Source organism: Hordeum vulgare, chromosome 1H (genome assembly GCF_904849725.1).
Source record: "Hordeum vulgare subsp. vulgare chromosome 1H, MorexV3_pseudomolecules_assembly, whole genome shotgun sequence".
Lineage (NCBI taxonomy): Eukaryota > Viridiplantae > Streptophyta > Magnoliopsida > Poales > Poaceae > Hordeum > Hordeum vulgare.
The window spans coordinates 316,983,932-317,056,020 of NC_058518.1; positions in this window are offsets into that span (position 1 = coordinate 316,983,932).

The window sequence follows — 72,089 nt, forward strand, 5'->3', positions numbered from 1 at the left end:
CCCGCCAAGGTGATGTGGTATGCTCCTATAATACCACGGTTGAAACGTCTGTTCAGGAACAAAGAGCATGCCAAGTTGTTGCGATGGCACAAAGAGGACCGTAAGTCGGACGGGGAGTTGAGACACACCGCAGATGGAACGCAATGGAGAAAGATCGACAGAGAGTTCAAAGATTTCAAGGTATGGGCGTGTATGGGAAGACAAATGATACAAAGGAAGCACGGCAGGACCAGCAACGTTTGAAAGACCCTGATGACCGGCATCCGGAATGGTTTCAAGGTCGTGCCAGCTACGCTCTGACCAAAGAAGAGAAGGTCATCTTTTTTGAATGCCTGAGCAGTATGAAGGTCCCGTCTGGATTCTCGTCCAATATAAAGGGAATAATAAACATGGCAGAGAAAAAGTTCCAAAACCTGAAGTCTCACAACTGCCACGTGATTATGACACAATTGCTTCCGATTGCTTTGAGGGGGCTCCTGCCGGAAAATGTTCGAGTAGCCATTGTGAAGCTATGTGCATTCCTCAATGCAATCTCTCAGAAGGTAATCAATCCAGAAGTTCTACCACAGTTACAGAACGATGTGATCCAATGTCTTGTCAGTTTCGAGTTGGTGTTCCCGCCATCCTTCTTCAATATTATGACGCACCTCTTGGTTCACCTAGTCGAAGAGATTTTCATTCTCGGTCCTGTATTTCTACACAATATGTTCCCCTTAGAGAGGTTCATGGGAGTATTAAAGAAACATGTTCGTAACCGTGCTAGGCCAGAAGGAAGCATCGCCAAGGGCTATGGAAATGAGGAGGTAATTGAGTTTTGTGTTGACTTTGTTCTTGACCTTAAGCCGATTGGTCTTCCTCGATCGCGGCACGAGGGGAGACTAAGTGGAAAAGGCACGATCGGAAGGAAATCAACGATATGTATGGACGGCCATTCTCTGACTGAAGCACACCACACTGTACTGACCAATTCCAGGTTGGTGGCTCCGTACTTTGAGAAACACAAGAATATTTTACGCTCGGACAACCCGGGGAAGCCTGAATCCTGGATTAGGAAGGCCCACATGGAGACTTTCGGCAGTTGGTTGAGAAAACATTTAATGAATGACAATGATGTTGTAGATCAGCTGTACATGTTGGCCAAGACACCATCTTCGACTATAACGACTTTCCAAGGGTACGAGATAAATGGGAATACATTTTACACGATCGCCCAAGATAAAAAGAGCACCAACCAAAACAGTGGTGTCCGCTTTGATGCAGCAACCGAGAATGGGCAAAAGGTCACATATTATGGTTACATAGAGGAGATATGGGAACTTGACTATGGACCCTCCTTTAAGGTCCCTTTGTTCCGGTGCAAATGGTTCAAGCTAACAGGATTCGAATGATTCGAGATACCACTGATGATACATGAAATTTGGAGTGATTTAGTCATACTCCTGGTATAATATGCATACTCGTAGTCTTCATAGCCGCCGCCGTTGTACTGGTAGTCGTCGCCTTCTAAGTTGCCGCCGTCGTCGTCGCTGCTGGTAGTAGTGGTTCATGATGGCCGCCCGACGCGCAGTACCCTGAGGGACGGGAGGGACCGGCACGCCGCCGGCGCTTAGGCTCCAGCCGGTGGGGACGCGGTAGCCCGGTGGACAAGGGTAGTTCGAGGCGCAAAGCTCCTCCACCTGCTGGTAGGTTATAGCGGGTGCGGTGGAAGCCATGAGAGAGTGATGAGAGATTGTAGAGATGTGATAATGCTGGCCAAGCCGGGCTACATATATGTAGTGAGAAATGGCGGGAAAAATGGGAGCGGGAAGACAGGAGGCGGGAAGAAAGTGGCGGGAAGACAGGGAAGAAATGGCGGGAAGAAGAGGAATCCAGAGCTGGTCATCTAACCTTTAGTCCCGGCTGGTTGGTGCAACCGGGACTAAATGTGGTTTTTGTGTCATCTAAGAAAACTGTCGGTGGGATAAGGACGTTTGGGTAAGCTTTAGTCCCGGCTGGAGGGTGCAACCGTGATTAAAGCTGTCGGCAGGATAAGGACGCGTGGGTAGCGCACGACGCCCTTGTCGGAGGAACAAGACAAAGCAGAAGCGACGCCGTGCCTATAAATTATATTGAATTGAATTAGTTTTATTTTTCTTAATTTTTTGATATATTATTTGTATTTTCAAGATTTTGAATTGAATTAGTTTTATTTTTCTGAATTTTTTGATATATTATTTGTATTTTTAACATTTTGAATTGAATTAGTTTTATTTTTCTTAATTTTTTGATATATTATTTGTATTTTTAGAATTTTGAATTGAATTAGTTTTATTTTTCTGAATTTTTTGATATAATTTTGGTGTTTTTAACATATTGAATTGAATTAGTTTTATTTTTCTGAATTTTTTGATATATTATTTGTATTTTTTAGATTTTGAAAAAGAAAAGTATTTCGAAAAATACCTTTAGTCGCGGTTGGCCTGGCCAACCGCGACTAAAGGTCGTTGCGCGCGGAAACGCAAAAACCCGCCAAAAAACCCTTTAGTCGCGGTTGGTCTGGCCAACCGCGACTAAAGGTTACCCTTTAGTCGCGGGTCGCCTCCCCAACCGCGACTAAAGGGGGGGGGCTATAAATACAAGGGCCCGAACCGTCGCCTCCATTTCTCGTCTTCTCCGATCTCTGCCGCGCCGAAGGCCTGCCGCCGCCGCCCTCGCCCTTGACGCCGCCCGCCGTCGCCCTCGCCCTCGCCGCCCGCCGTCGCCCTCGCCCTCGACGCCGCCCGCCGTCGCCCGCCGTCGCCTTCGCCCTCGACGCCGCCCCCTCTCGCCCACGTACGACGCCGCCGGCCGCTATCACCGGCCTCCCTCGCCCACCGCGCGCGCGTCGCCTCGCTCGCCCGCCCTCAACGCCGCCGGCCGGCCGGTACTGCCGCGCGCGCACGCGCGCGCCTCTCTCAGTTCTTAGAATTTGTAAAAACTACGGAAAAAAGTTTGTAAAAACTACGGAAAAAAGTTTGTAAAAACTACTTGTAAAGGTTTTGCATTTTTTGTAGCTTTCAATGGTATATTATTTGCCCCATTGTGATAAAATTTGTAAAAACTACGGAAAAAAGTTCTTAGACATTTTAAAACTGACTTAAAACCGTACGGAATTAAAAAAACAAACAACATATAAAATTTTCGTATTTTTTCAACCTTTCCAATGCTATATCATTTGCTCCATTACAGCAAACCATTGAGAAATTAACATCTATATTATTTGCGTCGATCTGGCTAGCCATTTTCAAATAAGCTTTCCAACCTTTTAAACCGTTCACAGTTGGAAGAAACTTTTTGTATGAAAAACTGTGCATTTCCATAACGCCTCCCTCTCCGTGACGCCGTCGTCTGCCGCCCCGTCTCGCGCTCTACCGCGACACCCTCTCCCACCCCTTCCTCGCCCCCTCCTTTTGCCACCGCCCTTTCGCCACCGCCACCGCCACCGCCCCCCTTCTTCACTTAATTAATTTGTTTTTACTACATGTTTTCAGGACTGACATAATGGCGGACGATAGAGCTGACACGATTATGGACAACTATGATCCGGACGGTGAAGCACATATGTTCGGCATCATAAACGGCGATATTCTATATGTGCCGACCGGACAAGAAGAAGATGATATCTCTTCTTATCTGAACCTTGACGGTGAAGATAAAGGGCGCCGTCAGCAAGATGATGCCGAACAAACGTCGATAAACGACGATCTTCAAATGGAAGTAGCAACCACCTCCGGCGCCGAGGTATATATATACATTGAGCCTCTGGTGATACATACTAACTGATTTGAATAAATATGTGTGTACTAACGCGCGCGACTCTCTTTCTTATTTTATCCCTCGGCCGGATCGTCGAAACAATCGAGTACGTCGTCAAAGCGTGGCGCAACCAAGACGATGAAACAAGGAGAAACATGCACCATCGAGGTTGTCGACAGTGCAACCGGCAGGCCGCTGGAGCCCCGCAAGAACGTCACCAAGTTTGTCAGCCAATGCGGAGCCATTGTTAGAGACAACGTCTCGATCACCGTCCAGGAGTGGAATAAGCCAAAGAAGGCACGAATTGCTGGTTTCACTTTTGTCGATAAGAGAACAAAAAAAGATTGCTTCAAGAAGCTTATGGAACATTTCGTTCTACCTCCGGAATACAACAAATTCGATGAGGAGGGTAACAAGATTGAGGAAAACAAGGAGAGGAGGAGGCTAGTCAAACAGTTCGCTCTTCATAAGATGGCCGACGCATTCCGGAAATTCAAGCAAAATCTAGCCCATGACTTTGTCAAGCAGAACAAGACTCCGGATTTCAAAGGACAATATGAGAGACTGAAACATGATTGGCCAGAATTTGTGAAGCAAAAGAAATCGGAGCAGTTCATTCAAATATCGAAAAAATAAGGAAAATGCGGCTAAGAAGGAGTACAATCATATTATGGGGCCAGGAGGGTATCGCATTTGGGTGCCTAGGTTGGAGAAGATGGAGAACGAGCTGAGGGCGCGAGGAATCCGTCCAGGTACGGAGGGATGGGACCCAAGGGCCAAAAGCTGGTGGTACGGGCATGGGGGAACGCTGAACCCGGAGACACGGGAGTGTATTTACCGGGGCAAATTAATTAAACCCACCCAAGCACTTATTGACGCAATGAGGGATGCTCAAGAGGGGAAGATCAAGTTCAACAGAGAGAACGACGCGCTGACAAAAGCCCTCGGGAATCCTGAACACGGAGGACGTGTACGAGGCATGGGGCACATTCCGTGGAAAATAGGGTTCCCCCACAACGATGACCCGTACGGTTACAGAAGCCGTAAGAGAAAGATGGATCCGGAAGCAGATGTTGTGGCGCGGTTGGCATCGGAAATGGATGTGATGAAGAAAACCGTGAGTGTACTATTAGCCGAAAGAGATGTAGCTCGGGCGCAGCATGAAGATCATCCAGCGGATCTCGGAAGCCAGCAGCGGAGAAGCAGCGTGGCTTCCACGGAGGCCCCACCGGCTGGTGCAGATGCACCGACGATCGAAATTACTGCACCGGAGCCTCTGGTGGTCAAAATTACTGCACCGGAGCCTCCTCGCTACCCCGTGGACGATATAAAGGAGATGAAAGAATGTCATCTGTATTATCCTATCGGGAACATGTCCATGAAGGTAGCCATCGGCAGTCCTTTACCATGTTTACCTGGAGCACTCCACCACAACAACCCCATTCAAGATGGCCATGCTCGTGTCACGGTGGAGGACATAGTCCAAGGGTTTGAGGACCTGGAGATTGACATTGCTACACCTGAAGGGGAGAAAAGACTTGGAGATGTCAAGCGCCATTTCATTCTATGGCAAAAGAAGTTTATCAAGTTTCCAGGCGAGGCGCCAAGGACAACAAGTCCACCCCCTACGGTGGTGGTGGTGGTGGTGGTGGTGGTGGCGGTTCACCTACACCTCCGTCACGTCAGCCGACGCCCCCCAGTCCACAACGTCTGGCGGGTGATCAGACGCCGCCCCCCAGTCCTCGTCCGGCGGGTGATCAGACGCCGCCCCCCAATCCACCTCCGGCAAAGAAGCAGAAGCAGTCCTGGATTATTAACCCGGACCCTTATGTACCTAAGACCACAAAGGTACCGGAGCCATCACTGAAGCCTCTCCCCACAAGGCCTTGGGAACGTAGTGCCAAGGAAACTGCCGCGGCCGCGGCTGCTGATCATGAGAAATGGAAGGCGGACTGCAAGAAGAAAAGAGAGCCCGAGCCCAAGCCAGTATTTTCTGATGAGCAAAAGAAGTGGGCTAAGTCATTTTTTAGCACACCGTCCCAAGCCGCGAAGAATCTGCTTGACGACTATGCACGTGAACTTCGTAGGCAGGCACTCATGTTGAAGGAGAAGAAAGAGCGGGCGGAGAACCAGGAGAACAAAGCCTTGGAGGAGGCCGAGAAAACGGAATTAGAAAGTAAAAAAAGCGGGAAACAAGTTGCCTAGCTCGGGGAACAAAGTAAACAATCGATTGCCCCGCTTATAGTGAAAGCCGCCGGTCCGGATGACCCCGATATCATAGCAGCTGCGGCAGCACATGGATTGACTGTAACGAGTGCCAGAGAACAAGCGGCCAACTTAGGTATTACTCTTCGTGAACTGTTAGGCCTTGATGAGGCGCCAGTGAAGGAGGTAGTAATTACATATGTGAAGAATGGGCCTCTCGTCGAGCCTGCGCAGGAAGAGGATCTACCTCCACAAATGAAAGGTCTGCTGAAATGGTACAAGGGTTACATAAAAAATAAAAACGCCAAAGAATATATTTATGCGGAAGTTAGATATGAGCATTACTTCAAACATTACTATGTACAAATTCATCTGAGTGAATTGTTCCAGCTTTTCAATCTGCGCGAGCTCGACAAATCTATCATCAGTTGCTACGTTCTGTAAGTGATTTATTTCTACCCCATCTCGTTCATATTGCCTGCACTATATATATGTCCTAACTATATTGTTGTGTCCGCTATTATACATGCAGAATGAAGATTAAGGAATGCAGAGTAAGGAACATCCATGATGTTGGGTTCATTGACCCACACATCGTTAATGGATATGTGTTGGAGCATCACCCCGCCGACATGGAGGCAGACCTGTGGCAGTTTCTTACAAAGCAGGAACTCAAAAGTGATATTCTATTTCCTTACCATTTTGGGTGAGTGTTTCTGTCTTGAGCACATTCTCTTTTGTTTACTCCATGCATGGTATGTGGCTGGCTAATCGATGAGTTATGCATGACGTACTGTGCATGTATCGTGTCCGCAGGTTCCACTGGATTCTGCTAGTAATTAAAGTTGACACCTCAGAATGTCTCGTCCACGACTCTCTGAATATGGATCCAAAGCTTTGGGGCGGCATGAGAAGAATGCTGCAGAAGTAATTATTTTCATTCATTTGCGCTCTATATCGATCGGCCTATTTCGTTCATTTCCTAATATCAAGTAACTAATAACTCTCTTGTTCATTTAATTTTCTTTGCCTCGTAGGGTTTGGAGACGGTTCGTAGATACAAAGGTCGGTGAATTCAAAAAAGAGCTAGAATTCAAAAGGTCAAAGGCTAAAAATGGTGGGGATATTCAGCCAGCGGGGACCAATCTATGTGGATACTATGTCTGTGAGATGATCCGGAGATACACCTCTGAGTAATATGGGAGACCTCATGCAATATCCTGATTATTCGCAAAATATCGTTAGCCTATACTTGTACTACTACATGTAGTGCGATGTCCAATATCCTATTGCTTGGACATTATATTTGACAAATTTGAATGCATGTTTCAATTCATACTCCATTTTGTTGCGTAAAAAATAATTTTCTAAATCTTACAAAATATTTGGCTTTAAGCCTTACAATCCCGGTTTGGGGTTGATTAGAAAATTATTGAGAATTCTATTGGTCATAACTTAACCAGTTGCAAAAATTTCGCAAATCATCAGATTTTATGTGCACCACATGTTCCATAGGGGAAATTAATTTAAGGAACTCGCACCTTACAATTCTAAATGAACCCACTCATTCTTCCTTGAACACATTCAGAAGATATGTCGATTACTCAACCATTATGTGGTATTACATAGATACTTCATGGTACTCATGGAAACATTTATAAAATGATTTAAAGTGTGTCTCTTGTCACAAAAAACCATGAATGATATAACTAAATTAATTGCTCAAATTCTCAAAGTAAGAGCAAGTTATCCTAAACAAGGGATAAATCCGTTCAAATGGACAACTTCGTTGAACTCATTTCACAAGCAATGTCTGATTATACATAATACTTTATGTACATACCCGGAATGCTTTAGTTAAATATCTTATCAAAGATAGTGAAATTAATAATATGACCAAACTTATAGAATTGTAAATTTACCAGCCTCTTGCTGGACAACTACGATCTTACACACCATAAGTATGATCTAAATCATATCAACTGCATATCATACTACTTTCCCCTTGTAGTAATTACGTGGAAATCAAAAAAGTATTTCCTATCTGCGATAACTCGGTTACACACCGATATCACCACTCCAGCATGCATCGATGGGCCCTCACAAAAAAAAATTAGGGATCTATGTGAGGAATAACAATTTATCCATCAATTAAAATTATTCGCAGCCCGTATGCTGATTGCATCAGCAATAAGGACATTTCCGGCATTAGGGGGAGATTAGTACCACAAAGAATGCCGAGAAATAAATTAGACATGTTATTGACATTCAGTCGTTATATCCACGTACTCAAAGAATGTGAACAAGAAGTTTAGAATCACATATTTGCAACTCATTGCAAATCTTCCACATACATTTACTGATGACAAAGGTGTCACTCAATTTTATATTCCTGCAGTGAAGTGACAGAAAGAGTGGAGGTACCTGATAAACCACTTTTGTCCCCAAATGAGAGAAATAGGGGGAGAAATATGACCACACGAGATATAATCTCGCATATGCTTCCGCAGAAACAGAGGATATCAAATCCTCAACCAGTAAATGTAATTCAACATCAAGTTGAAAGACACCTCACTGGATGCTCATCATACAAAGCCCGACATAAATGTGCACAAATGTCTTGGTGTCGGGACATCGAAACACATTGACTCCATTGTTGTAGGAAATCATAAGGAGTTCAAAGGAATAAATACATTTCCACAAATTTCATCGATTCCACCAGAATCATATAAAATAAAGACTACATTTGTCGACATACATTTCTTCTAAAAAATTGCTAAAACCTTTTGGGCCCTGAACCAAAATCCATGGTAGAGCGCCTCTTGCACTCATATTGGTTCACATAAAAGGAAGCAAGTAATGAAGAATAGCACTCGCTCAGCAAAGAGTGGTATTTACCACAGTAATACCTACTATCATAAGTATCTCGCATAAGGAATACTAAAAACTTCTCATTTAAACAAAGTCAATGAGGTGGTGAGAAAGCGAGGCTTGTAGCAAAAGGGTTGACGCAGAGATCCCACATCAAATTATGATGTAACATACCCTCTTGGTATGAGTGGACTTAAGTTTCGATAATAAATATCATTGGCAGTACAAATAATATTATCCATGCAGTTAATGGATGCAGTAACTACATACTCATATGAGTTACTCGTTTTGGAAATTTATAACGAAGTCCCTGAAGGGCTTACAATTTCAAATCCGAAATAAATCACAACATATTTGTGTAAAATTTCAGAAGTCACTCTATGGCTCAAATAGTCGGAAAACATATGGTACTACCGACTAAATGAGTTCCTTCTTCTAAGGATTACTCAAAGGATGATATTTGTTTATGTATTAATAAAAGGAATCACAAAATTTGATTTCCTTACATCATCTCAGTGTATATCTATGGTTTCATCATCAATATCTCTACAAGACATAAACATACACAAAATCATGTCAAGACGGAAAATTTGGATTCAACCAAATTTAGCTTAAGCTTACAACTTGAGCATTCTCTAAAGAATACATATCAGTCTACATATATCCATAACATATACGAGAAGTTCACTGTGGATATGTCGTAACAACAAAAGACATGTATGGTCATACTACCTTTGATAAGGTACATACCTAGGGTTGATAATGAAGTGACATAAAGACCTGAAGTTCTATATCTCACTAATGTCAAAGCACTCATATGATTGCAAACTATGTCAGGCCTGACACCATATTTGCTATGTTTGTTCAGAGTGCAACCCTCAACAAAAGGTACATGCTTGATATATGGAATATCATCTTATATCTTAAGCTCGCAATAAATACTGGACAATTCCATCAGGAAATACAACCTATGGCCATGATATGATATGATGATATTGGCTCTTTATTTGATCCAAATGACGCCATATCAATGAGTGAATTTGTTGGAATAGCCTTCATATGGAAGTCATCTAAATGGACTTTAATGGTTATTCTGAGTTATCATTCTGACATAATTGCTTTATCTAAAAGCATTGCAAAATATGCATGGCTTGGAAGAATGATTAATAACCACATTCAAAATCATGTGGTTGAGATTCATCAGAATCACATAACTTGATTTATAAAGCTACTTCCACTTGTGTTACTCAATACCTACAGGTTATATGAAGAGCAATATCATAAATCACATTGCTTGGAAACTACTTATCCTCACGGATTATTGAAAAGTGAGTAAATAATTTGCAAACAAAATCATGTGAAAATCCAACAGATTATACACAATCTTATGTTCACGTCAATGAAATTGGTATGAGACATCCTCCATGTTTGCAAAGTTCAGGGGGAGTAATCTTTCAAGCTATAACCTATTAACAGTCATCAGATTGCATATATTGTACTCTTTTTCCCTTGATGAGTTTTTCCCTAATGGTTTCTCATAAAAGGTTTGTAGCGAGACAATATAAACACAGGTGTTTGTATATGCCATATCATTTTCTCCTTATATTTTTCCCACTGGATTTTTAAAGGAGTTTTCAATGGCATGTCAGATGCACTCTTTTCCCTTATGAGTTTTCTCTCATAGTTTCTCATAATGGTTTTTAATAAGGCAATATCTTATCGAAGATCATATGTCATACTTTCTATTTTCCCTATTGGGTTTTTAATGAAAGTACTCAAGACATATTAATTGTTCTCTAAACTCACTAATGAGTTTTCTGCTTGTCCAAAGGTTTTTCTCATATGAGTTGTCAAGAGACAATAATCATTATATGTTGCATCATTTTCTCCTTATTATTTTTCCCCGGGTTTAAAGGAGTTTTAGCAACATATCTACACTATTCTCCTCATATTTTTCCCACAGGGTTTTTGGAGGGGATTTTAAAGATTATACAAGGATTTCTCAAGATGAAGATAATGAACATTTTCAAGGGCGGTCATATATTAGGACGAGTCTATCAAAATGATGTACATTAACCTAGTCAAGCATAGATTAGGGGGAGTGTTAAGGATTAATTAAAATCCTAATAATCCATGTTTTATGTCGGTTGTGTAGTTAGCAACCGTCAAGTTACCGTCTATGCAATTACCGCCTTGTAATTGGTATAAATACCCCAACATTCATCAATGAGAAAACACTGTTCATTTCAATCATTCTCTTTGTCTTCTTTACTCTTTACAGTCACAAGTACCCAGGACCACCACACTGTATCTCTCTCCCTCCTCTCGTTCTTCACATGGATCAGCAGAAAAAAATGACGCCAGTACCACGCCGTCGGAGGAGCTCGCCCGAGTTACTCCTCCTCTCTCCCTTCCCCTACCTCTCCTCTCCTGCTGTCCCCTCCTGCCGCACCATGGCCTCAACCTCGCCGCACTGTTCGAGCCCCCCTTCCCCATCGGTCGGTGTCGCTCGCCCCACAGGCCGCTGGTAGCGCTCGGCCCACTGGTTGTCGCTGCAACTCACCACACCAGCGGCCGCTCGATCTCTATCCCTCTCCTTTTCTTGCATGGATCACAAGGGGCCGGCACCGCACGCCACATAGGCCACCGCTGCCGCTTGCCGCACCATCCGCCGCTGTGCTCGCCGCACTGGCCACTGCTCCCCCACTAGCCACCACCACCGCTTGCCGCACAGGTCGCCACCGTCGCCGCTCGCCGCATCGGCCGCTAGCACTCCCTCTATGCAGGACGCCGGCGATAACGCTCCTGTATGCAGTACACTGGACACGGTTCTCGCCGGACAAGCTGTTCGCCGGACGGCGGAATTGCGAACCGCCGCCGCAATCACTAAAGAGCTTCCTCCGCCACCATCGATGTCCTGCTGGAATTGCCAACTGCCGATGCGACCTGCAAACTTTGTCTGTGCGCAACAATAGCAACGACCTGGACGACCATTTTTTTAATCTATACCAGGCTTTTTGCCATGTGTGTTAAAGAAACAGTAGGCAAAGCGATCTTTGTCGTGTGTGGTAATCTAGTTGACGGCAAAGGCACTAATGCCATTTGTCAGGCGCGTTATTTTTTTTGCCGTCCCGTTATTTCCACAGACATCAAACAGTATTTACTGATGGCAAATTTTTGTCGTCTGTCCGATAAAAAAATGACGGCAAAATATCCCTTTGCCCGTTTGATGGATGCTCACATGCTTTGTCGTCACGGGCTGGCGGCAAATTTTTTGCCGTCAGTAATCCGGTCTTTGTCGTCTGTAGCAGTCTGACAGCAAATTAGCTGATTCCTGTAGTGTCTTCGGAGTCTAGATGTCCTCATTCCTTGAGAAGCTAGCTTCTGTTGGTGTTGTCTATTCGTAGCATTGTCATCTTTGTCCCCCAAACATGTGGGTGATCGTTTAGCAAGGTCGTTTCCAATCAAGTTACCCACGAGGATTTCAAGCAATCTTGTGGTCAGAGGCACAAGGGTGCTAGTGGCCATTTGCAAGTTTTGAAAAAGGAGATGAGGAGAGTAAGAGAATAAGGGTGGAAGTTTTAAGGCAAATTAAGGGCCTCCGCTTCCTTTGAAAATTTTGGAAAGGTGAGAAATATAGAGGTTTTTCAAGTGATTTTGAAGGGTCTAGAAAACAGATTGGTCCTAACTAACGTCTGTGCTAACTAAGGGCTTCCTACAGTCAGTATGGCTCTGATACCAGCTTTGTGAGGATCCCGACTTGTAAGTCATTATCATCGAACGAACATGCACAGTAATCGCAGGGATCAATGCTCACTGAACACACAGAAACTGAATAACAAGAGTCTTACATCCATAACGTACCGTTTAGCTCAGATATTGCCTCCATGCCCAAGTCTTCATATAAGTTTCAGCGGAAAAACTTCATCAATAGCGTGAACCCATGCCATCTGCCTTAACCCTACATGCATTCTCACTGGGACGCGTCCTAGCTAGCACGTACGTCACCAAGATAATCTTCAACATATCCTATTCTCTCATGCCTGTCCAATAAAATAACCAGTGCCAAGCCAATGAGTACTTTGAATGTACTCGCAAGCAACCGATGTTTAGAGCAAGGCAATAACAGAGCATGATATAGCACTAAGTAGGTAATTTTGCACAAAGTTGATTTTGAGTGTAATGACATGATCAAACTTTTAAAAGCATGCATCAACATGTTACCGATATCCATATTAACAAGCTATAGATATCATCATCATAACTAGGGGTTGAACATCCCACATTCATTTGTCACACCAAGTCATCCTACTTGGCCCAGTATCATCTTTCAGCATAAGCAGGGTTTGAACGTCCCACGCTCATTCCTCTAGCTAAGTCGTCTGACTTAGCTCGAGTAACATATTTCTCACAGCATCATCTTTTCCACACACGCACACTTGGTTTATGTGAAAACGACTGAATGTAGTTTAATCAACACCACCCAACTGTTCTTGACCGTGGACATAGCTATTCGAATAGTTTTACACCTTGAAGAGGTTGTACGTTGTACCCACGAGATTCGGAAAACTTGTGTGTCATCCACGACTCGTGGTATATGACATATCCGAGGTAAGTACCCGATCAATGCCTTTCCCCTTACGATACTAGACAAAGAGTCCACTCATTTGGTAACCAGTGCCGACGCTTGTCCCTATTCTTCTGGCTGCCTCCGGTGCTGCTGCGGCCACCGGCACGCCTGGGAAACGAGCCGCACCTACCTGGGTGCTGCACGACCACCGGGGAGGGACGCATCAACGCCAGCTCAGAGGGTCGCGGAGGACGCTGATACGTCTCCAACGTATCTATCATTTTTGATGGTTTCATGCTATTATCTTGTCAAAATTTGGATGTTTTGTATGCCTTTTATATCTTTTTTGGGACTAACGTATTAACTCAGTGCTAAGTGCCAGTTCCTGTTTTTCCGCGTTTTTGACCCTTTTCACACGAGGATTTAAAATGGAGTCCAAACGGAATAAAACTTCCGAAAAGATTTTTTTCGAAACAGAAGACGATCGGGAGACTTGCGAACCAAGGCAGAAGGTCACGAGGGACCCCACAAGCCCCCTAGCCGCAGCCAGGGGGCGCGCCTCCCAGGCTTGTGGGCCCTCTAGGCATCCTGTGCCCTAGGTAATTCTCCTATAAATTCCCTAAAATCCCAGAAAAAATCAAGAGATCCACGAAAATACTTTTCTGCCGCCGCAAGCTTCTGTCTCCGCAAGATCCCATTTGGGCCACGTTCTGGTGCCCTGTCGGAGCGGGGGGTTAGGATACGTAGGGCTTCTTCATCAACACCATGACCTCTCTGATGATGCGTGAGTAGTTCACCATAGACCTATGGGTCCATAGCTAGTAGCTAGATGGCTTCTTCTCTCTCTTGGATCTTTAATACAAAGTTCTCCATGATCTTCATGGAGATCTATCCGATGTAATCTTCTTTTGTGGTCTGTTTGTCGAGATCCGATGAATTGTGGATTTATGATCAGATTATCTATGAATTTATTTGAGTTTCTTCTAATCTCTTATATGCATGATTTCATATCCTTGTAATTCTCTTCGAGTTGTGGGTTTTGTTTGGCCAACTTGATCTATGATTCTTGCAATGGGAGAAGTGCTTGGTTTTGGGTTCATACCGTGCAGTGACCTCACCCAGTGACAGAAGGGGTAGCGAGGCACGCATCGTGTTGTTGCCATCAAGGGTAAAAAGATGGGGTTTTCATCATTCGTTTGAGTTTATCCCTCTACATCATGTCATCTTGCTTAAGGCGTTACTCTGTTCGTCATGAACTCAATACACTAGATGCATGCTGGATAACGGTCGATGTGTGGAGTAATAGTAGTAGATGCAGAAAGTATCGGCCTACTTGTCTCGGACGTGATGCCTATATGTATGATCATTGCCTTAGATATCGTCATGACTTTGCCCGGTTCTATCAATTTCTCGACAGTAATTTGTTCACCCACCGTAATATTTGCTATTTTGAGAGGAGCCTCTAGTGAACGCTATGGCCCCCGGGTCTACTTCACACCATATTTTCAGCCTTACTCTTTTACTTCGTTGCACTTTCCGCCTTCAGATCTCACTTCGCAATCAATCTTGAGGGGATTGACAACCCCTTTATAGCGTTGGGTGCAAGCTCTTTTATGTTTGCGCAGGTACTCTGGACTTGACACGATTCTCCTATTGGATTAATACCTCGGTTCTCAAACTGAGGGAAATACTTACTGCTCCTGTGGTGCATCGTCCTTTCCTCTTCAAGGGAAAAACCAACGCAAGCTCAAGAGATGACAGAAGATTTCTATCATCGTAGCAGACGCCATCGACCAACAATTGCTTTGAGCGCACGGTGCCCAAGTGAGGGATCGAACGATGGAGGGGCTTCACAACGATGGTGTGATGAAATCATAGGGGTCAGGGGGGAGGGGGACCTCGAGGGAGCTCAAATTGAGCAGAGGTTGCAGCGTCAATGCCGGCAGCGGAACGGGAGAATGGCATGGGAGGTGCCTAGGGATGACCCGGGAGGCAATTAGGAGGGAGAGGGAGAGGAGAAGGTCGCATAAGTGGCTTAGGGGATGATTTAAGTACTTGGGACTGGGCTCGCCGTGGACGGGGTTCACGACCATCGTGGGCGCAGCTCTGGGTGTCAAGGGGGGCGTATTGCAGCTCCCTCTGGTGCTCGTGGGGGCTAGTCCACGATGCAGGGAGGGAAGAGGAGGAGCAGGGCATGCACGAAGGCCTCGTGCGTGTGAGGCCGGCCAATAGCCGAGCAGAGTGGTGACGGGCACGTGCGACAGAGGATAGAGGAGGGCAAGGGAGTATGGACGCGTCTACTAGGCATATCACGCATGTAGAGGGCAGCTTGCAAGCGAGGGGGAGGCCTCAAGAGGTCAGCTCTCTCGAGCGCGTGGGCACACTCCACAACACGACTTTGGCCGACATGCTATCTTTTTTACACGCTCTGACATAGCCTCTCTTGTTCAGTAGCTCCAGGGGAGTAAACAATGCGGGGGGGGGGGGGTGCCCCTTGGATGCTCTAGGGGAGACTTGGTTGAGAAGAAAGGCTGGGAGAGGTGTAGAAAGGGGTTGTCGAGGGGGTGCAAATGGGGTTTCGACCCACCAATAATTGACTTGAGATTGTGGGGTTTTTACTCGGAGTAGCTGAGGTCCTGGTGGAGGTGTGGTAAATATTAGAGGCCAAGGAGAAGTCATTTGGGGGCTCTATTATTGGACTTTAGATCCTAGCAGAAGGTGTTTGATCACTTTTTGGGCTGCCTCTGGTGCTCCTATGGTTTTGAAAATTAAGAGGATCAAATGGTGGTGATAAATAAGCTTGGACACCAAATTTGGGATTTTTTGGAGAAAGTGTACAATGTAGACTTGAAAAACCCTGGAAAAGGGCAGAGATGACTTTCCAAAGATAAACACATGCAAATCAATTTCCACTAATCCACCACTTGGTGTGGTGACATTAGTTGAGTATTAGAGTATGCTCAAAAAGTTTGGGCTCAATTGGAGAAACTTCACAATGTAAATTTCACAATTATAGAAATTTGCAGAAGTGGTTTTGAGGGTCTCTGGACAAGTTCATCTAATCTCCTTGATGCAGCACTTGGTGTGGATGCATTATTGGAGCATTGGAACATGTCCACAAATTTTGACCAGAGTTGCACACATTTGGAAATGTAGAATTGATCAAATTTGGATATGGACATGTATGGTTTTAGAATATTTAGGTGGATTAAATCAACTTTTATTTAGATGAAACTTGGCAAGATCATCACATATATCATGTGTGACATGCTAGAATATTACTTGGATTTATTGAGAATATTTCTTATAGAAATATTCCAAAGGTTTGAAATAGGCAGAAAGGGTTTTGGAGGGTTTTATCCAATATTTTGAACATGAACATGTGTTGAAACTCTTCTATATGGAATATATATGTCCACTCAGTTTACATAAATTTTCTCAAATATTTTGAAAGCAAGAAAAATAATTTTCCTTCATAAGGGACCATTTGTGGCCTTAGAAAAAGGTATTTAAATAAAATAGGAAAATATACTTTAGAATAATAATTTTATGATTTTGGGAAGTCTTTTTGATAATGGGATCCCAACTCATGGGTTTTTGAATGTTTAAATTAAATAAATGCTTTTTGGTGAAAATAATATTTGGTAAAAATAGTTTTAGGTTCTATACACATGGTATGGTCATTGGGAAAGAGTTTGGTGCAAGGAGATCGGTCTAGAGAGTAGGAGGAATTTGTGATTTGAGCACTAGCAAGCAAACAAGCAATCAATCATCGTATCAAGCATCACAAGCATTTACAAAAAAAATTGGTCCTCATTTTTGAGCTAACTTAGTTTAGCAAAATAAGGCAAAACACAGGGTGTGACATCTTTACCACTCCATCACTTCCCCTATGCCAAAATGCCCCTCCCCTGCCTAATGTTGCCCAAGACCACAACCTAGTTGTTGTGTTCCTTGCAGGTCAGTTCCTGTATGCCCCATCTTGCTTGGACTATATGTAGGCGGAACTAGATGCCACCATCGTTGCATCATTGATGGAGCATCTAGAGTTCCCCTGAGGGTAGATGCTAGCCTGTCAGAGCACTAGCAAAATCGAGATGGAGGTTGGCACGGTCACGTGCCAGGTCCTATCCCTGGGACTCTTGGAGAGCAGAAGCGGCAACATCAACCCTCCACATGGCCTCTTCATCTACAACCATCCCACACTGCTCCCTGCTCCAGCGGCTCGATGTTGCTCCGTCCCCCAGGTCATGTGTAACTACTACCCCAACTTAGTAAGAGCAAGTACAATAAGGTAGTCAACATGTTGTAAGGATTAAAATACTATATTTTTGCTGAATTGGATGATAGAGAAGAGGAGAGAGAAGGGAAGCGGGCTCTTCGTGAAGAGACAACTCTAGCACGTGCTCCTAGGTGCTTTGTGAGAATGAAAGGTGGGCCATATATGATAAAAGCAGTACTCTTTTATAGCTAACAATTATACAAGCTAGCTATAAAATGGGCTATCAGATGGCTTATAGCCAGCAGTTGGCTATAGTATTAACCATGCTCTAAAGTGCTATGAAGGCACCCTAGAACATCCGCATCCACGTGGCACATGGAGCGACTCTCGGGTTGGTGCAGGAGCTCAGCCTTCTTTGTCCAAGGGGTAAGACGACAGCCAAGGCGGTATAGGCATTGGCCAACCGCTTTGACGAGCCACTAACAGAGAGCGATATTTAGAGCATCGCGAAGCTCATCGATCTCGACATCTACACGCTCCGGATCGCTGCTCGCATGGCAGGACTTGATGCCGTGGCTATGTATAGCCCCATAGTTTATGTTATATGTTAGATCTCGTATGTATTAGTCTCCACCAGCGACCAGCAATCGATTGGTTAGAGTTACGATCATCTATGTTTAGTTTTCGGGATGTGGTTTGTTTTGCTAGACTTCGGCGAGATCTTGGGACTATTGGTGGCTCTCGTTGTGCCCCTGGTAGGATGGTGATGTACTGGATTTTCTTTAGTAAAATTTCAAGCTTGGTGGAATATATCTTGTGTCCCCATGAGTAGCAGAAATCCATCCATCATGTCTTGTAATGTTCATGCTTTGAACTCTCCTACAAAACATTCTGCCATCTTTGAAGTGGCTCTTGCACACTCGGTAGATATTCTATGTCTCCAAGAAACAAAGGTTGACTCATGGGAGCTAGAGCTAGTTAGATATATTGGAGGATCTAGGCTCAACACATGCATCACCTTGCCTGCTGTAGAATCGAGAGGAGGGGTCACAATCTTCTGGAACAAGCACACTTTGGAGTTTCGATCTCACCGAATCGATGACTTTTCTATTACAACCAAGGTACTGTGCCTGCAGGACCAAAGCTGGGTTACAAATGTTTACTGCCACTCGAATGATGGTCGCAGATGTTGGGAAATGTTACATGGGAAACAAAAAATATCCTACGCACACGGAAGACCTACCATGGTGATGATCATCTATGAGAGGGGAGATCGGATTCACATACCATTGTAGATGGCTAAGCGGGAAGCATTGAGAAACGCGGTTGATGTAGTGGAACGTCTTCACGATCCGTCCCACGATCCGTCCCGATCTAGCGCCGAACGGACGACACATCCGCATTCACCACACATACAACTCGACGACGATCTCCGCCTTCTTGATCCAACAAGAGGGGGCGGGGAGGTAGATGATTTCTCTAGCAGTGCGACGGTGTGACACTGATGGTGGTGGAGGTATTTCAGCAGGGCTTCGCCTAAGCACCGTTGGAACTAGACTAGAGGAGAAACATATCTAGAGAGAGGGCAACACGTGGCTGATTTCTGTGTCTCAAAACCCTCAAAACCTCTCGTATATATATGCGGAGGGGAGAGGAGGCAGCCTTGGCCCCTACTCCAAGGAGAAGGTGTCGGCCAAACCCTACAAGGAAGAGTCCACCTTCCCACAAGGGAGGTGGACTACTTTGGGAGGACTGCTCCTTCATTTCCTTTTAAAGGACGTTTGCCTTTTATCACTAGTCCTAGCTGCATGGGCTTTTGAGTGAGGCTTCGGCCAGACCACCAGGGGCTTGTCCACTCATAGTCCATAAGGCTCTTGGGTCGTCACACCCCTCCGGATGGTCCGCGGCACCCTCCCGGCACTCCCGGTACACTACCGATGAGCCTGAAACTTTCCCGGTGACCAAAATAGGACTTCCTGTATATGAATCTTTACCTCCGGACCATTCTTGAGCTCCTCATGACGTCGAGGACCTCATATGGGACTCCGAACAACCTCTGGTCACCAGCACCTATAACTCAACTATACCGAAATGTCACTCAACCTTAAGTGTGCAGACCCTGCGGGTTCGAGAACTATGTAGACATGACCTGAGACACTCTCCGGTGAATATCCAATAGCGGGACCTGGATGCCCATATACTACATATTCTACGAAGATCTTATCAGTTGAACCTCTATGGCATGGATTCACACAATCCCGTATATCATTCCCTTTGTCCTTCGGTATGTTACTTGCATGCCCAAGAGTCGATCGTCGGTATCGCGATACCTATTTCAGTCTCCTTACCGGCAAGTCTCTTTACTCATTCCGTAATACAAGATCCCATGGCTATGTCTTTTGTCACATTGCTTGCAAGGCTTGTTTCTGATGTTGTATTACAAAGTGGGCCCCGAGATACCTCTCCATCACACAGAGTGACAAGTCCCAGTTCTGAACCATGCGAACTCAACGGACACATGCAGAGATACGTGTAGAGCACCTTTATAGTCACCCAGTAACATTGCAATGTTTGATACACAAAAGGCATTCCTCCGGTGTCTGTGAGTTACATGATCTCATGGTCATAGGATAGTATACTTGACATGCATAAAACAATACCAACAAAATAACATGAGCAGATGCTACGTTTATAGTTTTCGGTCTTGTCCATCACATCATTCTCCTAATGACGTGATCCCGTTATCAAGTGACAACACTTGTCTATGGCTAGGAAACCTTAACCATCTTTGATCAACGAGCAAGTCAAATAGAGGCTTACTAGGGACAATATTTTGTCTATGTATCCACATATGTATTTATGTTTCCATTCAATACAATTATAGCATGAATAATAAACGATTATCTTGAAACAAGAAATATAATAATAATTATTTTATTATTGCCTCTAGGGCATATTTCCAACAGCAGGGATGAGTTACTCTTGGAGATGGCTATTGTTGCACCACCATTGGGCGATCAGTGGCTCATTTGTGGGGATTTCAATATCATCTTAATAGGAAGATGATGGGCCGCTTGAGAGATGTAGTGGATAGGGCTAGGCTCAAGGCGTTGAAATGCAAGCACATGAGGTTTACGTGGTCGAAGGAGAGAGAAAACCTCATCCTTTAGTGAATTGAAAAGTTCTTTTGCAACATCGAATGGGAGTCCGGGAACGCCGCATACACTCTGATGGCCACCACCATTGCGGTGTTCGATCATTGCCCTCTCCTATTAGGTTGCACGACTGCACCACACCGAAAAGCAAGCTTTAGATATGAATTTTTTTGTCCCAAGTTTGCTAACCTCTAAGAGACGGTGGCTCATGCATGGAATCGACTAGTAAACGACAACTGTCCTTTTGTACGCATCAAGATCAAGATGAAGCGTACTACTGCAGATCTGAAGACATGGAGCAAGTCGATCTCCAGTGGTGCTAGGATGAAATTCCACATTGTAGTAGCAGTGATCCTGTGACTTTGCTGTGGGCGGGTGATGATAGAACAAAAACTTCATTCGCTCGCTCACCTCCAGTGATAGAACTGCTATTAGACTATGTGACAAGGTGGATATCATGCACTCGCACTTCAATAGTCTGCTGGTCTCAAAGGACGAGCGGTTAGCTCGATCAACTTGGAGGAGATAGAGATTCATGCGGTCAATGATGCTGTGATGCACCTGCCTTTCTCTGAGGCTAAGGTTTCTGCTGTAATCCAAGACTCCCCGGTGGATTAGGCACCGGGCCAGATGGATTCTCGGGTGGGTTTACTAGGATGTGGTGGGCCACGAGTAAGAGGGGTGTTATGGAGGTGTTTCAAGCTTTTTACAACCTGTCCCATAGATATTTCAACTCAATTAACACAACATCAATTATGTTGCGCCAAAAAAGGAGAGGGCATCAGAGATGGGACACCCTGACACCCCAACACGACACCACAGTAACGCCCCTCCGGTGAGCCCCCTGCACGACACTGTCACATCCCTAGCTTTCTTTTGTTTGCCAAGCATTCATGCATGCATTATAAAAACTTTGATGTTTAAATAGGAAGTGATCAAAACCCCAATGTTTTGAAAAATTGTCAAGAAGGCAATAAAAATTAATACCTTAAAAGGAACCAGGAAAATGTTCCAAATACATGGCAAAATAGTGACATAAAGTAAATTTGTCAAACCAAAATTCTAGGTCATAGGAACTTTTTGAAAAGTATTTTTGAGTTGACTAAATAGCTATTTGGAATGGAATTTTTTGATTCCTTCTATTTTAAAGTTTCAAAAATGTTGAAACTTTTATGTGGCATTGGATATTATTGTCTCTGTCACATAATAACATTTTTTGGTTTTATATTTGGTCAAACAATTTATTTTAAATCCTAAAAGTAAATACCAGAAAGAAATAAAAGAGAAATGAAAAAAAACAAAGAGAAGCTTACCTGTCGCCACTTCCTGGCCCAGCCCACCAGGAGGGCCTCTCCCTGTCGTCTTCCTCCTCCTTCTAGAAGGCAGGGGAGAATGTGAGCACGGCAGCTCACCTCTCCACCTCCTGCTCGCGTGGAGCTCCCTCCTGCCTCCATCGCGCCAGCACAAGGCCGTCTCTCCCTTATCTTCTCCTCCCCCTGCTCTCTTTCTCTCCTCTCGCTCTCTGCCTCTCTCTCGCGCTGCCATTGCCGATCTCCTCAAGCTCGTCTGTAGCTCGTCTCCGGCCACCTGTCGCCACCCCGACCGTCTCATTAGCTCCGCCTCGTCAAGAAGCTCCTCATCGTCAACAAGCCCGAGCACCAGAGCCCCTGCAGCCTCGCATCGATGTCTTCCTCCTCCTCTGACAACCGGAAGTCACCGCCGTTGATTCGGTCGGACCGTCGCCCCTTCTTCGCCGCCGTTGATTCGGTATCACCGTGAGCCCTCGAGTCTTTCCCCTCTTTCTCGCGCGTGAATGAACCTCGAGAGCTACCTCCCCGTCGAGCTCCACTTCCGGCCGCCGCTAGAGCTCGTCGCCGGCACTTTCTCCGGCGATTCCAGGCCCTCCCGCTACCCCTGCTCGATCGGCCGTTTCACCTGCGTCCCGTAGCTGCAAACCGCATGACAAATAGGGCCCTGTAGCCTCGCTTAGGCCATCTCCGGCGAGCCTCCGCCGCGGGTCTGGTCGCCGGCGACCACCCTCCGGTGGGCGTCGAAGTGGCCGACCATTAACACGCTAATTATCCCCCCCCACAAACGCTGACAGAGGGCCCCACTAGTGAGTCAAACCTCACTTAGTGCGGGTCCGCGCGGGTTAAGTCTATGGGTCATTGACCAGTGGACCCCACTTGTCAGGTTGACCTGGACCCGGCTGGTTGACCTGTTGACGCAGGGATGACATCAGCCTGATGCAGTAATAGCTTTTCTGGTTTAATTTAATTCCAGAAAATTGCTAAAACTTGTAAAAATCATAGAAATTAAAATATAACTCTGATGAAAATAATTTATATATGAAAAATTATCAGAAAAATGCAAGGAATCCATTGGTGGCATTTATACACATGTTTGGACATTTTAACCTTGCTGAATATGATAAATTCACAATAGGCTTATAAAGGATATAATTGGATTTTGAAAATGAATTATATAGATCAAATAAACTTCCTTCAACTTGTGATCACTTGCATTAGATGAAATCAGCATCATGATAACTTGCCATGCTCATGCATCATTGTGAATCATTTGCCGTGATTAATTTCTTTTGTTTGATTTGTCGATAGGCCTTGCGAGATGTAGTTATCACCGGCATCAAAGAATAACTGAGTTCTTCCAATCAACAGGCAAGCAAAACCCCTTTGAACATTCCGAAAAAATCCTATTCTCTCGCTCCTACTCTCATTTCCATGCATTAGGACAAAATGATTCAATTGATAGTTGTATTATGATAACTGCATCTATTCCTTTGCATGACCTGATTTTGATCACAGTAAATAGCTAAACCAATGCAACGTAGTATACCTAGTAGATGCTTGAGTCATATGTGCTATACCCTGTTTATGCTTGCTATGCTTAGGTTGAGTTTGGTCCGAGCATCCGAATGATGTATTGGAATGATCATGTCCTATTGATGAGAGTTAAAGATGTGAAACTCTTCGGTAAAGGTAGCGATGAGAGGCCATGTAGGAGTACATGGTGGGTTGTCTCATTGTCGCGGCATTTAGGACCCGCGATCTTGTGTTGGTGTTCCAAGACTAGCTACTACCGCACATTGGGTTCCGGTAACTCGACCCCTCTCGGCCTATTAACTACTCTATTCTCAGTCCAGAAGTCGCAGTAGTTCGAAACGTTTATAGGTTGTGGCACGGCCTGCTAAGTGGATGAACGGCCCAGTCGGGACCGGCTTGGGGCCCTTCTCACATCGTTTGAGGCCATATTGGAAACCTCGGTCGGACTTCCATTATGGGTTCCAACTCAGATAGGCGACTGTCTTGGGCGTGAGTCTTAGTAGGTTAACATCCGTGGCAAACTCCCTCACTGGGCTTCCGCTTGAAGGTTGCCGAGGTGCTGGTTTTATGTGCACTTGGTGATAAGTGGCGGAAGCATGTGTGACGAAGTACACCCCTGCAGGGTAACTATCCATTCGAATAGCCTCGTCCTCGGATATGGAGTGCTTGGATACTTACATGGTTCATAGATAACTTTAATGGTTACTCTAAAATGGTCGAGATAAGTGTGAGTGCTATGGATGGCCTTCTCGTAGGATGTCTAGAGAGGATCCATGGTGGTGTATTGATGTGATGGTTATGTGGACTCGTGTGCGCTTTCTCGTAAGGAGACGAGAGAGATATTAAAACTTTGTTGTAGAATAGGTTAGCCTAAGGTCAAAGCTGGCTTCTCTGCAATAAACCCCACAATTCCGTTCATTGATACTTGATGCATATGTAGTTAGCACTGATGTAAGACTTGCTGAGTACCTTCGTACTCACTGTTGCTTATTTACATTTTTGCAGAATAGACGCCGCTCTCTCTACGTTATCTCTTGACGTTAACATCGATGGATTAGCTTGGGAACCCAGACAGTGATCTGGCTCCTATGGTAGGGTCGTTGTAGCTTTTAGGCTCTTCCAGCCATCTTTAGTAGATGTCTGTACCCAGACATGTAACTTCCGCTTGATGCTTGTATGCTCTGAATGTTGGGTCATGTGACCCCTTTTGTTTGTAACATTAAACTAGGTTGGCTCTTCGGAGTCTATTAAATAAATGATGTGTTGTAGAGTTATGTTGTGATGCCATGTTGTATCTACACATATCGTGCATATAGTGTGTATGCTTGCAATGCATTGATATGTGTGGGATTCGACACCTAGTTGTGTGCCTTGAGTAGTACTCCATACCGGGAAATGCCTCTTTGTGCTTCCACCGAGCCTTGGTAGCTTGCTACTGCTCCGGACACATTGATTGACCGGCATGTATCCTTCTTGGTTGCTGTGTCTGTCCCCTCGGGGAAATGTCACGCGGTGTAATGGAGTCTATGTAGCTTGCTAGGACTCGTCTACACTCGCTGATGACCGACACCTGCCTTGCTGGGTTATGTATGCCTGTACCTGTACGGATGTGCCACTTAGGTTCATAACTAGCCATGTCGACCCAGGTTCTTTGACATATGATTGCTGGCAACATAGTCATATACGTGAGCCAAAAGATGCAAACGGTCCTGGCCAAGGTAAGGTGGCAACCGGGGTGATTACCGTGCGTGAGGCCACAAAGTGATATGATGTGTACATGCTGGAGTCGTATGGCTTAGGATCAGGGTCCGGACAGACACCGCCGACACAACACCCTAGCACGACACCCCGGCAAGACACCCCCGGTGACGCGCCTCTGGTGAGCCCCCTGCAGGACACCCAGGCGACACCGTGGCACAACACCCCGACGACACCATGGAATTACACCCGACACGTGCACCTGCTTGTGGCGACGGGAAGATGTCACTGATAGATCGCGATTACAATCCCCCGCGCAGCTGTTAATACGCCGCCCCCGACGGTACTTAGCCCCGACCCCCGACACCATTTCGGCCTCCTGCTGATCGAAAAGGTGCTCTTCGGCCTTCCAGAGGCCGACAGTGTCATAGTTTTGTAAATTATGAGTTGGGTCATATATTTTCTGATTTTGTTATAAAAAATATTTGTGCTCATCGAGTGGATTTATATGTGCTGTTGTTTTGTCACTTCGAGGGACTGGTGTTCGACGATCGCCCTGTGCATTCAACGAGCTCCGCCCCTACGTTCGAGGTTGAGCACAAATGACATCTCCAACTCCCCCCTTCATTTGCTATGTTCCGGTTTTTGTGCCGATTAAACTTGCTAGATATAGGTACATTAAATCATCATTATGCATGACGGTTATGCGTCTCGTGTTCAAAGGGTTACAGTTATAATTATGCATGCATTTGCATATATTTAGAACCGTGATTCTTTCGAATTGTCCAACGTTATCCATCGACTACCCAATTATGTGCAGATTGGGTTTGTTTCCTATATGCTCTGCTCCGGATCCGATGCAAAATTTCGTCAATGTCTCCGTGTTGTTCTCCAGGTACACATCCTCTCTGTTTATTGCCAAGACGTGTATCGGGAGAACAACTGGGAGGTGCTGTCAAAATTTTGCATCGGATCCGGAGGAGAGGATGTGAAAATGAACCAAATCTACATACTCGGGGTGAGATTAGGACCTATCTTTACCTATTAGCGTGTAGGTTGCATGGACGTAATAAAATTGACAAACTTGATTAACTAATGAATATATATGCTGAATTATATATATATTTCTTCTGTGTTTTGTAGCTAGGCAAGATGAGTGACCGTGCGTGGATGTACACCGGTGACACTAGTCAGAAAGAGATGACCAAAGAATGGTTAACAAAAATCAAGGAGTTTCTGAAAGCCACATTTGCAAATAGCCAGAGAACAACGTGGTGCTCTTATCCTAGATGCGACAACTTTAAAAAGAGGATATATGATGAAATGGATAAGCACCTACAGAATAGGGGTTTGACGTCTGATTATACGGTGTGGAGATTCCTTGGTGTTTGCCCAACGTACCAGAGCTGAGGTTGTTCGTCGGTTCATTGACGAGCATTGTATCGAAGACATGGGGCAAGACTTTGATGATGCTTGGGATTCATACGATCAGATGGAGGAATCTGCAAAGGCTTTCTATGAAATGTTGGAGTCTTAAATACGTCCTCTTCATCATCACACTTAGCTTTGTTAGCTGGATGCCATTGCACAAGTAATGGCTTTGAAGGGTCAATTCAACTTGGGCAGAGAATGCTATGATGAGATGATGAAACTATTGGGATGCTTTCTACTGAAAGGCCATGCCTTGCACGCAAACCTGTACGAGTCGGCCAAAATACTCCGTGTACTTAAGATGCCCTATGAGAAGATAGAAGCCTGTGAGAAAGGATGTGCCTTATTTAGGCTTGAACTATTGTCCCATTTATAAGTATTCCAGGTATGTCGTAATAGACAACGGTATGGGTCAGAAGAGGTAGACAAAATTCCCAGCTAATGTTCTTTGGTATATGCCAGTCATACCAACACTTCAACGTCTTTTCATGGTCGAAGAGACGACCAGACAGATGACATGGAACAAATCGGGCAAAAGAACAGAACTAGATCTAGATGGGAATAGGATGTTAGTACACACATCGGATGCGGAAGCTTGGAAGCACTTTGATGCATTACATCCGGATAAAGCGACAGATCCAAGGCATCCTCGAGTCTGTGTCGGCATTGATGGGTTCAATCTCTTTTGTATGACGTCCAACCAATACAGTAGTTGGCTTATATTTTCAATTCCACTCAACTCCCCCTAGACAAATTATGCAAAGAAAGAACATATTCCCGACGTTGATAATCCCAGGAACCAACTATCCAGGGAAGGATATGAATGTGTACATGTAGTCGCTTAAGTATGAATTGGAAGAAGCTTGGGATAATGGTTCAAGACATACGACAACACTAGAAAAGAAAACTTCAAAATGCATGGCTCGTACATGTACTCGATGCATGACTTGTCGGCGTATGCTCTATTCGCTTGTTGGTGTGTACATGGAAGGTTCCCATACCCCACATGCAAGGCAGCTCTTTAGTTTCATTGGTTGTAGGCGGTCGGAAGTATTCTTGTTTTGTTTTGCATAGATAGTTCCTGGATCCTCACCATTAGTTCTGAAAAGAGAAGAACAACTTTATCAAAGGTAAAGTTGTCAAAAAATCGGCAACACTTGTGTTGACAGGCCAAGAGATCCTAGATCAGCTAAACACTCTCGAGCCTGATCTAGAGTGTCTAGGGTATTTCAAGGGGTATAATTCAGAACACACCTAGACTCATTAGACATGTTTGTGGGATCTGCCTTACTTCAAAGACCTCCTTCTTCCACACAGCATCAAAATGATGCACACTGAACAAAATATTAGAGAGGTTGTTTTTGGTACATTGTTCGGCATAGAGGGGAACTAAAATGATAATCCTAAGGCTAGAGTTCATGAGTAGACTCTATGTGACAGACCGTTACAAAACATGCGATAATCGAAAGGAAAGCAGAAATGGTCAAAGCCAAAGGCCTGGTTCAATCTAAAAAGGGGAGCTATGAGGGAAGTTATCTTGTGGGTCAAAATGCAGTTGATATTCCCCGATGGGTATGTAGTGAATCTAAAGAGGGGAGCGAGTCTTGAAAAATTGAAAATACTTGTTCTCAAGAGTCATGGTTTGCACATATGGCTTGAGCGGGTAATGTCGATGATGTTGCATGGCTTTATTCCTGAGGATGAATGTCTAGTAGTGGCAGAGCTGAGCTATTTCATATGTGTTCCTTGTGTGACAAAACTATCGCCTCACGTGGTAGATGACATGGAGAAGTTGGCACCCGAGTTGCTCTTCAAGTTAGAGAAGATCTTTCCACTTGGTTATTTAATACAATGCAACATTTGATTTTACATCTCCCGACCAAGGGAAGATTGGGTGGGCGCATGCAAAATCGTTCATCCTTTGTAGTTGAGAGGATGCAGAAGACGCTTCGAGCAAAATTTACAAATAAGCGTTGAACTGAAGCATCAATGGCCGATGCATTCATTACTGACGACGTGGCAAACTTTGTGACAACACGGTACAAAGCCAAATCATCATTTGCATAATTCAAAGCCTCGGTACAATGATGCCGAACCTAAAAATGTGGATCCAACCTTATCCTATTCAAAGGGAATATCGCACTAGCCGGTGCTTCGAATCAAATAACGTTGCATGTCGAAGAATGGTGGACTATTTCATTGTATATCATCAACAACCTAACAGAAGTGTGGCCGTACATCAATTAAGTTCTTTATACATTTTTCCGCAACTTCAATTCCTTTGAACTGCTCCTATTCCTCGATAATTGATACAGTCGATACGTCGTTAAATTCTTGGATGGAGCGGTGATCCAAAATGATTCCATTGAAGAGTATGAGCTTCTGGAAAAGCATAGAGGCGGCTATCCCGGTTTCATCTCTTGGTTCACATGAACGACAATTATAAATAATGGACCATTTCATTTCTTGGTCTAATTTGTGGCTAATGCCTGGTGAGGGTCAGGTTACTACACTAGGATTTAGCTGGGAGCACTACAAAGCTTCCCAGGCCCCACCGGAGGAGATGATCGATGGTGTCGTCTGCCACACGAGGGCCAAGAAGGTGATCAACAAATTTTGAGTAATTTCTCCTTTTACACGATCTAAAATTAACAATATAGCTAATAATTGTATTAATCAGTGTTGTATCATTTGATTGCAGTCCTTCTACAGGTGTCAGGAGGGGTATGAGAAGGCGGTGGCCACGGTTATCGCTACCGAGTGCAAATGACTATTACAGAACTTATGCCACGAGGATGAGGTCTAGGCTATTCAACACAACTAGGCATCGTGTAGTATTAAGAAGGACAAGTCATCGTGTCACAAAAGTTTCTTAAGAAGGAGCAATATGTGAAGGTAATTACCTATTCTTAAGGCCTCGTACTTAGTTTCCTTGATTTGATTCATAGGCGTAGCGCTCAAATTTCACTTTACTAACTTAGAGGTACCCCAGAGATCGAGTGTGGATAAGATGGATTGTTGGCAGGCGTTGATGGAAGAGTCATGCACAAGCCAATGTCGAGCCATCCACGACAATGCGAAGGAACGGCGTGCCCAAATGGTAGGTGTGCCACACCATCAAGGCAGCGCCAACTTATTTCAGTTTGGGCGAAACTGGGTATGTGGTTCGCTTTATGATTCATGCAATACATTATTCATGCTAGCCATAGCCCTTTACTAATACTCTGTTCCTCTCTTTTAGGCGTATCACAATAACACGGAGGTGTCAGAGGTGTACGACCTCTATGCCATGGCCCATACTGCCTCCTACAAGAAGGCCAAGGCATTCTTCAAGTCTGATCTCGATCGTCCAGAGAAGTTCACCAACATCTCCTCCCACCACAAGGTTGGGAGGTACAACGAGTTGGGGGAGGCGATGAAAGGGGAGACTTTAACCCGAGCCAGGAACCTTTGGATCCAAAGCTGGTGATGATATCTGGTGGCGGGAGGCCCCACGACTTGATAACCATTGCAAATAGGCTGATACGTTGTCCTCTCACTCTTTCAGAGATCAAGGCGCGTCAAACGAGTTCCTTTCCTGAGATAAGGTCTCGGCCATGGCAAGTCGATCTCGCCATCGAGGTTAGAGTTACAGAATCAAAAACTTTTGTCCATTACATTTTGTGTGTGGCCATGGATGATTACAATGCTAACGAGGAGTGGTGTTGAAGGATCCTCTTCACAAAGAGAGCGACAACCCAGGCTGCTCTTCAGGAGCTTCTGCAGAAGAGAGACCGGGTGGCTGCGGATAAAGAAAAGTCCGCAGAGGAAAATACGGCTCGGTTAGGGCATGGATTGAAGCATCTTACTAGGCCATGTATGACCTCCTTGTGGTAAGTTTCTTTTTAATATTAGCCAAATCATACATGTAATGTCTGTTTCATTACTAAGTAATATGACTGACTCTTCAAAACCAAACGTGCAGTCCATGTGCGTGAAGACTGGTCAGACCACTCCGGCGATGCGAGGCATTTCTGCGGTTGGAACGGCGAGTTTCATTTGAATGGTCATTAGTTACTAGTATTAACATTTGAGTGTCATCATGCTAACCAGACATTGCAAAATATATTTGGTGCAGAATAATTCCAAAGCCCCATCGCAACAACCCTTCTCAAGGGAAACCTTCTTGAGGTGAACCCGCCCCGATCAAACTTAGTGATTCACATCCGTGATGACGACCACAGTAAATTTTCTCTAGTGTTCTGCTTAACAAACTCATACTTAGCTTCATACATGCCAGATACCCTTACTGTGCCACATACTTATCTTATTTCCCTCGAGAAAGACATACTTAGCTCATTATCCTCCAAAATGACATAATTAGCTTATTCTTCTTCTTCTTCTTCATCATCATCATCATCATCATCTTCTTCTTCTTCTTCTTCTTCTTCTTCTTCCTCTTCTTCTTCTTCTTCTTCTTCTTCTTATTCTTCTTCTTATTCTTCTTTTCTTCTTCTTCTTCTTCTTCTTCTTCTTCTTCTCATTCTCCTTCTCCTTCTTCTTATCCTCCTCCTCCTCCTCCTCCCCCTTATTCTTCTCCTTCATCATCATCATCATCATCATCATCATCATCATCATCATCATCATCATCATCATCATCATCATCTCTTCTTCTTCTTCTTCTTCTTCCTCTTCTTCTTCTTCTTCTTCTTCTTCTTCTTATTCTTATTCTTCTCCTCTTCCTCCTTGTTCTTCTTCTCATTCTCGTTCTTCTTCTTCTTCTCCTTCTCCTTCTTCTCCATCTCCTTCTCCTTCTTCTCCATCTCCTTCTCCTTCTTCTTCTCCTTCTTCTTCTTCTTCTTCTCCTTCTGCTTCTCCTTCTTCTACTTCTTCTTCTCCTCCTCATTCCTCTTCTTCTTTTCCTTCTTCTTTTCCTTCTTCTTCTTCTCCTCCTCCTCCTTCTTCTTCTTCTCCTTCTTCTTCTTCTAATTCTTATATAATAATCCATCAAAATGATATAATTAGCTTATGTAGTTCACTTATGACATAATTAGCTTAGTTAGGTCATAAATGGCATAAGAACCTTGGCTAGCTCATAAATGTCATATACTTAGCTTGTCTTCCTCCAAAATGACATAATTAGCTTAGTTAGGTCAGAAATGGCATAAGAACCTTGGTTAGCTCATAAATGTCATATACTTAGCTTATCTTCCTCGAAAATGACATAATTATCTTAGTTAGGTCCCAAATGGCATAATAATCTTGGTTAGCTCATAAATGTCATATACTTAGCTTGTTTCCTATAAAATGACATAAGAAGATGAAAATGGCATGAAAAGAAAAATAAAGAATAGAAGAGGAAAGAGGATAAAAAGAAAGAATATCAGAAGAAGAATGAGCTTCTTCTTTCCTTCTTCTGATTATTTTCCTTCTCATTCTTCTTCTTCTTCTTCTTCTTCTTCTTCTTCTAGTCTTCTTCTTCTTCTCCTTCTAACTTTCTTACTCTCATTTTGCAGATTTGATTCACTTCATGGAAGGTGTCATTGATGGGCTGCTATTGTTTTCTTTTTGTTTCGATTTGTATGGATGAACAGTGTGATGCTTGAAACTATGTGTATATATGGATGAACTGTGTGAAAATATTTGTTGTCTTGCTCAATATTTTTGCGATGATGTTCGATACATGGCCCATGCTTATTCTATGATGTTTGAAACTACATATGATGTTTGAAATTATATATATCATATAAGTATTCTGAAAATGCACAAAAATAATTGAAAACACACAAAAAATGACAATACAAGCATTTTGTCGCCTGCCATCTGATGGCAAAGTTGCCACGTGGTAGCTACGTGTGCAACTTCCGAGCAACAGGTTTGACCTATATGGTCGCTTTGTCGTCAGCTTGAGCTGGGCAGATGGCAAAGGGGCACCCTAGACAGATGGCAAAGGGGCACCCCAGTTAGACGGCAAAGGCGCACCCCAGGCAGACGACAAAGGACACGGCAGTCGATAGCTAGCGAAGCTGGTGCTAGCACCATCTCGGAGACGACAAAGGCTGCCGCCAGCTGGGTGACGGCAAACGCTCTGTTAGCCACCTAACGGAGAGGATTCCTCTCGGCTTCCGTCTAGCTCCTTTTCCATCTACGGGCCAAGGCAGACCCATGGCAAAGATCTGTGTCGTTTGCTATTAGCCGACAGACGATCAAGAAAACATTTACCGTGACTTTTAGTGCCGAAAATTTTGCCGTTGGCTGGCGGACGACAAAGATTTTTTCTGTCCATGGATTGGTCCTCTGCAGTCCATTGTGGCAGATGACAAAGAAGTTGATTCCTGTAGTGGTGTTCTCTGCAAGTGTTGTGAGTAACAATAGTATATATTTTTGTAGCAACATAATTCGTAACAAGTGATAAATGATAATAGTAACAAAGGTGCAACAAAGTAGCCCAATCCTTTTTATAGCAAAGGACATGCCTGCAAGTATTCTTATATTAAGCAAGCGCTCCCGAGGACACATGTGAATTTCTATCTAGTTATATTCCTCATGCTCAGTTGATTCATGTTCGCTACTTTGATAATTATATATGTGGTTGAACCGGTTCTAAGGTGTTGTTCTTACTTCAAGAAACCCTACTTATGCTTACACCTCTCACAAGCATCCGTAACTATGAAATAAGAATTAATATAACTAACCATAGCAAGAAACGTGTTACTCTAGAAGCAAATCAGTCCCCTATGAAGCAACACATAAACTGGGATTAAGTTTATGTCACTCTAGCAACCCATTGTCTACTTGTTACTCTAGAATGACTTTCCTTAAGCCCATAACATGGTAAAGTTTCATTTAGTTGATGTTCACATGACACCACTAAGAGAAGTAACAACATACATATCATCAAAATAATGAACGAATACCAACTTCGCAAGATTACTTATAACAAGACTTCTCCCATGTCCTCAGGAACAATAGTAACTAGTCACACCTCATCAACATGTTCAAGATCGAAGGTATAATAATAATGATTAAAAATATGGACATAATATCTTCCACCAAGTCATCCAACAAGCATCAACTACAAGATGTAGTCAACACAACTAGTAACCCACAGGTACCAATCTGAGGTTTTGAGACAAAGATTGGATACAAGAGATGAACTAGGGCTGGAGATAAGAAAGTGCTGAAGATTGGTCCTCCCACAAAAGAGGAAGCATTGGTGATGACGATGGCTTCAATCTCCCCCTCCCAGAGAGGAATTTCCCCCGCAAAATCTAACTTCTAGAGAGCAAAAGGGCCGCTGCCCAGGTTTTCGCCTCAAGACGGACGCGCTTCATCCAAAAAGATTGCTTATGATTTTTTTTCTAGAGTAGAACACACCATATAGGAGAAGAGGGGCTAAGGAGGCTTGCTGGGGCCCGACAAGCCATCAGGGCGCGCCTAGGGGGGTGGGCGCACACTCTTGGCTTGTGGCTAGCAGGTGCCCTCCTCTGGTATATTTTTGGCCAAATAATTCTTAAATATTCCATAAAAATTGTCTATGAAGGTTTTAGGTCATTTGGAGTGTGTTTATTTTTTACATTTTTCTCGGTTTCCGTTCCAGATTTCCTCTTTCCAAATATTTCCCTCTTTGTGATGTACCTTGCATATTCAGAGAGAAAGGTAATAACAATTGAATGATAGTAAGGAATAATGGACAACAATAAAACAATTATCAATAAGAAATCATGATGCAAAATGGACGTATCAACTCCCTCAAGCTTAGACTTCGCTTGTCGTCAAGCGAAAGCTGAGCTCGAGAATAATGACCACATGATATGAGAGAGAGAAGTTGATAATAACATAATACGAACATGAGAGCATCTTTAATATTAATATAGCAGAAATTTTCCATCACATAACTTCTCATAAACAAGTAATAATCTGTTCACAAATGAGGTAATATGAAGCATAAACTTTATTGGAACCCGAGAAGCACTGCCATTAGTCATTGAGATAAGCATATTCCGTCATATTCAAGAGAGAGTCTATGTAAGAGGTTTTATTCCAAGCAAGTTCACATACTCAACTATTGTTTAGCCTTCTATGATTGTTGACCCACATCGCATATTTTTGGAGCTAATATTTCTGTTAGACACATAGGAAAATGGGGGTTTTTATCTTTGCCACCCAACTTATTTACCTCAAGGACAATGTTAACTTTAATGAATGATGATCACCTACATTCAACTGGATATATTTGTGTGGACCATTCCTTAACACATAATGCTTGCCGACTAAAGAGTTAATAGGTAGGAACAAGGGGAAATATCATTGACACTTGCACAAAAATTAATTCTTGTAAGAAGATAAAAGATAGGCCCTTTAGAGAGGGAAGCAAAGGTTGTCGTGCGCTTTGTTTGTTTTGAATGTGGAAACTCTTAATGCAAAGTAACATCAGTTTGTATTGCCCCTTGTGATAGTGAACTTCATTATGTACTTTGTCTCTTTTATTTCTTCGCTATCGCCATATCGTACCAAGCTTATTCTCCCTTGCAATAAAATATGATACATATTTAGAGGCAATTTTTATTTCTTTGTGCACTCACTACTAGAAAAAAGCCTATAGCTAATATGGACATTAATGGCGCACCGTGCATGTGGTGCGCCACTGCTATATAGCAGTGGCGGACCACATACTGGTGCGCCATTAGTGTCCATATTACTAATGGCGCACCAGACAGTACTATATTTGACCTGGCCCCCACCCTTTCCTACACTTACCAGTGGCGCACCATGGGAAGTGCGCCATTACTAGTCTTAACTAGTAATGGCGCACTAAGTCCACGGTGCGCCACTGCTAATATTATTATTTTTCAGTTTTTTTAAACTACCAATGGCACATTCTTACCAGGTGCGCCATTAGTAACCCTGGTTACTAATGGCGCATTCTTCCTGGGTGCGCTATTGGTAACCTGGGAGGAGTAGATATTTTTGACAGCCCACTTCACACTCACTTCCCCTCACTTCATTCTCTCCACCACTTCACACTCACTAGTCTCGGTGCCTCCTCCTCCTCACCTCATTTGCACAATATATTCACCCAAATTAAGTGGTTAAATATCCTTTTTTAAATGTAATTAAGGGGAAACCTTTCTTTATGTTCTAGATCTACTCTTTTGCCCCTCCAACACGTGTACACAATTTTTATGGCGTAGATCTACGTATGTTTGTGGTGTTGCATATGTTTGTGTTTGCAGGTACCGGTATTTGAAATGCGATAGTTGCCAATATTTTGCCGGAATGTTGATTCATTTCCGTTTCCGCGAGAATTTGGCACTATGCATTCTTTTTGGTCTTATTTTTAGGCAAAGTCATGCCAATTTTTTTTCTAACATTCCGTGTTCTGTGCAGTGACACACATTGCACACTCATCCTCTTAAGCCCGAAATATTCCATGGCCGCATAACATATGATTTCTCATATTTCGATCGTTCTTTTTTTCTAACATTCCGTGTTTTGTGCAGTGACACACATTGCACACTCATCCTCTTAAGCCCGAAATATTCCATGGCCACATATTTCGACTCGGTCCGTGAGTCGAAGAGAGACTACACAAATATCAAGAAAGTTCTTGACGATGTCCTCCCCGGCTACGCCAAATTTGGGGGCACCTTCAAGAGGCCAATTCTTAGGTATGACAAGCACGTGTTCACCCACTAACGATGTTCCCCTGCGTCAAGCAGCCGCCTAGCAGTCAGAAGGATGCCTACTACACCCTCCATCACATGCAGGCGATCATACGGGACAAGCATCACCGTATGCTACCAACTGAGCTCAAAGATTGGGCCGCACGCTTGTCGGCAATCCAGGACGAGGACATCGGACAAGAATTCTTTCGCATCCAGTCGGAGTTGGAGGAAATTGTATATCAAGATGTCCTTGCTAGATCAGGGCAGTTCTACCTAAACTGTCCACCGTCCAACAGTGATATTGACACAACGCTACAAATGCAGGCTGACAACGACTGCACATTCATGACCATCACAAAAGACGGCGGCTTCATCCATGCTCCGGTCCCTGAGTCGAGTCGAAAGTACTGATGCTATGTTGTAATTAAACTTTAATGAAATTGTATGTTTCTTTAGTTTGGACAGTCGTTGAACTTATATGTGTAGTCGATGCTATTTATTAGTAGGACCATGAATCGTGCTATTAATGTGTTGCTTTTCTCTTCCGATCCTTTTGTTGCATACTTATATATTGCTTATATATTATCTGTGAATTGCTTTTGTTTGTCTAGTGCATAGGGATGCCGTCGTATGTCGTGTACAAGGGTGAGGTTCCCGGAGTCTACGGCGACTAGGAGGAGTGTCGGAGACAGGTTCACCGTGTAAGCGGTAACAGTTACAAAGGGTACACCACTAGGGCGGAGGCGGAAACTAGATACGCACGCTATCTAGCCGGAGAGAGGAGGGAGCGGAGGAGGAACCGGATGAAGATCAGTTTCATCGCGATGATGCTCATCGTGACCGCAACCCTCTTCTATGTGATGGTTGTTTAGATATCGACTTGTAATTAATGTGAAGACAAACTCGCTACTCGCGGTCTCGAGACTTGTAATGTTCTAACTTTGTTCGGTATTTTGAATTCGGAGACTAATATGATGAATTGTATTCGGAGACTAATCTTCTATTGTATTCGATAAATCTGTTGTTTATATATATGTTGTGCTATTTATATTCTGTGCTATTATGTATATTTTAACCTGCATAAATATCAGAAAAGAAAAAAAATCCTAATATTCATAGTAGTGGCGCACCTCTAGGAGGTGCGCCATTAGTATGTGGGATAGTAATGGCGCACCAGGTGGTGCGCGATTATTGTCTTGGATAGTAATGGTGCACGAGGTGCGCCACTATTATGTATATTAACAGTAGTGCACCTGGGGTGCGCCATTACTATTTATTAGTAGTGGCGTGATAATAATGACGCACCCATAGTGCGCCATTAATAAGTAAAGTGGGTACGCCACTAATAGGCCTTTTTCTAGTAGTGACTGATGACAACTTACTTAAACAATCTTATTCAATCCATAGGTAGGTATGGTGGATGCTCATGGAAATAAATTGGGTTTAAGGGGTTATGGATGCACAAGTAGTATCTCTACTTAGTGTGGAAAATTTTGGCTAGCAAAAGATATAAAGAGAGTGTCACACGTTAAGGGATCTATGACAATATAATTTCTATGCAAATATAAACAATCATGATCTTTATGGTGTCTACTGTGTCCAACATCAACACTTGATCATTATATAATATTTGATGGGGGCTCACAATCATAAAAGGTGTCCAAGATAGTATATTTATACGAGGATCTCCTCTTCTCTATCATGAGCTTGCATAGACTATATCAAATATTAGTGCTATGTTTGTTAGTTTTCAACATCTTTTATCACTTATACCTTTTCAATGTGAAGTCATTACTACCCATGAGATACGCATATGATCTTTCCTATTTCTTTATTCAAAATCTATGAGGGTAGATGCAAGAGAGTAAAACACCTAAACTCAACTAATCATTATTATATAACTCCCACACTCGATTACAAGGATAGTTAGAGAATAAAGAAAAAATTCTAAACAAAGCAAATCAGAAATTTTATTTCTCTCAATCATGAAATAACTAAGGATCAAAATAAGATAGATGGTAAGGGTGGAAGTGTTAGTGATACGATACTAAGACACCTCCCCCAAGCTTGGAACAATCTAAGGGTGGTGCCCATACTCAAGTACTCAGTTGTCCTTCTTGGGTGATGGTGATGATGTAATCCTTTTTGTGATGATACTCCTTAAGATACATATCTCCTCATTAAGCTTGTTAACTTATTGATTAAGGTCTAGATTATCCTTGCGAAGTTTGTTGGTGGCGGTCATTGTCATTGTCCAAACCGATGGATCTCGGGTAGGGGGTCCCGAGCTGTGGAACTTGGATCGATGGGGAACAGGGAACGCAGATACAATATTTACTTAGGTTCGGTCCTCTTGAAGATATAAAACCCTACGTCATGATTGATTGTATTGATGGGTGTATGATGATTACAAAGTCAATCTACCACGAGATCATGTAGACTAAACCCTAGATGATTGTTCTCTCCTTGTATGATTATTTTCTATCGTCTAGCGTGGCATCGGCTTATATAACACACCAGAGGCCTAGAATAACAACAGTACTAGTCGGCTACATCGGTGGAGAGGAGTCCTTGTCTTCATCACCATGTCTTGGCAAATCTTCGCCGTATACGTCATGAGCTGCCCGAAATGGCCTATTACTGAACCGCCATGGGCGTCCTCGGCCCAACCAACTGGCCGTGAGACGACGTTGTGAGTACCTCCTAGTACAGGACATCATTAGTAACCCCGTGAACTAGTCTTCTAGTTGGGGACACTCCTCCGTTCTTCTAGTACAGGACATCATCAGTAGCCCGCTGAACTAGTCTTCTAGTTGAGGATCACCGGGGTGAACCAAAAGAGTTCACAAGTTGGGCATCCGAGGAGACCCTTTAAGTGATCACCCTTTATTAATGCCTCGTCATTTTAAGCCACACCTCGGGTTTGAAGTATTTCCCGTGCGCCACACGCCTCTTGCATTCATGCTCCAACGCCGGACTGCATCCGAGGTGTCTTTTTTTACAGCCGAGCAGAAACGCTGGTCGGCATCTAATGTGTATTTTTTGAGCCAAGATCCAAAGTTGGTTGGCATATGAGGTGCCTTCTTGAAATTGAGCTCTAACGCTGGTCGGCATCCGAGGTGCCTTTTTGCAGCAAAGCTCCAACGTTGGTCGACATCCGAGGTGCCTTTTTGAAGTCTAGCTCCAACGTTGGTCGGCATCCGAGTTCCATATATTACCTCGATCTCTGAATTTTTGAAGGAGTTCATTCGATCTTAAACGTTGCAATTGTCTTTTATGGAGCCAACCATTTGCAACCAAGCTTTATACCGAACTGCTTCCGAGGTGGTGCACTAGCTCGGTCGTGGGTTGATTTCATTGGTGCAATTTAGTCTCCGCCGAGATGTATTGCCAATAGCTCCCGAGACTTGGGTTGGGAAACATGGACGACCCTAGGATCATATCTCCTGCCGAACTAGTTCAATTTTTGTGTCTGTTTTGACAACGCCAAGGTGCAACTCGACAGGAAAGATGCCGAATTGTGGGTCGAAATTTTTTCTCCAAGAAGAATCACCACGTAGAACACCTCAAACAAGAGGATGTACCACCTCGTGCAAAAAAATATAGGTTAATGGTATGAAAAGCATGGAAACCAAAAACACGTGAAAAAACCTCATGTCTACATTGAATGAAGTCTTTGGTGCCAATTTGATATTGGTCTTAAAATTAATTTGTGCTTCCGTCGTGCCTTAACATGATAGATCCGATGTCCACACTTCAAGTGGGTCAGCCTTCGGCTTCAACCTCCATTTCCCAAAGGCAAAGTGTTTCTCCGAGGCCTATTTAGCAGACTGAACTTGTGCGGCTTTAGATAGAAACGAGGCTACCCGGCTATTTACCACACACTCGCGTCAGAAAAAGGAGAAGTAAAAAAGACATTGCAACGACCAAGAAGAAATAACTCGTTACAATAAAACGGGTCATATAAATTTAAGAACCCCAAGTTAACATGGGAAATGAAGTGTTTTAAACAAACAAAACTTTTAGCAAGCTAAAATTTGAACATATAACTTTTTTGTTTAACACAAATATAATGCTAGGTTGACCCGCACATAAAAAAATAGTGAAATGTTGAGCATGAAAGCGACTTAGCTGGTTAATGTGCTTGGTGTTGATGGCGTGGGCCAAGCTTGTAGTGGATTGAGATCCCATCCCCCAAGCCAGTCCCGAGGTGATTGAGTGAAGAGCTCGGCTTGATGAAGTGGCTACGCAGCACGCACAACATGGTGTGGTCAAGCCCCCGGTCCAGTTAACATGACGAAGTTGGTCGACTGGTGACGTCGAAGTCCCCAGAGCAGGTTGATGAAGAGATTCTGAAGCCCCAAGACTAGCCGAGGTGATGGGGCTGCTCGGTAAGGTGAATTTAGATCCCCCATGCCTACCAACATGTCGAACCAAGTCCGCGTGGTGGACATCGGCTTCAAGAAGCGATGACATGTTGATGCCCCCGTAGGTCGGAATTTGTAACTGCGGCCGTGGCCATGATGTCTCCCCCGGCCACCGCCAGCACATACTGCACTAGCACGACGACGGCATCCGGGCCATGATTGGAGAAGCTCCGTGAGGTGTTGTGGCTGCATTCCCCAGTGAGACGGTTGTGTTGTCCGCCCCCATCTGCATCCCCCGTAGCAGCCGGCATGGGCAGCTCGGACATTGAAGGTGTGGCCATTAGGCCACCCTTTGTCTTCTTGGGCGCCATGGGCTGATGAAGGCACACAGAAATGTCGACAAACATTCGCGCACTAGATCACTCCCTACCTGGCATGCCAAAGATGTTGGGGGAAAAGCGACGATCTATGAGACCTGGGAGCCCCTTCACGGTTCTGCAAGGGGGGTGAGCGAGGAGCATCAGTAGACCAAATCAAGTGCGAGGGTTTATACTTGTTATGGCCGCTCGATAGCGTAAAACCCTATGTCCTGTTTGTGCTTAGTTGATTAGGTGGGTCCAAGTACAGGAGCGGAATAACCTTGCAAGGATGCTCGAGAGATGCAGCTACATGTTTAATTGAACAAAGTTTCGACCTTTCTAAAGTAGCCATGGACATCCATTAATAGGGCATGGGGTTCGCAAAGTGGCTATAATGGTCTTTTTACCAGGTGTACATTTCATACTGCAGTGCTGGGACTATTCGTCATGATAGGTAGTGGGAAATACCTAACTCTGACAGACTCGGGCAGGAGCATTGAATGCGATGTAAGGTGGCGCGCTGGCGATGTCCCCCAACAAGGATTGCCTCTCTCTCTATGTGTGCCGTCCACCGACTTACCTCCTATTCTTCTGCCATGGTGTGGGACGGGTCTCACCATGGCTGGAATGCACACGCTGCCATGGCCAGATGCCCCTGCCGGCTCCGCCTTCCCACCTGCCTGCTCCACACCTCGGTTGATATAGACAATCAAGCCCCAGGTGAGGTGGAGTGGCGGTTTGGCGGGTTGTGATCTTGCGGAGCGCTAGGAGTGGACGGTTGCACGGACTAGTGGGCATCTTTCTGCCCTGCCTTGGCCTTGGTCTTGGCTCGCGTTGGGGCTCAGATTTAACCCGACAGGGAGTCGCTAGCCTGCGGGCCGCGGTTGCCCGTGCCTAAGTGTGGGGTACTAAGGACCCCATTTCTTAGTACACCAAGAGTTCCCCTCGGGCCAGGACCATACACGCGCATGCATATCGTTGTTTGGCTTGTCCCAAAATAGTGCATGGGCATGTGTGTATGTCCATCTTTGCAGTTATGATGATTTTCGTGACCGCCTTCACCATGCGTAGTCCCGCGAGGGATGGCATTGATGGAGAGGGGCAGTCGGCCAAGCTGCACGCTTCGCAGCTAGTGGTCACATCGGTACACGGGAGGCTAGCCACCTGGCGTTCCTCTGGGTACGCATCGGGGATATGACCAAGCGTTTGTTCTCTTTCCCTATTGAATAACGTCATTTCCCTCCTGTATTTACTACCCCTCGGGAGATACGCGCTTTGCCATTGGTCAAAGAGGGCGGTCGCTGGGGCCGAGTGCCCGTGCGTATGCACATTTTCCTTGGATCACGAGGATCCAGCCCCTCCCGCGTTTCGCCTTGTACTCGACCCTATAAATGGGGGTAGGAGTGAAGGAAGGGCGGATCTCACTCACGGTCTCTTGCTCCTCTCTACTGTTCTGTGCTTCCATCTTCTTCCTCTGTCGTTCCTGCGGCGCGCTCCTTCCGCGATGGCGAGGGGTCGCGGATGAGCTCGTGGCTCTAGTGGTGCTGGGAGGGGCAGCTCCCAGAGTCCTATGCGCATTGTGGTGACGGCAAAGGGGGCGGCTCCAGCTCTCGTAGAAGGGCGACGCCCGTGGGCCACGCTAGGGCGGCTCCATCGACTCGTGGTGGTCGTGGTGGCGCTCCTCCCCCACAGCCCCATGTGGGGATCTATGCGGGGGAAGAGGTGCGTGAGTTTGTAGTGGTGACCCCATGGTGGCATCGGAGCTGGCTGCGACTCCTGGACCCTTTTGCGGGGGCTATGAGATGCAGCCGACTTCGTGGCCTATGGGTCCAGGCAGACGGTTGCTGCAATGGGCCCGTGTGGCCAGCGGTCGACCTTACCCATGGAAGTTCCATGTTCTTAATGCGGGGGTGGAATTCGTTCGCCTTCTCCCGGGGAATCGGCCCAAGGCACCTCCTCCACTTCCGGTTCTATGTCTCCACACCCTCTTCGTGAAGTTCTTGAAGCGACTAGCATCGGCTTGGAGTGCTACGTCGATAGCTCGAATGGAGCGACATCGACACTTCCAGCGATAGCGACGACGACAGCAGCGTCTTCATCGTCAAGCTGGAGGGTGACCGGCGACGACTCCGAGTAGCCCAACTGGTGCCATGAAGGGATCTGGAAAATGAGGTCGCACCTATGTGGCCGTTTCGGGATCGGTCGCCACAATGTCGATGATATTAGAGGAAGTATTACTCCGTCTTGACGTCGCCACCGCTGCCGCTGACGTTGGGGCAGCTCCTTTTGTTTTTTAAATAGCGCCCAATGTAATCCTGAGAGATGATAAAAGAAAATTGTTGGGTACAACTATCATCTCGAGGTTTTGGCTTCTCTTTTTTGCATCTATGCATGTTAGCTTTCTTCCAAACATAAAGGTTGTGTATGGGCGCCCTTCTCACCTTGACGCGTAATGGGACTGCTTGCCAGTGAGTGCCTTCTTGCCGTGGGGTTCACCTTGCCGCGGTTAAGCCCTCGTCTAGATAGATATTGAGCACCCCTTGGCACCGCTACACCCGACAAGGCTGACATGTCATCCGCGTCGCGATCACACAAGGTATTGGCATGCTTCTAGTCCCCCCGACGCGCAAGTATTGTGACGAGGGCTTAACCGCGCCCAAGTTTCTCATACTCACGATAATTTAAGTACAAGGGAAGGGTTTTACTTATCTTTTCCTTCTTCTACCTATTTTCTCGTCGTGAGGTGGTCTCTTTGAACGCATCCGCATGCCTGCTTCCTCTTCCCGCGAGATGACTTGTGCGCGGGGAGCGCTCTTTCGGGGAAACCCTACTTTCTTTTGATAAACAGAAAGAAGATAAAATAGGATGCACTGGGCTCTTATTGGTTCGACATTGGCTCTGTACCCGCTATGGTCTACCGCAATAATCCGCATGATGGGCCAAATGTAAGTATGCATTTAGGTAGAAAAGAGTTGCGGGATATCAAGTTCTATTTACTGCGCACACGGTTATCACTTGGCTTTGTACAAAGGATTAGACGCATTGCTGCGAGACTTGCACAAAAGCGGTTGTTGGGGGGCTCGACAACCGTGCCTCACCAATAGAACTTGCGAAGATGCTCGATGTTTTGTGAGTTTTGTATTGGAGTGCCATCCTCGGTCTCCAGGCAGATTGCGCCAGACCCAGTGACTCATACCAGCAGGTACAACCTTCCCACTTCGGCCTCAACTTGTTTGATCCCTTCGGAGACTGAATCCATCGGAGGACAAGGTCGCCTTCCTCAACAATCCTCATGCGCACTTTGCGGCTATGGTAGTGGCGCAAGGCCTGCTGGCACCTAGCAGCGTGTAGTGCAGCCTCGAGATGATCTTCCTCGAGTAGCGTGGCATCGTCATGCCATAGCTGATCTTGACGGTCCTCGTTAAAGGCCTCAAGTCAAGGTGACCCGTACGTACTTTCGTGGGGAGAATTGCCTCCGCCTTGTAGACCATGCGAAGGGTGTCTCGACAGTTGCTCAATTTTGCGTCATTCTGATTGACGAGGGCGAACGCCTTCCGTGCTTGTGTAGAATGTCGAATGTCCTTGTCTCCAGGCCCCAAAGCACTTCAACATTTTCCTTTTCTACTTGGGTGTTGCTCCTAGGCTGAGAAACGGAGGCGAAGCAGACCATGGTGCCGATAGCTTGACACTATTGCATGAAAGTGCTACTGGTGAATTGGGTGTTGTTGTTAGTTATGATCCTGTTTGGGATCCCGAAATGGCAAACAATCCCTGTGAGGAACTTGACTGCTTCCATTGTCGTCACCCTTGTCACCAACTCCAGCTTGGTTCCCTTTGCGAACTTTTTGATGACAACAAACGAGAACTCGATGCCCCCATTGGCGTGGGGGAGGGGGCCGACGATGTCGAGCACCCAAACCGAGAATGGCGAGGAGAGCGGTGCGTTTTGAAGGGTCTGTGATAGTTGGTGTATCGGCTTGGCATGGTATTGGTATACTTCACACGTTGTTACCAGCACCGAGGCGTCTTGCGGGGCTATGCACTAGTAGAAGTCTTGATGGAACGCCTTCCCCACTAGGACTCGTGATCCTACGTGGGAGCCACAAATCCCTTCATGTATCTCTGCCAGCATCTGGTGTCCTTCCTCCGGAGCAATGCACCTTAATTTTACCCTCTTGGGTCTCTGCCTGTACAGATCGTTGTCCATGAATTGGTACATGCTTGACCATCGGGATACTCTTTCGCCTTCTTCTTGTTCTTCGGGGAGGCCTCCTGTTTGGAGGTATTGGACAATCTATTGTGCCCATGCCAGAGCTCCTGGCTTCATGACAAGGACTAAAGGCATCTCTTCCACCGCGGGAGCGCTAGCTTCAACGCCAAGGAGCGCGTGTCCTACCGTAGCATGGCTCTCACTATCGAGCGCTTCGATGCCTCCGACAACCTTCTTGGCGGCCACGGGTGGCTCCGTTGGGAAATGGTTGCCGGATTTAATCTTCCTCTTCTTGGCTTGCCGTCCCGACAATGTAACTGAGGGGTGACTGAGTCGGAGCACGAAGGTGCCTGGTTCCACATGCGACTTCAGAGCTGCTTGTTTTGATAGATCATCGGCGATGCTATTCCTTGTCATGGGGACGTGTCCATCTGCAGGCCACCGAAATGTTCTTCCAACTTCCTCACCTCATCAACGTATGCTTCCATCAGAGGGCTTTGATAATCCTTATTGACCTGACATACAACCAACTATGAGTCCCCTCAGATTATTAGTTTCTCGATTCACAGCTCTGCCTCTACCCATAGCCCAGCAAGCTAAGCCTCGTACTACGTTGTATTGTTGTTTGACACCTCCTCGGGGAAGTCCATCTGGATCACATACTTGAGGTGCTTCCTGGTGGGTGCAATGAGCAGCACTCCGGCACCGACGCCTTCCAGCAAAGTACATGATACATGTCTGGATGGTTTCCTTGCCGTCAAGGGTTGTTTCTAGGAATTCTTCATCTGGTGTTGGCGTCCATTTGACAATGAAATCTACCAGCACTCTTCTCTTGATTGTCTCCATTCTCTCAAAGTTTAGATCGAAACTAGCCAGCTCCAGGGCCGACTCGGCAATCCGGCCTGTCGCCTCCGGATTCCTCAGGATTCACTATGTTGGGAAGCGGGTGACGACTGTGATGCGGTGTGCTTGGTAGTAGTGGGCAGCTTGCAAGAGGCCATGAGGAGGCCAAAGAGCAGTTTCTCGATCCCAGGGTTCCTTGACCGAGCCCCATGCAGGAGGAAGCTGACAAAGTACACAGGTTAATGCACCAACCTCTTTTTTTTCCGCTGACTGCTGTTTTGCTTCCTGTGCTGCTTCTGTGTCATGTTCTTGGCGTATTGGAGTTGGCCTAGCCCCATCGTCTATTGGTTACGGGGCCACGGTTTGTCTGTCCTCAGCTTCTCGTTCTGCCACTAGTGCAGCGCTGACCACCTGGTTCATTGCTGCCAAATATAAGAACAAAGATTCCCCAGTTTTTGGCACGACTAGGATCGAGGCTGAGGACAAGTACTTCTTCGGATCTTGCAATGATGTATTTACATCCGGACTCTACATCATTTGTCCTCCATTTTTCAAGATCATGAAAAACGACAGGGCTTGCTCTGTAGATTTGCAAATGGACCTTCTGAGAGCGGCGACGCAACCCGCCAACCGGCATACTTCCTTGACGTGGTTTGGTGCCTCTTGTTGCTCGACTGCTTCAATATTAGCAGGGTCAGATTCTATCCCATGCTGAGATATGAATAAACCAAGGAGCTTGCCAGACGAGACCCTGGAGACACACTTCTTGGGGTTGAGCTTCAAGTTGATCTTGTGCAAATTCGCAAGGGTCTCTTCCACGTCTTGGACGAGCGTGGCCTTTTTCTTGGTCTTGACTATGATGTCGTCCATGTTGGCCTCCACATTTATGTGCAGCTATGGCCCAAGGACAATCTGGACGGCCCATGCAAATGTTGAGCCCGCACTTGTCACGCCAAAAGGCATGCACCTGGAACAGTACGTGCTATAAAGGGTGATCAAGCCTGTTTTTTCTTTGTCTTCCTCGGCCATGAAAATATGGTGGTAAGCAGGGTAGGCATCGAGGAATGACAATAGGTAGACACCGGCAGTCGAGTCCACGATCTGGTCCATGCACGATAAGGTAAAGGGGTCCTTATGGACGCTTTGTTGACATCCGTGAAGTAGATGCAGAGCGTCCACTTCCCGCTTGCCTTGCGCACCACCACTGGGTTCGCCGGCCATGTTGGAGGGAGCACAACCCTTACTACCCTAGCTGCTTCCAACTTCTTATTCTCTCCGGCAATAAAATCTTTCCGCTCCAGCGCGAGTTTTTGGACCTTCTGCTTGGTGGGACACGCATGAGGGATGACATAAGGTGGTGCTCGATCACCTCCATTGGAACTCCGGGATGTCACACAGTTGCCAGGCAAGCACATCAACATTCGCCCGCTGGAAGGAGACGAGCATGCTTTCCTATTTTCTGTCTAGGGTGGCACTTTTGGTGAAGGCAATAATAAATCGGTTATTATTATATTTCCTTGTTCATGATAATTGTTTGTTATCCATGCTAGAATTGTATTGATTGGAAACTCAAACACATGTGTCGATACATAGAGAACACACTATCCCTAGTGAGCCTCTAGTTGACTAGCTCATTGATTAAAGATGATCAAGGTTTCCTAGCCATAGACAAGTGTTGTCACATGATAACGGGATCACCTCATTAGGAGAATGATGTGATGGACAAGACCCAAACTATGAACGTAGCATATGATCGCGTCAGTTTATTGCTCATGTTTTCTACATGTCAATGTATGTGTTCCTATGACCATGAGATCATGTAACTCCTGGACACTGGAGGAATGCCTTGTGTCTATCAAACATCACAACATAACTGGGTGACTATAAGGGTGCTCTACACGTATATTCGACGGTGTCTGTTGGGTTGGCGTGAATCAAGACTGGGATTTGTCACTCCGTATGACAGAGAGGTATCTCAGGGCCCACTCGGTAATACAACATGACAACAAGCCTTGCAAGCAATGTGAGTAAGGATTTAGTCATGGGATCTTGTATTACGGAATGAGAAAAGAGACTTGCCGGTAACAATATTGAACTAGGTATAGATATATCGATGATCGAATCTCGGGCATGTAACATACCGAAGGACAAAGGGAACATCATACTGGATTAACTGCATCCTTGACATAGAGGTTCAACTGATAAAGATCTTCATAGAATATGTAGGATCCAATATGGACATCCAGGTCCCGCTATTAGTTATTGACTCGAGAGTGTCTCAGGTCGAACCCAAAGGGTCTGCACACTTAAGGTTCGTTGACGTTTCAGTATTATTGAGTTATGTGTGTTGGTAAATGAAAGTTTTTCGGAGTCCCCGATGATATCCCGGACGTCACGAGGAGCTCTCAGGTAAAGATTCATATATAGGAAGTCCCATTTTCTCACCGGAAAAGTTTAGGTATTTTCGGTAGTCGACGGGAATGCCAGGAGGGCCATCGGGAGGGGTCACCCATACCGGGAGGCCATATAGACCTTAGGGTGGCACACCAGCCCTTAGTGGGCTGGCCGAGCCAACTCCAATGGGCCCATGGTACCAAGAGCTGGGGGAAGGAAAAAAACCCAAAGGAGGGGAGGTTTCAAAGTAGGAGAGGAGTCCTTCTTGGAGTAGGATTGGAGGTGGACTCTTCCACCTCCTCTTAATTCGGCCGAACCCCTAGAGGGTTTTTGGCTGCCTCCTCCCCTCTATCCCTCCTATATATACCAAAGGATTTGAGGGCATCCCTAACCCTAATTAGCCATGTGCTGTCTTCTTTCTCTCTAGGTCATTTTCTCTTCTAAATTAGTTTACAGAGCTTGGTGAACCCGTGCTGGATTAGTTCACCACCACCACCATGTCGCTGTGCTAGAGAACTCATCTAACTCTCCTCTCCTTTTGCTGGATCAAGAAGGCAGAGATCGTCATCGAGCTATACATGTGCTGAACGCGGAGGTGCCGTCCATTCGGCACTAGATCAGGCAGATGAGATCCCAGAACGGATCGTGATGGGAACGCGGGAGGGATCGTGTTGAGATCGCGGGACGGATCATGATTGGATCGTGAAGACGTACGACTACATGAACCGCGTTATATACACTTCCGCTTAGCAATCTACAAGGGTATGCAGATGCACTCTCCCCTCTCGTAGATTGTCCTCACCATGGATAGATCTTTTGTGCACGTAGGAAATTTTTTTTTTCCCATGCGGCATTCCACAACATTGGCATCATGGGCTAGGTCTATGCATGGATGACATCTCGAATAGAACACAAAGGAGTTTGTGGGCATTGATATTCAGATTGTTTCCCTCCTTAGTCCTTTCTTGATTCGGCGGTATTGTTGGATGAAGCGACCCGGACCAACATTACTCGTACGCTTACGAGAGACCGGTTTAATCGACTAACATGCAACTTGTTGCATAAAGATGACTGGCGGGTGTCTGTTTCTCCAACTTTAGTTGAATCAGATTTGACCGAGGCGGTCCTTGGAGAAGGTTAAATAGCAACTTGCATATCATCGTTATTGTTTTGTGTAAGTAAGATGCGATCATACTAGATACCCATAGCAGCCACGTAAAACTTGCAACAACAAATTAGAGATCGTCTAACTTGTTTTGTAGGGTATGCATGTGATGTGATATGGCCAACAACATGATGTGATATATTTTATGTATGAGATGATCATGTTGTAATAGTTGAATATCAACTTGCATGTCGATGCTACGGCAACCGGAAGGAGCCACATGGTTGTCTTTAGTTATTTTTGCGCTTGTTGATGCTTTGGTTTATCGCTAGTCAGTACCTTTAGTAGTAATAGCATAGTTATGGCGACAACCTCGATGGCAGCACAATGATGGAGATTATAGTGATGGAGATCATGGTGTGGCACCGATGATGATGGAGATCATGCCGGTGCTTTGGTGATGGAGATCAAGAAGCACAAGTTCATGGTCATATCACGTCTCTTATGATTTGCATGTGATGTTAATCATTTTATGCACCTTATTTTGCTTAGGACGAGGTAGCATTATAAGGTGTTCCGTCACTAAAATTTCAAAATAATATTGTGTTCTCCCCGTATGTGCACCATTGTGACAGTTCATCATTTCGAGACACCACATGATGATCGGGTGTGATAGACTCTACGTTCACATACAACGGGTGGAAAACAGTTGCACACGTGGAACACTTGGGTTAAACTTGACAAGACTATCATGTACAGACATGGCCTTGGAACACAAGAGACCGAATGGTCAAACATGAGTAATATAGTAGATATGATCAACATAGAGATGTTCACCATTGAAGCTAACTCAACTCACACGATGATCGGACTTGAGTTAGTGAACTTGGATCATGTGTCACTTCAATGACTAGAGGGATGCGAATTTGAGTGGGAGTTCTTAACTAATATGATTAATTGAACTTATTATCATGAACATAGTCCAAATGTCTTTGCAAATTTTGTTCAAGCTTGCGTTGTAGCTCCACTAGTTTTTATATGTTCCTAGAGAAAACTTAGTTGAAAGATGATAGTAGGAATTATGCGGACTGGGTCCATAAACTGAGGATTGTCCTCATTACTACACACAAGGCTTATGTCCTTAACGCACCACTCGGTTTTCTACCCCCCGAGCATCATGTGTGGATGTTGTGAAAATCTGACATACACGTTTTGATGACTACGTGATAGTTCAGTGCGTCATGCTTTATGTCTTAGAATTGAGGCGCTAAAGATGTTTTAAACGTCACAGAATATATGAGATGTTCCAAGAGCTGAAATTGGGATTTCAGGCTCGTGCCCACGTTGAGAGGTATGAGACCTCGGACAAGATTCTTGGCCTGCGAAGTTAGGGAGAAAAGCTCAATCGTTGAGCATGTGCTCAGATTGTCTCACTACTACAATCTCTTGAATTGAGTGGGAGTTGATCTTCTAGATAAGATAGTGATTGACATAGTTCTCCAAAGTCAGTGCCACCAAGCTACTGAGCTTTATGATGAACAATAACATGTCAGCGATAGAGATGATGATCCGTGAGTTATTCGCGATGTTTGACACCATGGAAGTAGAAATCAAGTAGGAGCATCAATTGTTGATGGTTAGTGAAACCACTAGTTTTAAGAAGGGCAAGGGCAAGAAGGTATACTTCATGAATGGCAAACCAGTTGCTGCTCTAGTAAACAAACCCAAGGTTGAAACCGAAACCCAAGGCTAAGTGCTTCTTTTATGAGTGGAACGGTCACTAAAGCGGAACTACCCTAGTTATTTGGTAGATGAGAAGGCTGGTAGTGTCGATAAAAGTATATTGGATATACATGATATTGATGTGTACCTTAATAGTACTCCTAGTAGCACCAGGGTATTAGATTCCGGTTCAGTTGCTAAGTGTAAGTAACTCGAAATTATAGCTACGGAATAAATGGATACTAGCTAGGGTGAGGTGACGATGTGTGTTGGAAGTAATTCCAAGGTTGACGTAATCAAACATCAAACACTCCCTCAACCATGGATTAGTGTTGAACCTAAGTAATTGTTGTTTGGTGTTTGCGTTGACCATAGATATGATTAGATTGTCTTTATCACAATACAATTATTCATTTAAAGAGAATAATGGTCACTTTGTTTACTTGAATAATACCTTCTATGGTCTTGCACCTAAAATGAATGGTTTATGGAATCTCGTGCGTAGTGATACACATGTTCATAATATTGATGCCAAAAGATACAAAGTAGTAATGATAGTACCACTTCCTTGTGGCACTGCCGCTTGAGTCATATTGGTATAAAACGCATGAGGCAGCTCCATGCTGATGGATCTTTGGACTTACTCATTTTTGAATCTTTTGAGACATGCGAACCATGCCTATTGGTGTAAACAAATGAAGAAAATCAATGCAGATGGATTGTTCACACTCACTTTATTTTGAATCATTTGAGACATGCAAATCATGCCACATGGGATGGATCGTGATGAGATCGCGGGACGGATCGTGATTGGACCGCGAAGACGTATGACTACATCAACCGCGTTATATACGCTTCCGCTTAGCGATCTACAAGGGTATGTAGATGCACTCTCCCCTCTCATAGATGGTCATCACCATGGATAGATCTTGTGTGCACGTAGGAAATTTTTTGTTTCCGATGCAACGTTCCCCAACAAAAGGTACCACCCTTGTCGTCCTGTCGCACGACCACTTTCTTTGTCTTGGGCTTGGTCACTATGTTGCTCTTGCCCCCGCCGGTGCAAGTCTCGGGTGAGTCATTGACAGGCTTGCTGCGCCCGACAACGCGCTTTCTGGATTTCATCACAAGCCTCGCCTGAGGTCTTCGACTTGTTCTTGGCGGGAGCGGGTGCCTTGCTGGCGGACGTTGCGATTGCCTCGCGGTAGATCTTGTCGACACAAATGACTGCTTCTTTATTGTGTGCATGGATGGTTATGATGCTCATCGACACTTGCGTCTTGAGTGTGTTGTTGGCGTGGTAGTATGCCACAACGAACTTCGCCAGCGTGGGATGGCCCATGATTCCATTGTACGGAAACGACATCTTGGTGACCTCAAAGGTGACCGTCTCTGTCCTTAAATTGAGCTTGCTACCAAACGTGGCCGGAAGTGTTATCTTTCCCATTGGCTGGAATTTCCCCCATCCATTGCTTGGAAAGATCCCGTGGGTTTAAGATCTGAATCGAGGATCTGCATCAACTTGCTCACATCGGGCGAGATCTGGTTCAGGCCCACCAAACTGTTGGCCAACATCCTCATGACCCTGAGGTTGCGAACCTTTGGTGAGACCAACAGCGACACGGATGCGACCACGATGATGCGGTCAGGCTGGTCCTCAGCGTCGAAGATGATGGGAGTGTTCGACCACTTGAGAGGCTTCCTTGGTTTTGTTGCTGGCTCCATCGCATTGACTTGGTAGACCCATTGCTTCATATGCCTGTGGGAGGAGTGCAAAGATGCACCTCCTTCAACGCACATAGAATCTATAGCCTGTTGGAACTCTTGCTTGTCGGATTCCTCTCCATCACTGTCAGATTGGTCATCTCGGCCACTAGCAGGCTTCTCTTTCTTCCGCTTGGCCTTGCCATGACGGCCTCGTCGGCCGTTGCGACCCTTCCTGTCGGATCCACCGGCATAATCTCGGCCCTTCTCCTTGTCGCGCCTTTCGTACTCTTGCTTCTACTTCTTGGCAAGATGTTCTACTTGCCGACACTCGTTGATGTCGTGGCTCTTGGTGAGGTGGATTTTTAAGTACGCTTGCCGGTCTTCATGCCTGTCGCGGCCTTGTTGTCTCCAGAGCACGCATCAACATCCTTGTCAGACTCCTCGGAGTTGGACTTCTTGTCGGCATTAGGATTTTCGATGCTCTCGATAGCCATCACTTCCTTCCCCTTACACTTCTTGTTATGCTTGTGTGCATTATTCGATGAGGCATGCACATTCTCCTTGTCATCATAGTCGACCTCTGCGCCAGTGTCCTCCCCGGGAGCCTTGTTTCCTCTACAGCCCACGTGCACTTGTTAGCCAGACCGTAGAGCTCAGTGATATCCCTCACCTTGTTGATGCTTACCTCCTCGCTCCTGCGGCGATTGCGTACGTTCGTGTGGAACGCAGCGATCACCGCAGCAGGGTGGGTGTCCACGATGTTGTGCTGCATAGGATGAGTCTCTCGATGGACTTGCGGAGGGTCTTGCGTCTCGCTTGGGAAGAATGTGCAGATCGCTGGGCTGCCCCGCGAGCTTGTTCCCTCTAGGGTAAACACCAATGAACTGGTTGCACATGTCTACCCAGGAGATGATGGACCCTCCCAGCAAATTCATCAGCCAACTCATCACGTTGGGCTTGAGCCCCAATGGGAAGTAGTTGGCGATCACCTTCTTGTCTCGTCCCCCGACAGCCTGCACCGTGATGGTGCAGATGCCTAGGAACTCTAATGGAATGATGTTGTCGTTGTACTTGTCCAGCAACTTTGGCTTGAAGGCCCCGCTAGAGGGCAAACGGACTTGTTTCATCTTACGGGTGAACATCGGGCATCCCACCTCGTAAGGTAGGCTACCAGGCGCGTGATGTCTACTACACAACTTTATTCTTCTGGACTATATTGGGCCTCCAATCAGAGAGTTTTGTATGACAGTAGAAATTTTCCCTCAAGTGTATGACCAAAGGTTCAGCAATCCATGGGTAGTGTAGGATGAAGATGGTCTCTATCAAACAACCCTGCAATCAAATACAAAAAATATCTTGTGCCCCCAACACACCCAATACAATGGCAAATTGGATAGGTGCACTAGTTCAGCGAAGGGATAGTGATACAAGTGTAGTATAGATAGTAGATATAGATTTTTGTAATCTGAAAATATAAAAACAGCAAGGTAGCACGTGCTGACCTATCATCGGGCGCCAGATTGTGGGCAGAACTATCATCATCGTTGTCGCTCGACATGGCCGCGGTACTTATCCAAACCGTGAGAAAGCGAGATTGGAGAGTATGTGCAAGTGTGTAGCGTGGCTGGCCGGGGACGATGAAGATGCTGGACTCTTAAGCGGGGTATGCAGGGAAGAGGAATGTCAACTGAAGCACTAGATTGGTGTATAATGTAACCGCCGATATAATGAACCACAATTATTTCTACCTAGTCGCTCCAAATTCCCGGGGTTGCACAGTTCTCAATGTGATAATTATGCACACATATTAGAGGTTCCAAATATGATACAAGCATTTTTCATACGCTACTCCCTCCGTACGGACGACCTAGGTGGGGGTGAAACGAGAGAAATTGATGATTATTTGCTAGTCTATACCATTGCGTCTACATAATTTACCATTGCATGTTATGATAGGTAGTTTGAAGTCATTGAATGCATACAAGCCCTACGACTCCTGTTGGATGATTTCATTTTTTGGACAAAAAACAGGGAACGAGTTTTGGGATTATTTGGTTTTTGTAATGTGGTTTATGCACTGGTACAAACGGAGTAGGACAGTTGGCAAGCAATACATTGAGCTCTTCTTATTGACGACGCCAATAATAATCGAACAAAACTCCTAATCATCTTTGCAAACAACGCATAGAAGATAGCTAATCCGACAACCACAACTACACATAATAGTTCCTTCTTGTCTCTTGCTTTCATCTGTTGCGTTTGATTGATTCTTTCTTGCTTCATTGTATTTATTGTACACAACAGATTAGTCAGTTTCTTCTTCAGTTTTACGTTATCTTCTGTGAGCTTCGTGATAACACTACGAGCCCTGCCATGCCATTCTTCATCTAGCGAGTTAAAAAGGCACATAACTCATATACCTGCCAATGTTAAATAGTATTCAGGATGAGTGGTGGCATTAACTCAACTAAAATGATGAACTTAGCACTATCCTCTAAGGGGCAACTAAGAAACCTTTTGAAGAATCATTTGGCACAAAGATCCATGGATGACATTGCTATGTGGTTGGCACAAAAGCCATCACCCATGGTGTTGATGTACCAAGCATATGACATAAATGGCTACACGTTCTACTCTAAGGAAATTGATGCGAATACCTCATATCAAAACAACTTTGTTTGAATAGAATGCATGACCGTAGATGAAGCCGATAAGAGGGTATACTATAGAACCATCAAAGAGATAAGGGATCTTAACTATATGAAAGTTAAGCTGCCATTATTCAGGTGCACATGGGACCCTCTTAGTCAGGTAAAGGTTGATGATTACAGGAAGACCTGTGTTAACAAGACGACGATGGCATATCACGCGGACCCGTTCATTCTTCCGACCAATGCTACCCAGATTTTCAATGTGAAGGACCCCTTGCATAAGAACTTACATGTAGTGATGCATGGGAAGAGGAGGGTACAAGGCGTCGAGGATGTTGCTGATAAGGACGAGTAAGATGAATTTCCTGAGTTGCCAGCCAAGGGATCATGCACAATCGAAACAGAAAATGTAAAATCATTAGAAAACCTAAGTTCATTCGGAGTCAAAATATGATCCCAGTTCCCCCATGTACATGGGAATTAAGACATAAGACTAGTTTTTGTGCCTAATCTACACATTAATTTGTTCAATTTAGAACTGTCGTGTGTACTGAATTGTGAGTTATGCCCGGTCTTCGATTGATGTAAGAACCATTAATATGTTGACCATGATATGTTATTAACTCAGGCAATGAATATGAACTACTCCCTACGTCCGGGTGTATAGGGTATGTGCGTAGTTCTAGGTCATTAATTTAACTACTTAAATATGTATTATATGTAATAAATAATATATCATTAGATTCATGTGGGTATGTAGTTTTTGAATATGTAATTTTTATCGCATATAATATGTATTTAGCTAGTTAAATTGACAATCTAGAACTACGTGCATGCCCTAAATTTGCTGATGAGTAAGTTACCAAATATGGAATTGCCCCAATATGGACCTATCAAATCTCGTAGTGTCCCAAATAGGATGGTTTTGACTTATGTATGAATTGCGAATGTAAGTGGTTTTTCATTTCAGTTTTGTGGGTGTTTTGTCTATAGAAATTTATAAGTGTGATATATTGTTTTGGGGTTGAAAAATGTAGTGACTCCATTGGTGGTGTTGGATTTAACTTTTGAGCAAGTTTGCAAAAAATGATATTTTGTGATGAAATTGCATTTTGTGATTTTTTGTAGTATTTATTCCATTCATGCTTTCGTGAAAGTGTCAACATGAAAGTGCTAGTATTTTGTGGGTACTAGGCCCTGGTAATTTTGTTTGCCATGATAATCATGTACCTGAGTGGATACCTTGTTGTTAAGTAGCTAAGAAAATAATGCAGATTCACATGATTGAATTTTCTAAGTGTTGGAGTCTGTTATTTCCTTCCCCTGTTGTGATGATGTTTCCCATGAATATATTGCTCCTTGATGTTTGCTAAAATGGCATGATTTGTAGTGTTTGATTTCATATACAATTTGGTGCCACAAGTTTGTCAACAGGGTCTTGCATCCTAGTTTTATTCACTCTGAAAGTTGGTATGCTGATGTAAATTGTTGCTAGCCCAAATCTGTGATTTTGACTAAGTGTGAGAATCTATAGTTATTTTCATGCCATGTTAGATTGATGCTACCAAGTATTCTGTGGGTATGTAGCCCAAGTAATGTGCTAGTGATTTGTAGTATATGTTGTCCTCTATCACCTTGTCAAATTTCATGCCATGAAGTTTGTTGTAGCACAGTATTTTCTTGCTGTCAAAATGTACCAGGTTATAAACTGCTAGTGCAATCTGTGATTTTCACTAAGTCCTAAACTGTGATAATTTTTGCCATGTTTAGATCTTGGTTGCCATTCATTGTTACATGTAGTCACTTTGCTATTGGTTAGGTGTTGTTATACTATTTGATAGCATCAATTTCATGTCTTGGTTGAAACCATTGTATGGTTGTAGCTACTATTTTTCTATGTAACAAAGTGGTATGTTGTTGTTAGTAGTTAGATTCTGTCTATTTTGTTTTGGGCTTTGTGTGAGCTGTTGGTGTTGGAATTGCATGATTTTTATGTCTATTACACCTAGAATTTTATGATCAGTCTTGTGGCAACCTTGGAATGCCAAGTGGATTCCTATAGCCTCTGGTATATTGTTTGTTTGTCTCTGTTGCCTTTCGTATCTTGTTTTGTGGTTTCGGAGAGTTCCGTAACTCGGTTTGCGATGTTCTCTATATGTTTTTGCACTGTTTTCTCATCATTAATACATTTATGCCATGATGGTGCATGTATAAATAAGTTAACTTGAGGTTATTTCCAGAATGTTAATAACTTAAATAATGCATGAAAGATGACTAGTGTAGCAATGCCATGCTTTCTTTCATGCCACACACATGCATCATATTGTTTGCAACATTGTTACATCCTGGTGTTTATTGGATGCTTATTTCTTTTGGGTTCCAATGGATGCTGATAACGAGTACGAGGATTCCATTGAGTACGTTCAGGAAGATCAAGAGCAGTTCCAGTCTGAAGATTCAACAGGCAAGATGATTGTGACCTTGATACTGTTTCTAGTTTTGTTATGCCTAGTTTCTTTTTTTCCATCGTTACTTATCGCTGCCTACCAGTTTTTAATTAAGCCTCCAAACATTGCCATGAAACCTCTAACCCTTCACCTCCTAGCAAAACATTGATTAGCTAAGTTAGTGCTTGCTCAACCATTTTATAGCATTGCTAGTTGCATGTGCAAGCTGGTCCATGTGATAACATGGGCAAATTGATTATCGTCTTATTTAATGCTATTTGATTAATACACCTATATACTTTGTAAAAGGCAGAAGTCTTGGCATTTGGATAGGTGATTTGATCCACCTTTGCCAACTTGTTTCGGCTACCGGTGTTTTATTCCATAATTGAGTGCTACTAACACGTTCTGGGTTGTGATCACTGTGATCTCCGTTGGGTTTTCCTTGAAGAAAAACGGGTTAGCGCAGCACAATGCAGGTAGTATTTCCCTCAGATATGAAACCAAGGTTTATCGAACCAATAGGAATACCAATCCTCATCCGTCTTTAGCGACTGCACACAAAGAAACGAACAACATGCACCCAACACGGCCGAGAGGGTTATCAATCCCCTTGATCTCGTTATTTGCAAGGAAATGAGGTGTGTAGATAATTGTTGATAATTGTAAATTGCAAAATAAAATAAAACACAAATAATGTGTCACGCCCAAGATGCGACCCTATCCTCAATTTGGCACGAGGGCCTCATCAGGGATAGAAGCGCATCTCGTCGTGTCGCAAGAATGGATATCGTTACAAGTACATGTACTAAAAAGAAGAGATATATAATAGAATTGGCTTACACTCGCGACAAGCTACATCAGAGTCACATCAGTAAATTACATATTCATCAAGAGTAAGAGCACGGTCCGACTATGGACGAAAACAAACGAGAAAAGAAGAACGACGTCCATCCTTGCTATCCCAGGTTGCCGGCCTGGAACCCATCCTAGATCGAAGAAGAAGAATAAGAAGAAGCAACTCCAAATGAACAATCAACGCGCTTGCATCAAGTAACCCTTACCTGTACGTACAACTGGTGTTGTAGTAATCTGTGAGCCACAGGGGACTCAGCAATCTCATTTCCAAAGGTATCAAGACAACAAAGCTTAATGGCTGAGGTATGGTTAAGTGGTGAGGTAGCAGCAGCGGCTAAGCATATATGAGGTGGCTAAACTTACGAGTACAAGAATAAAGAAGGGGATGATCTATGCATATCGGACATGAACTACTGATGATCAAATGAATGATCCTGAACACCTACCTACGTAATACATAACCCCATCATGTCCTCGATCGAAGAAGGAACTCACGAAAGATATAGTCACGGTTACGCACACAGGTGGCATATTTTAATTAAGTTAAATTCAAGTTATCTAGAACCAGTGTTAAACAATGCTTCCACGTTGCAACATAACCGCGTGCACGGCTTTCCAAAAAGATTTAACCCTGCAGGGGTGCTCCAACTAGTCCATCACAAATTACCACAAGCAGCATAGAAATCCTCAATCATGAAGCTCGCGATCTCGTCGGATTCCCTAGTGGAAAACCTCAACTCAGAGATTTCCCAAAGCATCACCGGAATCCCGATGCACAAGATATTCCGTCAAACGTAAAACTAACCAAGCAAGGTCGCCCGACGTGTCGACGATCCCGATAGGAGTCGCGTACCTCGTTCTCAGGAAACGACGGATGAGCTAGACGTCAGGATCGCTAAACCTCCAGGTGACCAGAGGGGCACCGGACATCGCTCAGGTGGGGCCAACACTCATGAGGAGCACTGGCCCGGGGGTTGATTAAATTTCCTCGGGTTAATTACTCCCTATGCAGTTCATTAGTTATTAGGCAAATGTAGTACCAAAGTTGGGCCTTGCCAGACCAGCTTTAATCTAAAACGAATTATCAAGGGGGTCCCCATAACAACCCCGATCGTGTTAGGAGCGCTCGTTTATGGAACATAACACCGGTAGCTGAAACTAAGGGGGAAAAGGTGGAACAAAACACCAGGCTAGAAAGGCCGAGCCTTCCACCTTTTACCAAGTATATAGGTCCATTAAATTAAATAGCATTAATATATGGTGATAAGACAAGGAACCCATGTTATCACATGGAAGCATCTGCACCTGCAACTAGCAACTCTAACAACATGGATAAGCCAGCGGTAACATAGCCAATCAGTGGTTTGCTAGGTCGAACAGGTTGAAGGTTATCATGGCATTGTTGAGAGGCTGATATGTAAACATGTGGTAGGCAACGAGACATAAACGATAGAAGCGGTAAAACTAGCATGCCAATGATAGTAATGGTATCTAGGGAAATGGTCATCTTGCCTGAGATCCCGCTTGGAAGAAGAATGACTCCGAGAAGTCGGCGAACCCACGTAGTCAAACGGGTCCTCACATTTCGACACGCTTGCGGAACTCTATCGAGACGGAGCAAACCGGAAACAAACATCAACACAAATATTTACCACACGATGCGCAACATGATGCATAACCTACTATGATGCATGATCATGTCAACATGCAAGGGATGGCATGGCAATTCACCTCACGCAAACACTACACATTAAATGAAGCTCGATATGCAACGAGTTGCAAATCGACGAAACTCCACGTTTAATTATTAGTTCACTCCCATTAATTTACACGGCAATATTGAGTTGTTGTTAACATGGCAAGGGTGAAGCGATGGTCCTACATGGCATCCTAGACGGTTAACACGCGGAGCAAAGAGTGGAGCTACGACACAAGAGGCATGCAACACAATATATCATGCCATGAATGCGACATGCATGCAAGTTACAACATCACGACAAGAAGGGAAAGAAGCATATGTCGCCATGGCGAGCGAGAGGGAACCATGGCGGTAAATCGGAAACGATGCCACGGCAATGTTCCTATCCCGATAGCTCGTCGAGATATCGTGCCAACATACAGGAAGCGTGTGCATGAACGTTAAATAAAGATGCGGTTATCCCAGTTACCGGGTTCCCATGTGTCGAGGGCGCGTCGAAAGAGAGACAACGTGCAACGGGCAAACCTACGACGCAAACATACACACATCTCATACATCACATGCACACGGTCACGACACGTTCCAACGGTATACCTTCGAATCGTGCAATCAGAGGGGTTCAGATCGTAGCGGACGTCGTGGTCGTAGTTGTCTCGTGGTCTCGTCAACAGTAGCCGTTCGCTTGGCGTTGTGGTTTATGGGCATTCGGCGTCGGTTCACGGTCTTCACATCGGTAGTCGAACACGGTTCTTCGGCGACGTCGAGGACGTCGTGGTGCTTGGCGAATTGTCGATGACCCACGACGGCGGGGAATGGTGCTTGCGAAAATAGGCGACGGCAAGCGGCAGCAACAACTAGTCTAGCAGCATCCTCGGCAAGCAGCATATACTAGCTAGCAGCAAGCTACAACATGCATCTAGCTAAACTACAAGCAAACTTAACGCAGCAAGGCACAAACAGCAACAGCTTGCACCTGCCAGGCTAGCTGCAGCTAGAAGCAACATACGACATTAGCAATCAGCAGCAAAATGCACCTAGCAGCAGCAACCTATAGCAGCGGCGCAGCAGCAACAAAGCAGTAGACAGCAGAGCAGCAGCAGCGGCTCGGCTACAACAAGGCAGCTCGGCAGCAGATTCAGCAAGCAGTAACCGGCTAGCAACAGCACAACAGGCACAACGACAGCAACATGCACAACAGAAGGCGGCTCGGCACGGACCAAATCGGCGCGGCGCAGCAGAGCACGGCGGGCAACCGGCAGGGGCGGCAAGAGCACGAGACCTGACGGAGGCGGCCATGCAGCATGGAGGCGAGCACGCGGGGCGGCGCGAGAAGAGGCGAGGCCGAGGGCATGGCGGCGAACGGCACAGGGGCCACGACGGGGCGCGGGGTACCGCTGAGCGAGAGGCTCGGCGGGCGAGGGCGAGGCCATGGTGCGGGACGGGCGCTGGTGAGATCGCGAGGAGGCGAGGGGCGAGGTCCGAGGGGAGCACGATGGAGGGGCTTGCGAGGGAACTCCGGTGGCGAGGGGAGCCGGCGGGGCGCACCGAGCACGGCGGCCTAGGGGGGTAGTTGGCGGCACGGGCTGACGTGGGGAAGAGAGAGAATCGGGATTGGGAGGATATGCTGGGGAGGACGAGAGGAGGATGACGGCGCGAGGAGGGGGAACAGGGGGGATCGAGCGAGGGAAGGCTCCCTTGTCGCTAGGGTTGGGCCGGCGGACTCGGGCCTTGGCAGGCTCGGCTCTCTCTTCCTCATTTCTGTTTTTTTAAATCTTTTACATCAACTTGGAAAGAAAGAAAACCAAGGATTTTGTTGGAATTCCAACAAGAGATAAATTTTCCCGGGGCCAGAAAAATATGGGGAATTTAATAAAATTGGTTTGCGTTTTTTTACAGAATATAAATTCAGACAAGTTTGAATTATTTCAAACTTGCCTAAACTTTAAACCCTAACCAAACCAACCCCAATTGGACCGAGATTTAAGATGGTGACCCTATGCAATAGATATAATTTATGGGCTCCACAGCAACATTTATTTGAGCACTAAATCTGCAACTCAAATAAATGAAAGCAAAGGGAAAAAGAAAGAAAGGATCAAGAGTGGCTAGGAGAAGAGGGAAAAAGAAAATGAACACAACAAGGGAAGCAATCACACCAGAGGTGATGGAGATGATGCATGATGCGTGATGAATGCAACTAACAAAATAAAATACATTGCGACAACGAATTAAAAGGGGAATCTTCTGGAGTGTCGGCATCGGGCTGTCACATAATGGCAGCAAGGTAGTAGTAGCATTTGTAAATATATAAGTGAATAGACCCGGGAGCCGTAGTGTTCCCTTGTGGTATCTCTCATGGCAAAGGCATATGGTGGGTAAACAAATTACAGTTGGGCAATTGATAGAACAATGAATAATTATGTGATTTTCACGGCAATTATCATGTGTATATAGGCATCACGTCCATATGCAAATAGGTCGACTTCTTCCTGCACCTATTACTATTACTCCACGTCAAGAGCACTTCTATGCTTGCCTCTCTATGTATTAAGTAAAAACATAGTAATGCTTGGAGAACAATGACATGATGTAGATAAAGTAATCTCAATTAATATGAATAAACCCCATCATTTTGTCCTTAGTAGCAGCAACACAAAGACGCATCTTGTCCCCTTCTATCACTGGGATATAGAAGTTCGCCAGGTTGAACCTACTACAACACATCACTCCCACTTAAAAAATATTAATCTAGTTGGCCAAAATATCTCAATAGATTGGAGAGCATTACAAAGCTATAATGATCATAAAATTAAGAATCATAATAATCAGAGGTGACTCAAATACTTTTGATGAATAATCTGAGCATAAACCCACAATTCATCAGATCCCAACAAACACACCATACATAGTGATTACATCAGATAGATCAAAGCGAAGATGCGATGAACATGGTATTGAAGATCATAAGAGAGAGATATTGCCATCTGGGTACTGCCTATGGACCCGTAGGTGTGTGGTGAACTACACACACATCATGGTGAGGGCAGCAAGGTTTATGTAGAGACCCTCCGTGATTCATCTCCCCACTGGCAGATCGCTAGAACGGAGGTTTAGATGGACTCCCGTTGGAATAGAGACTTGTGACGGCGGAAAAAGTGTTTCGAAAGCACTCATAGGGTTTTCAGAATATTTGTGAATTTATAGGTGGGAGAGGGACGCCGGGAGTCATCAAGGGGAGCCACAAGCCATCAGGGCGTGACCAAGCCCTGGGTCGCGCCGTGTTGGCTTGTTCCTCCCTCGTGTGGCCTCTTGTCCACTTCCGATGCTTTCAGGTCTTCATATAGTCCAGAAAAAATCATATTAAAGTTTCATGGCATTTGGACTTCGTTTGGTACGGTAAACCTGCAAAACAAAAAACACGCTGAAAACATGAACTGGCATTGGAAACTGGGTTAATAGGTTAGTGCTAAAAAATATTATAAATAGGTATATAAATGCCCCAAAAGTATCCTAGAATCATAATATATCAGCATGGAACAATAAAAAATTATAGATACGTTAGAGACGTAGCAGGATCAACAAGCTTAATTCCTACATGTCCTCGAGTAGGTAAATGATCAAAACATAAATTTTGATGTGACATGCTATCCATATTGTAATCTATTGTATGTACGATCATTGAGAATTGATGAATTAACAAACAACAACATAATAATATTTATTAAGTATAAGCAACACAATTATTGATTTTCAAAGTATACGATCGTAAAATAATCTTTACCCCTATTCATCTTTATTGTATTAGCAAGGCATGACTTCGTCTTCACTACATAAATACAAATGTTAAGCACCACGGTGTTCAAGTCAAGCAATTGGATTGTACTTTTTCAATATGCATAATCTTTTTATTCTTCACACAATAGATGAGCGTGAACCATTGGACATAGCATATAGGTGGAATAGCATATGGTGGTAGATATCAAGGGGGTAAAAAGTGGAGAAGATAATCTCACATAAACTAGGCATTGCAATGAGCCATGGAGATGCCGATCGATAAATGTCAATGCGAGTAGTAGGGATTGCCATGCAAATGATGCACTAGAGCTACAAGTGTATGAAAGGTCAACTGAAGCTAAGTGGGGTGTGCATCCAACTTGCTTGCCCATGAAGACCTAGGGCGTTTGAGGAAGCCCGTCATTGGAATATACAAGCCAAGTTTATTATGATAATATAATTCCCACTAGCATATGGAGTTGACAGCATAGGAGACTCTCGCTATGAAAGTCAAGGTGCCACTTTGAGTCACAAGTGTGGTAATGGATAGTAGCATTGTCCCTTCTCTCTTTCTCTCTCATTTTTTATATGGTGGGCTTTTCTCTTTTTCTTTCTTTCTTTTTGCCTCCCCCATAATTTTTTATATATATGGTGGTCTCATTTGGCCTCCCCCATTTTATTTGTTTTTCGTCCGGAGTCTCATCCCGACTTGTGGGGGAATCATAGTCTCCATCATTCTTTCATCACTAGGATAATGCTCTAACAAGGATGATCATCACACTTTTATTTACTTACAAATCAATATGGAGAACTGATAGGAAGATATGACTGTGTGAGAATGCCTCTGGCAGTGTACCAGGATATGCAATGATCTAGCGTGACATGTATCAAAAACATGATGGAAGGTGGCTTTGCCACAAATACTATGTCAGCTCTATATGATCATGCAAAGCAATATGACGATGAACGAATTAGTCATGTGAAGTGCAGATGGAATCTGCATGGAAATATATCTCGGAATGGCTATGGAAATGCCATAATAGGTAGTTATGGTGTCTATTTTGAGGAACATATAATGAGGCTTATGTGGAACAGAGCGTATCATGCCGCGGGGTGTGGATGCACCGGCGAAAGTTGCACCAATCCTCGAGGTGATAATGCGCTATGCATGGTACCGAAGAGGCTAGAAAATATGAGAAGATAAAGATGCGTATGTCCAAGGTGTCACATTAGTCATAAAGAACTCACATACTTATTGCAAACTTTTGTTAGTTTTATCACACATCAAAGCACTACTCGCATGCCCCAAGGGAGGGGTTTGGCAGGAGTTAACCGCCGTGCGCCCGCGACTCGAGACAACACTAGGATTTTAACAAGGAATAAGAATGCTCACACATGAGCACCACGTCTCTTTAATATTTAGATGAACAACAAGTTAACACCCCTTTAAACTCTACCCTTATATGAATCGACAATTATGGACTTACACCTTTTTCATATTACCATATATATGTCATTAAGTCACAGTTTGTCTATGTGTGCTACATGATGGTTTTGATTATAATTCATTGAATACCTATTATTTTTGGACTAGTCTTATGACCCATGAAAATTAATGTCACTACTTATTAATCTCTCAAATAAATATAGGTGAATAAGGAGAGAAAATTATTTCTATAAAATCTACACGCTACCGTGCTCGAAAAGATATAAGTGAAGTGCTAGAGCAACTGCCAAGCTCAAAAGATATAAGTGAAGCACACATATTATTCTATAAAATCATAATGAAGGTGAGTCTCTATCTAATAGGTGTGTACAGAAAATGATGATTCTAACAAACTCAAAGTGAAAATAAACAAAAGCAAACAACACTCCAAGCAAAACACATATCATATGATGAATAAAAATGTAGCTCCAAGTGGCATACCGATGGTTTGAGACAGAAGAGGGGATGCCTTTTGGGGCATCCCTAAGCTGAGATGCTTGAGTATTCCTTAGAATAATACTTTGGTTGCCTTAGGCAGACCCCCCCTTAAGCTCTTCCTACTCCTTACTCCATGGTCCATTGCGATCACACTCAAAACGTGAAAAACTTCAACCACACAAAACTCAACAAAACTTCGTGAGATCCGTTAGTATAAGAAACATATTGCATACTTTAGGTACCATTATAAATTGATTCTAATTTAGAACTGAATAATAGTTACTGTATTCTAACTTATCCATGACTTATATGCCCACATATAATCCATAGCATCATCAAAACAAGCAAAGTATGCACGCAAAATAGAATCTATTTAAAATAGAACAGTCTGCAGCAATCTGTAAAGATCCCATACTTATGTAACTCTAACGATTATGCAAAATTAGGAAAACATGTATAACATGTACAGAAATACTTTGTAAAAATTTCAAGAATTTATCATGCTCCAGCAGAGATCTAAAGATTTTGCACTGGAGACAAAATTGCTGTTTTTGCACAACATCTATCATACTCATCAAATAAGTTATCCCAAAGGCTTTACTTGGCACAAACACTAATTTAAACATAAAAACATAATAATTACATAGGCAATAATCATGTCAAAACAAATAAACATAAACTAAAAAGCAAAAATTAAGATAACTATTGGGTTGCCTCCCAACAAGCGTTTTTGTTTCATGCCCCTAGCTAGGCATAATGCATAGTTTCAAGTGTTGTCATCTTTAACACTCACCCCATAAGTGGCTCTCATGGATTATTCAGAAATTGGTTTAATTATCTTTCTAGGAAAGTCTTGCATCCCTTTCTTTAATGGTAATTGGAACCTTATGTTTCCCTCCTTCATGTGAATAATTGTACCTATAGTTTGTAAGAATGACATTCCAAGTATTATGGGACAAGAAGGATTGCAATAAATATCAAGCACAATGAAATATACATGAACATAATTTTTATTTGCAATAATAAGCACATCATTAATTCTACCTAAATGTTTCTTGATGGTAGAATCCGCAAGATGCAAATTTAGGGAACACGCTTCAATATTGGTGAGACCAAGCACATCACATAAAGTTTTTGGTATGGTTGAAACACTAGCACCAAGATCACACAAAGCATTGATATAATATTTATTTATATTTATTTTGATAGTAGGTTCCCACTCATCATGCAATTTTCTAGGAATAGAAACTTCAAGTTCAAGTTTCTCATAATAAGCTTTCATCATAGCTTCTAGTATATGTTCGGTAAAAGCTTTGTTTTGTTCATAAGCATTGGGTGAGCTAATAATGGATTGCAGAAAGGAAATACATTTTACTATGGAGGATTTATAATAATTAAATTCCTTATAATCCAAGATATGGGCACATCACTAGATAAAGTTTTGGCATCTCCAAACCCGCTTTTTTCAATTATAGCATCAAAATTATCACCCTCCAAGCAAATTGGACGCTCCTCAACTAAAGTTGAGTTATCTCCAGTCCCTTTATCATTTATATTCAGAGAGGTAAAAAAAATTCAATAGGATGAACACCAATCATTTTAATATCTTCATCATGATTCCGGTAAAAATCGGGTGGAAGAGCCTTTTCTAAGAATTCCGGCTTAGCTCTCAACTTAGCGGTCCTCTCCTTACTTTCATCAATATATATTTGGATAGATTTAATAGACTCATTAAAATCATGCTTAGGTCGCAACACCTTGCTTTTAAGAGTTTCTACATCAAGAGCAATTCTATCCATGTTTTTAGCCAAAGTATCAACAACATGCAATTTTTCTTCTACCATAGTATTGAAAACTTTTTGTGAATTAATAATTTCTTTGATTGTGTTCTCAAGATCAGAGGGTATCCTATTAGAATTTGTAGAAGAATGTTCATAATAATTACCATAAGAATTTCCATAGTTATTAGAGAAATTACCGGGATATGGTCTAGCATTGAAATTTCCTCTATAAGCAATGTTGTTGAAATTATTTCGTGAGATGAAGTTCACATCAATAGCATATTATTTTTATAAATCAAGGTAGACAAATTCATATCATTGGGATCAACATGAGTATTTTTACTAGCAACCATATTCATAAGAGCATCCACTTTTTCACTCAAAGTAGCAATTTCTTCAACATAATTTACCTTCTTACCAGTTGGAGCTCTTTCGGTATGCCATTGAGAATAATTTGTCATAATACTGTCCAGAAGTTTTCTGGCCTCTCCTAAGGTCACATCCATGAATGTACCACCTGCAGCAAATTCTAGAAGATTTCTACACACAAAGTTTAGTCCAGCATATAAATTTTGGATAATCATCCACAAGTTTAAACCGTGAGTTGGGCAATTTATGATCATTAATTTCAATCTCTCCCATACTTTTGCAACATGCTCATGATCTTGCTCATTAATTTCTTATCACTAATTCATTATTTGAGTTCTAAGGGAGATGATCTTAGAAGGAGGAAAATACTTGGCAAAGAAAGCATCCTTACACTTATCCCACGTTCCAATACTATTACGAGGTAAAGATGAAAACCAAGCTTTAGCTTTATCTTTTAGAAAAAGGAAATAATTTTAATTTCACAATATCATTATCCTTATCCTTTTTTGCATATCGCGTAATTCAACAAAGATATTAAGATCAGCAGCAGTATCCTCATTAGGACTTCCCAAAATTGATCTTTCATCACAAGATTTAGCAATGCAGCATTAATATCAAAAGCCTCCACACTAGTGGTGGGTGGTATTTGAGAGGTCACACAATTAGTTGTAGTATCTTGAGACTTGGTGACCGAACAAGCAAAGCAACAAGCAAGACAAGTAAACTAGCAAGCGACGAAGTAAACTAGCAATAAGCAAAGGTAAATATTTTTGTATTTTTAATTTTTATTTGATAAACTAAATATAACAGCAAATAAAAAATAAGAAAAAGTGAATGAATTTTGTGTGAAGCTACTTGATAGTTCGTGAAGGTATTCCCCGGCAACAACGCCAGAAATCCTTCGTGATGACTGTGATCTACATTGGGTATTCCGTGAACAGGAACGGGTTATCGTAGCACAATGTTGGTAAGTATTTCAATCATTTATGAAACAAAGGTTTATCGAACCAATAGGAATACCAATCCTCAAACGTCTTCTATGACTACACACAAAGAAACAAACAACTTGCACGCAATGCAGCCAAGAGGGTTGTCAATCCCCTTGATCTCGTTATTTGCAAGCAAATGAGGTGTGTAGACAATTGTTGATAATTGTAAATTGGAAAATAAAATAAAACAAAAATAATGGTAGAAAAGTAGTAGTAGTGTTTGTAATTATATAAGTGAATAGACCCGGGGACCGTAGTGTTCCCTAGTGGCATTTCTCATGGAAAAGGCATATGGTGGGTAAACAAATTACCGTTGGGAAATTGATAGAACAGCAAATAATTATGTGATTTTAACGGCAATGATCATGTGTATATAGGCTTCACGTCCATAAGAAAATAGGGCGACTCCTGCCTGCACCTATTACTACTACTCCACTTCAAGAGTGCTTATGTGCTTGCCTCTCCACGTATTGAGTAAAAACAAAGTAATGCTTGGAGAACAATGTCATGATGTAGACAAAGTAAACTCAATTAATATGAATAAACCCCATTGTTTTATCCTTAGTAGCAGCAACACATCTTGTCCCCTTCTATCACTGGGATATAGAAATTCGCCAGGTTGAACCTACTACAATGCACCACTCCCACTGAAGAAATATTAATCTAGTTGGTCAAACTATCTCAATAGGTCGGAGATCATTACGAAGCTATGATGATCATGCAATTAAGAATCATAATAATCATAGGTGACTCAAATATTTTTCTGAATAATCTGAATAAAAATCCACAATTCATCGGATCCCAACAAACACACCATACATTGTGATCACATCGGACAGATCAAAGCGAAAATGTGATGAATATGGTATTGAAGATCATAAGAGAGAGAGATTTTCATCTAGGTAAGGCCTACAGACGCGTAGCTCTGTCATGAACTACTCACACATTATGGTGAAGGAAGCAAGGTTGATGTACAGGCCCTCCGTGATTGATCTCCCCTCCGGCAGATCGCCGGAACGGAAGTTTAGATGGCCTATCATCGGAACACAGACTTGCGGGGGCGGAAAAAGTGTTTTGGCAATGCTCTTAGGGTTTTTGGAATATTTGTGAATTTATAGGCCAGAGATGGACGTCTGGAGGCATCCAGGGGGGCCACAAGCCATCAGGGTGCGACCAAGCCCTGGGTCGCGCCCTAATGTCTTGTGCCTCCCTGGTGCCGCCTCTCGTCCACTTCTGATGCTTGCAGGTCTTCATATAGTCCAGAAAAAATCATATTAAAGTTTGTGGCATTTGGACTTGGTTTGGTAGGGTCAATCTGCAAATCAAAAAACATGCAGAAAACAGGAACTCACATTGGGCACGGGGTCAATATGTTAATGCTCAAAAATATTATAAATTTGTATATAAATGCCCAAAAAGTATGCTAGAATGATACTATATCAACATGGAACAATCAAATACTATAGATACGTTGGAGATGTATCAGCTTGTTATGGGACCCCCTCGATAAATAGTTTAGTCTTGAGGCTTGTCTGGCAAGACCCAACTTTGGAACTACATTTGCTAATAACTTAATAATTAAATGCATAGGGAATTGCTACCCCGAGGAACTTAATCAACAACCTGGGCCAGTGCTCCTCATGAGTGTTGGTCCAAACTAGAGCACCGTGCGGGCCCACTCCACGGCAACTCGGATGATTTCTATCAGGCCACCATAACCTTAGCTTATCTGACGCGTCCCGAGACTGAGATACACGACTCTTATCAGGGTCGTCACCACGTCGGGTGGTCTTGCTGGAATTCTTCTTACCTTAACGGTATATCTTGTGCATTTGGATTCCGGTGATACTTTGGGGTTATCTCGGAGTTGAGGTTTTCCACTAAGGAATCCGATGAGATCACGAGTTTCGTGATCGAGGCTTTCTATGAAGCTTGTGGTAATTTGTGATGGATTAGTTGGAGCACCCCTACAAGGTTAAATCTTTCGGAAAGTCGTGCCCGCGGTTATGTGGCAAACATGAAAACTTTGTTTAACATCCAGTTCTAGATAACTTGAAATAACTTAATTAAAACCTGCCAACTGTGTGTGTAACCGTTCTTGTTTCCGTCAGAGTTCCTTCTCTGATCGAGAATACGACGGGGTTATGACTGACGTAAGTAGGTGGTCAGGATCACTTAGTGATTATTCTTAGTTCACGTCCGTCATGCATAGACCACTCAAATACTTCATGTTCTTGTAAGGTAGTCGCCATAAATGCTTAGTGCTGCTGCAAAACTCAAAAACATACCCCATCCTCACCTAATAACTTAGTTAGACTCCCTATCATGGTCATGATATTGCTGAGTCCCTATGGCTCACAGATTACTATAACCACCCCACAGGTTCAGGTGCAGTAGAGCCATATGCTTTCGATGCTACTCAGTTGAAGTGGGAGTTCGAGGAGGGAAGTGGGTGGATGTATGTGACGTACCCC